Source organism: Anarhichas minor, unplaced genomic scaffold, assembly GCF_050575085.1.
Source record: "Anarhichas minor isolate MPS153535 unplaced genomic scaffold, ASM5057508v1 ptg000018l, whole genome shotgun sequence".
Lineage (NCBI taxonomy): Eukaryota > Metazoa > Chordata > Actinopteri > Perciformes > Anarhichadidae > Anarhichas > Anarhichas minor.
In genome coordinates this window covers 4,001,881-4,071,183 of record NW_027466464.1, presented here as the reverse complement: position 1 = coordinate 4,071,183, position 69,303 = coordinate 4,001,881, and the positions used below count along the sequence as shown (strand labels likewise).

At 42.6% G+C, this 69,303-nt stretch overlaps 3 protein-coding genes across 4 annotated transcripts; 1 reads left to right on the top strand and 2 right to left on the bottom strand.

Annotated features, from left to right (window-relative positions):
• Positions 1-24,141: 24,141 nt before the first annotated feature.
• On the top strand, positions 24,142-35,235 carry mxra5a (matrix-remodelling associated 5a). Its single transcript, XM_076095043.1, has 8 exons — positions 24,142-24,326; positions 24,514-24,643; positions 24,927-25,317; positions 25,542-27,389; positions 27,531-29,546; positions 30,546-31,464; positions 31,572-31,898; positions 33,056-35,235. The coding sequence occupies exons 1-8, from the start codon at positions 24,142-24,144 to the stop codon at positions 34,644-34,646; spliced, it is 7,407 nt and encodes a 2,468-aa protein (XP_075951158.1). The 3' UTR covers positions 34,647-35,235.
• Positions 35,236-43,866: 8,631 nt separating this feature from the next.
• Positions 43,867-54,313, bottom strand: gyg2 (glycogenin 2). The gene is made up of 9 exons (XM_076094341.1): positions 53,993-54,313; positions 51,020-51,158; positions 50,743-50,917; positions 49,549-49,711; positions 49,149-49,275; positions 48,478-48,646; positions 47,501-47,629; positions 46,496-46,630; positions 43,867-45,686 (listed from the first exon to the last, which is right to left on the bottom strand). The coding sequence occupies exons 1-9, from the start codon at positions 53,997-53,999 to the stop codon at positions 45,519-45,521; spliced, it is 1,212 nt and encodes a 403-aa protein (XP_075950456.1). The 5' UTR covers positions 54,000-54,313; the 3' UTR covers positions 43,867-45,518.
• A 141-nt stretch (positions 54,314-54,454) lies between these two features.
• On the bottom strand, positions 54,455-68,488 carry cd99 (CD99 molecule). Of its 2 annotated transcripts, XM_076094342.1 has the most exons (13): positions 68,257-68,488; positions 65,170-65,202; positions 64,382-64,441; positions 63,711-63,743; positions 63,446-63,493; positions 63,034-63,081; positions 62,643-62,693; positions 62,405-62,485; positions 61,178-61,207; positions 61,027-61,047; positions 58,140-58,256; positions 57,982-58,035; positions 54,455-57,457 (listed from the first exon to the last, which is right to left on the bottom strand). In XM_076094342.1, exons 1-13 carry the CDS (start codon positions 68,318-68,320, stop codon positions 57,429-57,431), a joined length of 669 nt encoding a protein of 222 aa, XP_075950457.1. In that variant the 5' UTR covers positions 68,321-68,488; the 3' UTR covers positions 54,455-57,428. The 2 variants fall into 2 exon arrangements, with proteins under 2 accessions (XP_075950457.1, XP_075950458.1); XM_076094343.1 differs by lacking the exons at positions 54,455-57,457; positions 57,982-58,035; positions 58,140-58,256 and adding an exon at positions 59,354-60,582.
• Positions 68,489-69,303: the final 815 nt, after the last annotated feature.

Here is a 69,303-nt window from a genome sequence, read left to right as displayed (position 1 = left end):
GAATTATTGATGCATTAATATGTTCATTGCTTTAATGCTGCAGCTGGTAAAGGTGGAGCTCATTTCAATGCCCTATATATATATATATATATATATATATATATATATATATATATATATATATATATATATATATATATATATATATATATATATATATATATATATATATATATATATATATATATATATATATATATATATATATATATATATATATATATATATATATATATATATATATATATATATATATATATATATATATATATATATATATATATATATATATTAATCTCTATAATAATACTCATTTATTACTTGATTGTATTTTGTAATAATAACCTGAATTTATGTCAAATGAATGTTGTCACATAAATCATGTTGTGGAGTAAAAAGTACAGTAGTACCCTCTCAGATGTATTGTAGTAGAAGTATAAAGTATCCCAAAATGGAAATTCTCAAGTAAAGTACACGCACCTCAAAGAGTAAATTATTAACATTCAAACATCAAGAAAATTACACCTTTTATTCATTTGATTTTGTTATTTTAGAACATTGATTGGTGCAGCTTTACCTCTGTTACATTCTGATAAAGCTGATTCTCTAAAACCACTATGTGTAGTATACTTATTTTATTACAATATATTCAAGAAAGAGGAGCTGAAGCACATAAAAACTCACAGCGATGCAACAACGCCGTTTTCATTTCAATTCTTAATAACTATGAGTTGTTCATATACTGCTGACTCAGAGATGTTAACTGTCCTCCAGAGGGCTGCAGTTCCTCTCTTCACCATGTGGAGCCGCCAAAGTGTGACATCGCCTTTAGCAGATTTTTGCTGAGATGGTTGAAATTTAGAAAGCTTAGTAGTAATTAAGCACTTTGACAGCAGCAAGGTGTTGGTGTTTTTTCTTCGGTTAACCGCCTCACGGAGAAACCGCTGACGTGGCATTTCCCAGCTGTTACCTATGTGTTTTCCAGTAGGCGGGTGACTGTATTCCCAGCAGCTGTTTTCATCTGTATCTCCTTAAATCTAATCACACTTTACATGCATTATGGTGAGCTTTAATTTCCTCTGGAAATCCAAAGGTGGGACCGATGTTAAAGTGCTGAACACGGGGTTTCGTGGAGGGTTATTGTGTTTACAGTGGAAAAGTGAGTCATGCTAGTCTCGCTATATGTGATGACAGTTAGGACTCTAATAGTGGGCTAATGAATGCCTTATGAAGGGCCTTTGAGGGGGATTTGCTGGAGTTGCTGCAGGTTGATACCTCCCAGAAGGCCTCAGAGACAGGAAATGCTCACAATCAGGAGGTCAGAATAAGTCCCTGTACCTAGTGTCGGACACAGAAAAACGACATCTTCCAAATCTGCAACATTCATAATAAGATTTTACTACTCTATTACGGTATTTTTCATGACTTTACTGCATGATGAATTAAATATTTTCTGTCCTAAACTGGACTCGTCTGCTACATTTTCCCAGAGGTTAATCCCAGCGGGTCACGGAAGAAGAAAACACATCTCATAGCATCTGACATATGCTATGACAGCCCGGCCTGTCATCCAGGCAGGGTTGTTAATCCTGAGAAAGAGTAGGCTCGGTTTTTAAAATGATCCAACCTAACAAAAACAGCCCAGTGCTGCCAACTAGCAGCACTAGCTCCAAAAATCACTCAATCTAGTGAAAAGGTCACCAAGTCTGCAACGCTGACCTCGCCCTCCAAAGCTACTCCCCCACAATAATCATACTGACTGTTAACAACCAACATGGCTACTGTTGGTATAAAGCTAGCAGCTTGTGATAGAATACGAGCAGGTACAGGCAGGTAGCTCGTCCAGTCATTACAATCAGACTGAAGTAAATGAATGGATGGTCTTATTACAGTCCGGCGACAGCCACAGATGTCATTGATTGCTGTCAGCATGTAAAGAAAACTTTAAGTTAAAAGTTTCAAAGTCACATGAAAAAAATGTCTTTGAAGATCAATTCCCACTCTAGCATTAAGTCCATTTGGGTTTTATGAGGTCCCGTCAGACCAAACGAACTCCTGAACCCTGCATGGAGAGGGCACACTTAATTAGTGCTTTTGCAATGAGGCCGGAGAGAAGAGGAGGCCCGCAGGCAACCGGTCCTTTGGCTCAGCGAGGACACGCTTCACCGAGGCAATAAACTCAACGGCAGCACTTCCCTTTTAAATAAGACACCTCTGAAAATGATAATTGTTCGATTCTCCTGGATTACTTCACAAGTCTGGACTTGAAAGGTTAATGCAGACTTGTGGGAGGCTACGAGCAGACATGACAATCACATCACAAAAATGATTATGATGCAACAGCCCCTGACAAATGAATTCATTGAATTTTGTGCAGCAGGGAAATAGAAATAAAGTGGAAATAAGCTTTAAATGAATGAATAATGAACACTTTGAGCCCCCCCATAGAAACCAAAAAGCTTTCCAATTACTCTTGGCACCGGCACTGATCCCATAAGAGCCCGTCTGAGAGTTGAGATGGTGACAGAGAGATTTCTACCACTGATATATTTATAGTGGAGCCCTCATATACGGTAGTACAAACGTGTGCTATACACTTTAATTAAAGATCTGTGGGCTTGAACAACACCAGCAGAGTCCAGGACCTGCTGAATGAATGGTTTATGTATTGCATTAGTGGTTACCGTTGAGGCATTCCTGTTTGGTAGCTTAATAAATAGCTGAAGTTAATCTCACTTTATATTCATTTGGAACAGTTGGAAAGACTCATCAGGTGTTTGGGGAATAACCTGCAACATGATTTTTACTTTTAAGAAATGGGAAAGCTTCATCTCAAAGACAAAGCTCAGCAGTTTCTGTGTGATTGGTGGAATTGGCTGCAATGGAAGGCACCAGCTGAAAGCTTGCCTCGGGCTCTGCCCACCAGGGCCCTGCTAGAGATCAGAACAGGGTCATGGACCAGCAGAGGTTGAGAAAAGCTGCTTTGTGGGTTTCACCGACCCTTCAAATCTGTGATAAATGGTGATAAATAGCTCTGATGAAGGACGAGTTAGTGCCCTTGTCTCAAAATCAGTGGGTTTTTGGTAATTTGTCTGAAATAATACCTGTGGTTAACAAAGATTTTAACGTTCTGTTCTAAAATACATCCTCCCTGCAGCTCTCTATTGATCTGTTGGTTCCTCATTAGAGAACCCGATGGGACATTTAAGGCAATATATATACCCTGTAAATCATCTTGTAAGGTCTCCTTAGTGTCACTGGCCCTATGAAGCCCCACCCGGCCAAACAACAGGGTGCGCTTGTTTACGTGCCTTGTGATATCGCCCTAATGACAAGTGAGCCCTCAGAGGTCATGGAAACAGCGTTCACCTGGGATTCCTGTCATCAGCACAGGTGGAGGATGCACCGCCGCACCCCCGCTGGGCGCCGCCCACCCGCCTGCACTCGTGCTCGCCTTTATATCAGTCCTGCTGAGGTACACAAAGGCTCTGCTGACACACTCCCCTCTATGAGATTATTAAGGCCAAGAGAAATATTTCAGAGATGAATCGGAACCCAGAATACATCATTTTGTGTATTAAGTCAAATTTAAGAATATAAATAATTAGTTTGGCAAAATATTTGGTCCGCCTACTAGCTCTTTCCAGAGCTTTCAACTGCATCCTACACATTCATCAGCATAAGTGAAGTAATTTAAGTCTTAGATAAATGATTTTTACCCAAAATTTGGATTTTTCTCATAATTCTGAAATACATCTCATAATTTGATTTGTACAATTTCCCCCTATCACTGAAGTTTGATGTGACCTGTGTTGGTGTTTTTAAACCATTAATCAGGAAGTGTGAATTTAAAATAATTCATAAAGAACACAGAGATGCCTCAGAAGGCTCGTGTTACTGAGAGGAGGTTGTCAGTGTGGGAGAAATATTATGGGATGGATCCCAAGCTGCTCTGCTTTACAGTATGAAGGGGTCAGGTGTTGGAACTAATTGTGGTTCACTTTGATTTAAGAGGGAGGTAATTGTTCCTGCCTGGACATGGTCACTTCATCACTCTCGTCCATTCAGGGGAAATCTCTTTGGCAGAAAACAATATTACACATTGTCTGAAGTAAATGAAACATTGTTTTTGGAAATGTATTTTTTCTTTCAGCATCAGAAAGCATGACCAGTCAATCACTAAAGCTGCTTTATTGTCTGTTTGACTCTAAATGGACCATAATGTACTAAATGAACATCATGCTGTATTGAAGAAGACTTGAAACTAGAGATTGAGACCATAAACTCATGTTTACAATGTTTACTGAGGTAATAAATCAAGAGAGAAGTAGAGTCATTTTCTCATAGACTTCTATACAACCAGAGGAGTCGCCCCCTGATGGACACTAGAGAGAATGCAGCTTTAAGGCATTTCCACTTTGGCTTCACTTTTAAGAAGAAGGTTGCTGCCTGTTCAAGCCCCAATAACTTTGTTATCTTTGGAAGTAGTTAACACTAAAACAAAGGTTTTATTTGCACTGAAGCTGACAAATGGCATGCATTTCATTTTAATGATAATGGAAAACTTTTGAACAGTGGTGTGCGTATCTCAACAGAGACATGGATCAGGCCGGAGACATCTGCCACTGTGTCGGGGGGCTCGTCACGGCTCCGTGCATGAGTTTTGAGACTAATTAACCAGCATAACTGTTACTGAAAGGACCCACGCTACTCTTATAAGTCAACTCGTATATGTTTCCATCCAAACATTTGTATGTGAATGATGTAATTAGAACAGAGCCTGGAAGCGGCAACCACAGCGTAACTTTCCCCAGAGCCGTCAAACACAGAGGGGATACTCAGCTATGAAATCAAGACAGACCTTATCTGGGTTTTTTCTGCTATTGAAACTTTGTGCTCAGACACTTTAATTACCCAGCGGGTGAATACGCAGGTTCTATTTGTTGCCACATTTGTAACACAGGCTTTAAATTCCCTTTGTTGTGGAATCTAAAGATGACCTGGTTCACCTTCTGCCCTGTTTAAGCCTCCAGTCCAGTGTCCAGCCTCTGACTGTGAGGGGACAAATGAGTCTCTGCAGGGCTGCTTTGAATCAACACACTGCCATTCACATACAGAGGCCATTGGCGATCTCATAATGGTGTTCCAACAGAGACTGTATGCGCTGTCTCCCCAACAACAAAGACCCCAGGTCATCAGAGACATCAGCGTCCTTTGGGATGAGAAGAAGAGGACCTTCAAAGACAGGGACAGGGGAGGACGAGGACGGCCACAGCAGGAAGCTGGAACAAAAACTCCAGCAGAACAATGTGAAGGACTCATGGAGGTTCCTGCAGGTTCTTTTTTAAATGTCATTTCTCTTTGTGAACACCACAAACTAAATGCCATTCACCGTCGGTATGATGGAAAGCAATGAGAAGTTGCAAAAGATGTTTTTTTTGTTATTTGGGTGAACCAACTCTTTTCGGTCAAAACATATTGCTTGCTTTTACGAGAACCACTAGTTTATCGAATCATGGTAAGCATGACTCAACACCACTACACTTACATGGTTAAGTTTTCTGATGATACAGCCATCCTGGGTCTCATGTCTGACACATCGGATACAGCTGTGTACAGACATGAGATTCAGAACTTCAGAGGAGATGGTATTCGACCCCAAATACATTGGAGGCCACTCACCGGTGGTTATTCATGACCAGAACATAGCACAGGTTGACTCCTACAGATACGTGGGCATACACATAGACAATAAACTGACATGGAGTGTTCAGGTAGAAAATGTCTGCACTAGGGTCCAACAGCGGCTACACTTCCTCCGTAGGCTGAGGGTCTTTGGTGTCAACCAGAAAGTCTTGCTCCTCTTCTACCACGCCATAGTTGAGAGCGTCCTGCGGTTTGGCATCTCGGCCTGGTTTGGCAACCTCAGTGTACAGCTGAAAGCACAGATCACCCACTAACACAATGAGCCATGAAAATCATGGGAGTCAGACAGCATCCCACACTCCAGGCCATCTTTGATGAAACTATCATCAGACAGGCCCAGAAGATAATTTCAGACCCCACTCACTCCACCCTGAATACCAGCTTCTCCCCTCAGGCAGACTCTTCAGAGTCCCCCAGTGCAGCTCAACCGCTTTAAGAACTCCTTTGTCCCCCTGTCCATCAAAGCTCTAAATGGCAAGCTAGTCAGAGCTTAACCCCTGTAACACCGATTTTTATTTATTTTTAATATCTTAACTATACACTACTGGTGCGTTATACAATGTTTTTTTTTGTATAAGTAAGCCCAGAAAAGTTTTTTCAAAGACTTGTATTTTGGATTTTTCCATTTCCACGCAGTATTTCTAATGACAGGTTGGATTTTGCCAAACTAAAAAAAAAAAAAAAACTGGGAGAGCCAGCTAGTGTGCTCATCACACGGGAACTCCTCTCTCGGTAAACGGACACACATGCCTGGTGCTTCCCATCCATCAGCACAGCAGCTCAACAGCTGGATGTGATTGAGCCTTTCTCTGCTCCGTCCTTAACTCCTCTGGAGACGGGGACGCACACACACACTCCGTTTCACACACAGTCTAGTCTTGCAGTCTCTGTCTTCCCAACTTTCCTCTCGCATCAAACCTCTGGAGAAAGCCCACTTTCAAGGCACCAGTAGGAGCTCAATCATCCAGGCTTCCCTCAAATACCTCCCATGTGTTTTGAATGTACGCCTCGCATTTCTTTCCCAGCTCTGTTATCCCTAGAAATCATTTCATTGATGGATTTTTATATTAGCTTTCCCCACTTCCCCCCCCAGATGCTACTTAGCTGACCGGCCATGCTTGTTTGCACATTAAGCCCACTTAGCCTCATGACCCCTTGACACAGAGTAAGTGTTGCGGCGTTGCCCTGGTGCTCGGCGGACGCTTTGCTGTCGAGCACAATGTGGGATTCGGCGCTATTGGAGACATCGTCTTGGCACCGGAGGAAGGAAACATTAAACACAGGCTGATGGCTGTAAGACAAGCGAGAGAGAGAGATTCAGAGATTCATCATCCTGCTGGCCAGGAACACATCCAGACACTGCCGCTGAGCTCAGTTGGCCCACCACAGCTCAATGAATCATCCTAATTCCTGACGGATAATGTGTCTTCTTTACAAAGCGGCATATCTGTGGCCATGTCGGATAGTTTGCAGAGCATCAGAAGGCCTAATGCAGCTCGCCAGTCACAAAGAATACTACCTTACTGTCGTTTTGATAGTTACTCAGAGAAAAGTCCAATTCCTCATCCACCCCTTTATGAATCATGAACAACTCACTGAAAGAGTCCAGACACACTGCTAACGTGCTATCATGGAAACGTGGTTACCTCAGGCTCTGCTGTTGAAATGCACAGTGATCCTGTCTCTCATCACCCATGTATTACTGCTCTGTGTGTGTGTGTGTGTGTGTGTGTGTGTGTGTGTGTGTGTGTATGTCTTATCATATCTTATCCTAGAATTGAATGTGAACTGTGAGGTGTACAGTTGTCCAGTATGGATGTAATTCCTAGAGATCCTTTGCTGGTTAGTCGGTCTGCAATGAGGTAAAACAACAATATGTGCGTATGTATCGGTCAAAAATCCAATATGGTGCCTCCCTAATGAAGACTGAGATGTTGATTGTGACATATCATGTATGGAACTTCCCTCCTGAAGCAGGTGTTGCAGAGCTTTTGGAGCATATTTGTCCTCTTCCTGCTCCTCTCTGTCTCCATGTGTCTGCCTGGCGTTGGTCCCTGTGATCCCCTCTCCATATGTTCATCCAGCCTTCTCTGCTGCACCGCTCACAAGGCGTCCATGTGTTTCTGTTTCAGAGATGCATCCGCTTAACTCCCAACACTCGGAGGCCTGCTGTCCCATCTGCCTCCTCCTGAGCATCCCATATTTTTTTTTATGACAAACTATCTGTATCGGTTTTTGTTTGCAATTATGAAGCGCGTGTCCTCTGTAATCTTTTATGCTTCACCTGGGAAGAGGAAAGCCGGGGATCATTTTTACTTTTGCTCCAGATCTGCCTCATGTTTGGCTCTGTCTGTCTCAGTGAGCAGAGCGGGAAATGATCATGGGGTGAAGTGTTGATTCCTCTTGACTGTGAGCACGTCCCGTAGGGTTCTTTTGGCTGGAGTATACCAGTGAGTACTGTTGCAGTATAGGAGGCCAAGCTCAGTATCTATCAGGTTAAACAACAAGTACAAATTCCTGTTAAAGCTGTTCTGGCAGCCCGTTAAATGGACGTGAGCACAATGACCACAACACAAGAGGAGACGACTAAAATCCATCGATACGTACTGTATTACATGTTCAATTTATTAAACTTTTCATACGACGAGCAGTCCTGGAAAGACACAAGCTTTTGTTGCGTTGTGACCTCTGGTGTACACGGAGCTTCTGAGTGTTGTCAATCAGGAGCAAGAGGCTGAGGTGGAGTGAGGGTACTGATTGCATGTCAGCTAAATACTGTAAATGCAATGTAAAGACACGGACTGGTCTGGAATGATGTATACGGATGGTGGACTGACAAAGCTTTACTTGTTTCCGTTATCTGTATGACAGTCAGTGTCACCTCACATCATGCTAATCTGGCCTTTTTGAAGGTAACAACAGCCTATTTGGTTTTTCATTAGTGTTATGTAGTTCGGAGGAGTTGTTGGAAAGTCTCTCGTGGATTTTTGTGGGTCGGGACGTGGCGTCCCCCTTCTAGTTCCCCCTCGGGTAAACTGTCAGCGCTGCTGCTGATTGCACTGTTAATGTTGTTAGCACCGTTAGCTTCTAGCTGTTGGCTCCGCCGTCGCCATGTTGAGAGCTGTGTGGAGGCAATCCCTCAATCATAGATATGCTCTGGATTTTAAATTTAGCACCCTCAATTTAGCAGAAAGTTTGATAAAATATAAATTCAGCAAATCTGAGTCTTAAATCAGCAGTTGTTGATTTTTTTTTTTTTGCTGCCAACACAATTATGCCATACCACCTTATAAATGTGGTATGGCAAACATGTGTGCAAATAGTGTCCAGCAGACACTGCAACATCATCGTTCCTTTGGAGTCGTGTTTGTGTCCAATATCTCCTTTTAGCTTTGGTCTCCACCAACTCCTGAGAACAATATGTGGCTGGGGTTTATCAGAGCTTTTCCACTGAAAGGAGACGGCTGTTTTTAGGCATTGAGACCAACTGAACCAAAACAATGTACTAAAAGAGGCTTAAAATCTCTGTAGCTGAGTGGAACTGCAGAGATACGATCCATTGTTGATCTCAAAATGTTGAGAAGTGCGGCTTGAAAGAATGAATGAGTAATAGTGTTATTACAGTCATTGAATCGAATCATATAATAGACCTAAACAATGCTTCACCTTGAGCAACGTTTCCCAATCGTTGGCTGACTGCAGTGCCTCCGCTGGGCTAGAAAAAACCAGCCCAGCGTGAATAGAACAGTCATTTAATTACCCAGGGGGAGAATGATAACACAAACAGGCTGCTATCATCACATGAATTGTCAGCGACAGTTTCACACTTGGCCTGAGCTGAGCATGTTTGCCTGGCCGGTGCGGGGAGCGGTCTGGTTTCAGTTCACTGGAGTTTTACTGGACTGGATTCCCATATCTGTCTCTCTGCATTAACCTATAGGAGAAGAGGTTTGTTCCTTCTCAGGTCAGGCAAGGCCATGGGACATTATAGTAGACTCCAATTTCTGATCCGAGTCCAGGAAAAATGTCTATACATCCTGCCTTTGATCATCAGATTCTTTCTCCTGTAATAAATGGATGGCAGTATCTTTCCAGCAGCTGTAACCAGTTAAGTATGATTTCATCCTCTCTTCTCTCTCTCTGCAAACTCTCTGCAAAGAGTTCACATTCATTTGAGCTTCACAGCTTTTCACTCCTAACAGCACCTCTTTTATTTCTTTTTCGCCCACTTTGGGATCTCATTGGCAGTCCTACTGCTTCCTCTATTAAGTCGCCTTTTTTCTTTTTTTGCCCCACAAAAGGCCTCCGTCCTTTGCTAATGAGGTCCTGCTGCTCACGCCGTTTTCGGATGAGGAACCTGGGAATGAGAGTTATGCATCAAAAGGCTACGTGGACAGATGGTTTCCATCAGCTCTTGGTAGTTTCTCTGCGTAGGTGTGACTCGCTCACCTCGGTCCTGTTGATCCATTAGCAGAGAGATGCTAATCTAAAGCGATGCACACAGATATTACAAATCATGCCAGGAACGCATTGAGCAACCTCTGACTCTAAGCGACCTCTCCTCTATTCTCGCAGATGTTGTAACGACACGTAAACTTGATACATTCTGCGATACTTCCTGTCTGAGCTGGGTGAGCAAAGGCCTCAAATCATCGCCTGAAGCTGTCGTCGCTGATATTTGGACATTTTGGACAACAATGGAGCTCTATGGCACAGAGGAAGAAGTCGTGTCAGGCTTTTAATACACACACAAAGCTGATGCATGAATCTGCATATTTCCATGCTTCATATATTTGTATGTAACTGTATGTAAATTCAGTGCATCTTCCAGGACTTTTATGTCGTCATGGTTGAAAAGTATCTGCAGCAGCATTCAGATGGTTCAGACTCATGACATTCATGAGTCAGCGGCTGCTAGAGCAAGAGTAAAGTCCTCCTGCACATTGCTGGACTGGAATAATGAGTTTTCTCAACACATTCGGTGTAAAACAACAGCCCAGGCTTCACGATCGTTCATTGAAATAACAGGTACTTCAAACTGGATCAATAGTTGCACTTTATTAACTGCTACTATCAGTTTATTCCCTTACATTGACACCAACAGTTCATCGGGAGAGTCCCATCATCACCTCCATTATAAAACCTTTCTGGCTATATATAAAAGCCAATATTGTCAAACCGACACATCCATGTAACAACGCTGCTTCCTGCCCACAACAAGTGCTGCCTTTCAGCAAACCCTCAATCCTTCACGCCAGCGATAATTATACTAAACACATGGTGTCAGGGCGATGTTCAGCAGCTTTCAAAACAGACAGCAGCTCTGTGACGCCTGTTATTTTGCAAACTCTGAGCCGTATGAGCTCTCCTGGATCACTGAGCATTATTCTCTGGAGACGGATCTCACCGCTGATGGAGACAAATGGGCCTGGCTGAATTCCCCGTCCCCCAGCTGAGGAAACAGAGCGGCTGGCTGGTGCCCAGGGGAGCGGCCGCTGCCGAGAGGGAGACGCTCAACGGAGAGGAGATTTTCCGAATGAGCAGACGTGCCTTAGATTTGAAACTCATGCTCCCTGATACTGAGAGCTCCGTGGAGAACGCCGGGTGCAGGTATATCATTCTAGAGTCTGCTCCATCTCTGTGATGTGGCTCTATGTGAACCTCCAGGACCGATGCGTTCAGGTCACAAGGACAGCTGCTCTATGACATGATGAGAAAATCCAACTATGAATCCTTGTTGTCAAGTTGTCAAGAGCAACTGGGATGTGATCTTTCAGCGATGAGACAACTGAACATGACAGAATGCATGCAGCATCCGGTTCAATAACAGGTGGTCACCAAACGGCCCTGCTCTGCCATGAAACTCTAGCTTGCACATCGTTATTCCCCCGCATAGCTTTCTCATGATCCAGCCGCCTTCCTCATCTCTCTGTGCTGGAAATGCCAGACAAGGGAGTCATTCACAGCTGATCTGTTACTCCCTGGAGTGTGGAAAGACCTCACGATACGACTTCCACTGAAACCAATATATCTGGATGAACCTTTGATGCATTTCTGAAGTTTTGTAGTTATTCATGTCACAAAATCTTCCAGATTTACAGAACTTTGGAACCTTTGTTTTCTATTAACCAAGGCTGAGTATGACTGAGACTGCAAGTATGTAGAGCGCTAATAAAACAGCTAGTAGAGGTAGTCAGGCACTGGTCATGCTGCACAGCAGACCATAAACAGCAAGAAAGTCAAATAAAACATTCATGTTATAATATCTACTAAACAAGGCAGCATTGTGTTACATTAACAATAATTTATTTTAGAATAACACACAACATACTAAGCAGCATATTTCTCTCACTGGTCCACATGTGTGTGTTCGTGTGTCAGCATCCTTCTATGTCTGTTGGCATATAAATGTGTGTGTTTAATGTGTATGAAGCCTTTCACATTCCAGTCATTATGTATGTTTAATGGCAGCGAGCTGGGCTCCCCAACACCTGGCAGCCAGTCGCAGGGCTCCGCTCTGACCTGCTGCTCTGTGTGTTAGCGACCGCTTCCACCTTTTTTTTTTTCTGCCGACCAGCCAGTCGACATGAAACATCTGTAGGGTCCGAGCACAGCTGCAGCACAGCGGGCAGCGGGAAGGCTGTTGATTCTCTGGAGTGAGGCTGCGGGCCAGCGGAATACTAAATGGTGAGAAAAGGGCTCGCCGTGAATGGAGGAGGTGACCTAGAAACCTGTGACTGAGCACACACAGACACAGGGACATGAGGGGCCATTAGCTGAGCGTATGTGGCCATATTGAATAATCATTCTGCTTTATTACAACTGTGACATGGATGCATGAGCAGCAATCAGTCAGTGTCTGCTAAATGTGTTATTGTAGTATCACTTTCTCATAAAGCACCTTTCATATAGAGTTTGAGAGTGACTTTATTGATTGTTAATATGTCATTCACTTCAATTAATTATAACCCTTTAACAGTTATTGGCTGTCAGGTTGTGAAGAAACTATTTTAGCTCATCTGGATGGACCCCGTGTTGGACCATTTCGGGAGAAATCCCCTGAGGAGAGTCTGGCCCAAAGGGAGAAATATTTGAAGATGAATAATACATGGCATATCATTGAGAAGGGAGATTATTCCATGACTTTACACATTTCAGCAGTTATCCAATTGCCCAATAATCAATATTTCATTTTTATTTTTCTGTCATCATAATGTGTTTCCTGAAGCTGAGGTTTCCGTCGTGTAATGACTTTAACGGTGGACGGACGGACTCCCTTGTGGGTTCCAAACCTAATAAATAATGGTTAAACTGCTTCATTGTATGCATCTTCCTTTTTTGTCATGGCCGTTCGGCCCGGTTTGTGACAGTTTTCCTGGGCAGCCCTCAAACATACGCTGGCTCCCCAAATTCATGCTAAATTACTCTTTAAAAACAATCAAACAAGACATTCTGCTAGTGAAGCAAAATCACATTTCTTTTTTCATTTAAAGTGATCTGTATTGTAAAAACACAACGCTATAATATTACACAGAATACATGCTTACATTTATTTTAAAAATCATTTTTAGTGAGAAAAACCATCAAAAATAATTATGAAGATGCTGCAATTACATACAAATCTCATCTTGACAGCAAAAAGATTACACATTTCTGCATGAACACACATGACCAATAAGGAAAATAAACATGTATTATGGTTATGACATTGATGTTGCTTTTTGGTTATATTGGGATTTGAGTGCTTGTGTTTGGTCCTGTGTGGTTCTGAGGGAGCGTGCTGTTTGTTTTTGTGCAGCTCTCTGCCTGCGAGGTGTGTCTGAAGAACAGATGTTATTCCTGGTCCCTCGGTGTGTGTGTGTGTGTGTGTGTGTGTGTGTATGTGCGCATGTGTTTCTGGTAGGGAGGGTCTGGCTGTCTACATCACAGAGCATGGAAACTTCAGTGATTTCTAGCTAGGGTGAGATCAAGAGCATTATTGAGTGTGAGAGGTAGTACAGGGAACGAGATTACAGTCGGCAGATACCTTCAGACAATAATTCAGCCAAAGCACAGTGTCTGTCAGTAAGGTATGCTTCACCATCTTCTCCATCTGAAGTGGCAGATAATGGAACATAGTATAGTGCATTTGAAATGACCGTGCTAGCTATAGACTCGGATTTCTGTTGCTCTCTTGGAGACAGAAGTGACCTCACTCAAATCTGAAGCAAAATGAAACAAAGCAAGCAGAAACGTATGCCTCGTGTCCTCAGCATGGTACGGCTCAGCTCAGCTCAACTTCCACTCTCACTTTTGATACCAGGTGCTGCTCTCTGTTTCGTTCTCCACTGCAGATACTAGGTACCTCCTCAGTGGAGGCGGGACTCTCAGCTGATCGCTGTAGTGACGTCATCCTCAATACCATATTCGAGGAACCTTTTCATCAGCAACCAATCAGAGTAACCTCTTCACTTATGCACACTATATTATTGTACATACATTACGTGTATGGTTTATGTATACCACGTGTACCACGCCGACTACAAAAAGAGTGTGACTCTGTTGAAGTGAGTGAGAAAAGCCCCAACATGTCTCTTGAAATAATTAGTATTATTTAAAATATTATTTCCTCAAGTCAAAATGAGAGGCTTTCGGTCAAACTCCACCAAAACTCTATCTTGTTACAGCTGTGGTCAACTGAGCTGAACTCCGCTCTTGAGTGACATCAGTCCACTGCTGTCCTCTGCTCTGGGTCAGGCTCTTACATGAGGTCATAACCGTCCCAGCGAGGAGGAAATCAGTCCAGGTTGTGTTGCAAAGGCTGACACGGGTGACAAAGTCATGGAGGATTTTCCATCCGGCAATGCGTTACTTCTTCCCCTCCTGTCCACGGACTGTAAAGCTGCCTTTACTCGATAATGACTGAAAGTTCAGTGAGGCTCTTATATCTGTACCTTTTTCCCAATTTCTGCCTCAGTGCTCGGAGGCTGAAATGGCGTGGGTGTGTGAATAAATCTTCAGGGATCCTGCTTCACCTTGCGCTGCCTCTCTCACTGCAAACAGTCTGGAGGGAAGAAGGATGAAGCGCTAATCCCTTTACCTTCTGCTGCCTCTTCAGCCTCGAACACCGCCGCCCGGGATGCATCTGCAGATGTTGAGGATTTCACCTTCTAACTTTCCAGGCATTAGGCTTCCCTTGGTGTTGACGTAATGTCCAAACTGTATCCAAGAGCTCTCTGGCGCGGCCTCCGTGGGCTCTTTTCCAAGCAAATTGTCATTAGATGGTAGAAAGTCGCAGTGAGAACATACGAAAGCCATATGTCTGACTGAGAGAAATTTATAGAGTGTGTGAAGGCAGGAATACTCTGGCTGATTCGTTTCACTACGCTCTCTTTTATTGCCTTTTTCATTCGGTCTGTCTCAGACTTATTTATACACTCAGCCTTTCCCTTAACCTCCGTTTAGTTTCAGGTGTGTCACGGTGGCTGGGAGCAAACAGAGGGTCTATTCATCCACAGGTCATAGGTCACAGTCACTCCAACACTGGAGTGATGGAGGAGGCCTATCCAGTGAGTGTATGATCAACTATGAGATCTGTACGACCTCATGTCACACATGATGTTCATATGCCACTATTATCAGAAAATACCATCGGGATTACAAATTCTTCAACATGAAGACATAATATAGACATAATAACGCCATGAGGGCCCACAGCTTAGTTTTACCTCAGATTCTCGACCATGGTGGTCACAGGTTTAAGAATGGTACCGTACGATCAAAATGTGATTTGTGAAATTTCGGGGATCTCTAAAATATTGACAATATTTCTGCCACACAATTCTATTTGTATGTCATCATCACCATCTTGGATCATTGGTATCGTTATTATTATAATACTTTGGCAAGAAAAGTTATGGTTTGTGTTCAAATAATAACGTAACAACATAACATAACAACTTGACGTAATAAACATAACGTAACTTACAAACTGTAACGATGTCTTTCTTATTTAATGTAACAAGCGTAAAGTCAGCGCTTACTTTTGGTTTCACGCGGTGAAAGTCGGTGTTTATTACCCCCCCCCCCTACCCTTAGTGGACTTTGTCGCTTGTTATACTCGTTATTATACCACATAACTTTCAATAACTAGATACACTGTCACTTCCTCTGTGCATTGCTCATTGTACTACGTCACCAAATTCTAAAAATTCAACATTCAACATATCAGTGCTTTGCAGAAACGCACAATGCCAACTGAAGCAGTCACAATCAGAGCTGTTGTAGATGTATTGTCACTGATGTACAGACTGAGGTTCCTTTGAACGCTGATGAGGCCGTTTCTCTTCTGAACAAACCACATAGTCAATGTCTACAGTTTCAATACGCAGAGGGATTCATGAGTGATTCATTTCCACCGCTGGTTTGTTGTTGCCTAACTGTTACACATCACTGTTGAAGAATGAATAAATAAATCTTCATGTTTAGGCACACGGAAACATTGTGGTTTGGGTTACAATGACTTATGACAATGAATATGTTAAGGTTAGGGGACCCTCATTGTTACAGATTATTGCCCAGCCACATACTGCATGAACGTATGATTGTGTGAACATGTGTTATGATTGGACTGATACCAAATTCCTCCTTTTACATTTGAGTTTTAAAACATAAGCAGAAAGCGTGGAGGACATTTTGGAATCCAGGCCACTATTGCTATGACAGAAACAGGAAGTGTTATTTTTAACTCATTGAATAGAAGCATTTATTCTAATGTTAGAATAATGGGATTATATGTTGAAAACAGCTTGAATTCATCATTGGTAAACTAAACAGAGTCATTACTACATTATAGTTCTGTCATAAATATGAAACGTTCCACAACATCAGATGAGATGAGAGAAACTCTGTTCTGGTTCATTTTCTTCAATCAAAGCGACCACTCTTCCTCTGATCAAATAAATTCACTGTTGACAGAATTTTCCAACTGCAGCGTTTTTATAGATTGGGTCTGAATGTGCTTTTCGCAATTGGAGCACATTCCTGTGGTCCATGACCCTCTCATCTCCGACCAAACCTCACGGGAGGAATCCCTCGTTGTAAAGATGAACTCAGCAAAACGAATCGTGTTTTGATGAAAAAGCTCAACTCACATCATGTCCTGACTCTCCAACAAAAGCCTTTCAGTTTATTAGTGTGGATATTGTGTTTCTGAGGGAATGACATGCCTGAATTATGCTTTCAATTTTAATTTGTTTCTGGCAAAAAAGCAGGAAAAATATCCCCCCAAAAACATATCTTTGTTATTCACAGACCGTAGTCTATTACGTCTGCCCAGCTGTAATTTACACTGACATATTCAGTCTTAGTCCAGATGTCAGAGCAGACCTTCCACTGCGGGGATGATGCAACGTGACAGAAACACTCAACACGTCAATCAGCTCTGCAGGCTCTGCTGTGTGATTGACAGCAGGATAATCATCATGACATTGTAATATAATTAAATGTCCATTTGCTGCTCTCTGTCACTGATTGTTGTAACACAGTCGTCATTCAACTCTCAGTTCAGAAAAGCTTTTGTTTTGACAGAGTCAGGTCCCTTTAGATACTGCTGTTAATGCCCGTGCTTTGGTATTATAATAATAAACACATCTGAAATACCAACACATTCTGACCAGTCAATGTTAAAGCAGCAACACAACCAGCTGATTCCAGAAAACTGATCCGAGTAGCACCTCTACCAGAGACTGTATAGAGGACATGAAGCCAAAACATCTGGATGGTGGCTGGCTGCAGAAAAGGTCATTAACCTAAAACAACAGCAAGTTAATCCAGCCCTGTATCCGCCTCATTCACTCTATTTCTACTCGTCTTTCTCAATATCATCATCATCTTACTTTCCTGTTAACCCTCGTCTTCCCTTTTGAAATAAAGTTAGCAAAACTGTGATCTACCTCTTGTTTATTTGTTACTTAAAGTTTTCTTTAAGTTATAGAGTGTATTATTAACACGGTTAAACCGTTGCAGGATACACACAGAGTTGATCGAACTATAAAGCAAGGAATCTCTGTCTGTGTGTGTGTGTGTGTGTGTGTGTGTGTGTGTGTGTGTGCGTGTGTGTGTGTGTGCAGGCTTAATCCAAACACTGGATCTCCTAAATGAATAATAATTCAAATTCAACTGTCTTTGTTTGCTATAATGTGATGAGTCAGCAAACAAAGGCATTGTTGCTGATGGATTCAGCTGTGAGTGAGGTCTCTCACACTGGTCAATCCACATCCAACACACTCCTCTCTTTTGCCTTGCGCTTCAGAAAAGCTCAAAATGTGCCACTCTCCTCTAAACTTTGAGGATATCTTATTGCTCATTGGAAGCCACTCATATTGAAATATCTTGGAACCAAACAGCCTAACCAATGATAAGAGTCATCTATTCATTTAGCTTTCATTTTCTGATGAACAGCCTCTTCCTTCTTCTCAGGCAATAACTCTGAGGAGTTCCAGGAACAAAACTCCTGGAAATGTGAGAATAATGTTGTTTGAGTTGGATCGGATGGCTGTGAACGGGTTCACTGTTGTGCTCACAATCCATTTAAGATGTCACACCTTCTGTTAGTGCTCCAACACCCATCAGCCAGTGAGGAGGATCGATCGGCTGAGACTTAACTGCAAAATACTGAGTACACTTATGATCAGCCTTTGCAGCTCTGACAACTGGTTCTATCACGTATGATAACATCGTTCTCAGCAAAGTAGTAACTGAGATCTGAGTGTGTGACCATGTAATCATTCATCACAATTTACAGACCCTCTTCTTGCTTGAACTTTGACCTACTGTGCCTATTCTAGTTATGTTAACTAATGTTTTTTTTCATATTTTCCAGTTTGTACATCCTTTCCTTTCCGAGGAAGAAATGCAAGGAGAGAGGAGTCAAGGGAGCAGGCATTGATGAGACATTTAAATATGACGTGGGGCCCGGCTGCATTGTCCCGCCTCTTTTATACATCATGAGTGCTGAAGGATACACGGTGTTTCCTCGCTCTCCGACAAGAATTAAAACCCAGGTTGTAAAAAAAATAAAAGGAAAAGTTTGCTACTATATGACACATTGGTTGGAATGAAGTCAGATCATCTGGCACACCATTGGAGGAGACCACCTTTTCTCTTTTTTACGTTTTACATACAATAGAGCAACATTGTCATTCATCTGGAGTCAGGTTTGTGTTCACCTGATGAAAGTTAGAGTAATATTCTCTCTCTTTTAGCTCTGTTTTTGGTCTCCACCAGCCCCCAAGGGAGATATCTGTCTCTTTAGCTGCTATGCAGACTATGTTCTCTAGTCTGCTGTTGGCTGCTGGGTAGGTAGAGTACAGTGGCTTCATCAGAGCTTTTTCACTGAAAACAGCTGCCTGCTGCTAAAAAACAATGTTGACGAGAGTGTTGAGACTGAACCAAGCAGTCAATCTTTAGGTCATGAAACCAAAACAATGAGCTAAACATCTCTGAGCTGAGGCGAGTGGGTTAGTCACTGCTAATGACCCCTTTCACATTACGCACAGTCATTTGATCCTTTGTTAATATAAAAATACTAATATGACCACCTTTAAAAAAATATAGCAAGGAATGGCACAGAATTCTGCTTCTGCTATCCTAAGCTGCCATTTAAGCCCTTCTCTTACAAATAAAAAACGATTAGACAATAGCTGCATCCCTTGAGGAGACAACCATAACATCCTGGCCTCCTGGAAGACATTTATCATTTTTTCACTCAGTTAACACAAAAAAATGACAGAATGTTGTACAACGAATGAAAAAAGAGACCTAAAGAGAGAAGTCCAAACTTTCACAGCTGACCAATCACTATAAAGCCCCTGTTTCAGCCATGAGGTGGACCATTCCACATCAAACCTAGCAGTAGTAATGGACTGAACCAGTATTTATACAATCCCTGTAAAGAAAGGAGTCCTGTGTTAGAATGAAACGAAGGTTGAACCACGGTTTATTGTCCAGTTAACAAACGACAAAAGATCTCCTGCTTCTAAAGCATTTTAAAAAAGAACTGGTCGTCTCTCTATTTCATTATTTGACTTCTTAATTTCAGTTATTTGCTTTGATCTTATTGTGGCACCTGTTTCAAAAATTCAGAGATACAGAACCAAGTGTTGCGACACCTTGCAGAGCCTTCGTGTTTTACACCCAAAATGTAATGATGTCTATTTTGGCTGGCACACCTGGGACACAACGGCGAGAAGAAACCCAGCTTAAAGCAGCTGAGGGAGGCTTCTTCAATCACGTTTCATCGGATTGGTTTCAGTCACTTAGACTTGTGCAACACGAACCTTATGATCCTATAATTCTCAGAAAGCATTTGTACCACTGTGTTCTCTTTCACACTTGCCTGAGGAAGAATCTGTAGTTGAAAATGTTGCCTTGAAAAGAGAAATAAACTATTTACAGTGTGCAGAACTCTTAAGTGTCCAGGAGTAAAGTATTTTGTGTTTGGACCAGAGTATCTTTGTCTGGATGTGCTCATACTTGGTCCATAGATAGATAGATAGATAGATAGATAGATAGATAGATAGATAGATAGATAGATAGATAGATAGATAGATAGATAGATAGATAGATAGAGTAACAGGAAGGTACAGAGAACAGAAATTAGTGGCAGCGCAGCAATCACAGGCAGTCAGTTCTGCAGGTTTTTAATCAAACAAACCTCAACCAACACAAAACAACACAAAACGTAGCTCAGTCCAGAGCTCGATCGGTTAACTATACAACTAAACTAAATCAGCCGGGCCACTAGCCGACTTACCGGGCTTAATCTTCTTCCACCCGAGGAGAAGACACTCTTCTCCCCTCGTCGTCTCCTCTCTGCTCCGTTTCCTTCCTTGCCTTTTGTTCCCCTCCCTGATGAGGAGATCAGGATCAGGTGTGTCTCTTCCCACACCTGATCTCAATGCTCTCCTGAAGGAGTGGGTGGAGCCTTCTGGCTGGAATGTAGAAACCAGCCACTACCCTGCCCCTCAGGCCCTTACAATATATATATATATATATTCAGTATATATTGTTTTTTATGTAGAGGTATGTTGTTAACCCTGTTTGTATCTAAATAATTGTTGTTTAATATAAGTCCAAATGCTTGAATTTTGTAAACTGCAACATGACTGGTTGATGGAGGCAAACAAGCACGAGGTCATAATTCTAGATTTAATTGTCCCATACAAAGTATTCATACCCGCATTAGCAGCAGTAGGCTGCTGTAAAGCGCCCGGGGAGCAACTTGGGTTCAGTGTCTCACTCAAGGCCATTTGGACGTGTGGGCTAGAGGAGCCGGGGATCAAACCGCCGGTCATCAGATTAGTGGACGGCCCGCATTAGCCCCTGAGTCAGAGCCGCCTGTAAGCTTAACATCTATGTGCAGATTGTTTCAGCGGCTCCATGAAAAATTCATTGGTCAAATAAAGTGACGTGTGGTGCTCAGATGATGCATGGAGGCCACATAGCTGCAGTGACCTGACTTCCATGTGGTTTTGGTGCAGGTGTGCTACGGGACGGTGGTGACATCGTGATGGATGGAGGCTCTCGCTCCAGCAGCGGGAGCGGGAGGCCCATCCGCTAAACGTCACTCTGTCACCTTTGACCAACGCTCTCCCCCGACTTAAAACACCGTCACACAGTCAGGACTCAGCCGCCTCTGGACTGCAGCACTTAGGTGAGGGAGGTTTCTAGAGAGGAGGAGGAGAAGCTCAGGGGCCAAAGCTAACATCACAGGTAGAGTTTCAAGAAGGACGAGCAGAAATTCAACCTTACTGAACCCAGACATCAGCACATTGTATCACAGCAGCATCTAAAGTCCTGTTAGCTCCGCTTTGGGATCAGATATGAGCTGATATGAGAGAGATATTCACGTTCCTGATGACACACACTTTCCCTCAGGCCGTCCTGTCAACTTCAGTTTTTGATGTGTGGCCCATTGTTCTTGTGTCCTGTGTTGTATGTGCATGGGTTATTTTCCACTGGATGTGTGTCTAGACTGCCTGCTGTGAATATGTGAGTCAGTGTTAAAGAAAGGGCTTTGAAGTTCCCCCCCTCCCCCCTCATCACAGTCAGAGACGGAGAGAAGGCCAAACAGCAGTTTAACACATAGGCTGACATGACAGTTTATGGGTGATTCATGGCCCAGTTCTACAGCGAAGATAAATGTAACATCTTTAACTCTAGGTAACTAGTTGGAAAAAATAAAAGCATGTGCATCAATCCCTGATGAAGCATAATGATTTCATTATTTCAACATTCTCTGATTGGCTTATAGTCATTGCCTACTTTGCAGAATTTGTCAACTTCATTGCTGATGAACACGATTGGTGAAAGGTTGATAGGTTAAAGATTTCAACCCAGATGTGGATGTTTTCATGAGGATGGCAGCCTTCTAACATCGTGTCCTCAATGTCCTGATTATGTGAGAAAAATGTTTTTCTTGTTTCAAATGTTACTCTTAGTGCGTTCACACCCGTCATTAGAATGTGTCTCCACATGAGTCTCAAGCTAACCAGATTTGTTTTTAACCGGTTTGTGTTTTGAATGATTTCATTTACTTACTTGTGCCGAGCAAATGGAGCAGTTAGCTATAAAAGACTGAGAGAAAATAAGTCATAGTGTGATGCTCAGAGGCTACCGGCAGCTACCGGCAACTTTCAAAGACTTTATGCCAACTGTAAACATTCTATTTCCTCATTTGGGGGATAACAAAAGTGGCGGAGCATCGATACCTTTGCTCACAAACACACATACACAACACACACGTCAGATGGAGTAGGCGGTCCTTCAATGTGGCCCAGGAAACATTGGAGGAGACATTTCTAAAAGAATGTGGCCATGCGGCCCAGACCACCTCTGAATGTGGTCCGAGCGAACAAATCTCAAAACATCTGCACACTTGTTCACAGCTGTCCACTTGAATCATGTTGATGCCAGGTCTGAACTGGGCTGTAAGCAAAGTAGCACCTGTTTAATGCCTTGTAGCTAGCACTGGGACCCATATGTCTTTGTTTCTATTATTCAGAACTAAAAAACTACATATACAGTTTACTGATAGACAACTGAAGCCCAAATAACCGCCTCTCGTATTTTTTATGTATCGGGTTTCATTCCACACTCAACACAGCAAATTCCATCTGCTGATGAAGGCTGTGAGATAGTCGGAAGCTGCATAAAAAGCTACCAAGTGGACAGTGGGATGAGGTTATTTAGTCACTTCATAATATCTGTTGGCAGTTAAAGCAAACATCTAATGAGTTGCAGGTCACAGCTTATTTTAGGCTGATTAAGCATCATCTCACATACACTAGTGTAATGTTATAAAACCAAAGGTCCTTTATTATTAATACATTTTTCTATTTTCTTTAAGGCCTATAGGCCTCATGTTACAGCTACGGCCTATAGTTCAGGACGTGGACCTCATCACTGGTCTGTCAGCTGCAGCTCTGATGCCACTATCTGTCCAGTTTGTTTTAGATCTCTGGTTAAAAAACTGTCAGCTTTTGAGATCAATCTAATTTATTATTGTTTCGGTATGACTCATGCAATATGCCAAAGCACCGCTAACCAATCATTCTCACTCTCAGCATCATAAGTGTGTGTTCGGCTGTATAGCAGTATCATATAACTCTTTCCAACCTCTTCTGTCCTCCCGAAAAACTTCTGGCTCCTCCCGTTGCGTCTCCGCCGTGCGCGCCGGAGAAGCTCCTTCACTCATTCCTTACTGGAGTTCCACAGAGCAGGAGAAAGACAAAAAAACTTCCCCCCCAAGGATTTTATATTACAGTCTGTGCTCAGCTTCTGTTCTGTGCAGATTTTCACAGTTTACAACACAAACTTTGGTTATTGCCTCTTAGAAGTTTTCGGGTTTTTTTCCAGTTTTAATCCGACTCTGCGGTTTCTGGACTTCAACCACGTTGAAATGGAATATGAGGAGTTCCTTAGAGAGAGGCTATCACGATTTTGAGGTAAAAGCATTTATATTTCCTTACAATGATTTGAGCTGAAGTTATTAAATATTTAGGGAGCACTTTGGCTGAAACCACCGCTGCAGCAGAGTGCGTCTCCCGCTGCAGTTCATCCATCCATGCGGTGATGGAGGCAGAGAGTCTCCCACGAAACTTGAGCCAAACTCGGATCAGCGCGCCAGCAAATTAAGTTTGAACTCCGACGGATTCTGACTGTTATCTGTATTATTGTTTTATTCCAGTCCAGTTTTATTTTCACAAGAATCGTGAATGTGAATCAGTTTTTACATTTTCTGTCGCATTTCTTTCCTTGAAAAGTATTTTTAAAACGCTAAAATAATAATAATAATAATGAAGAAGAATATAATAAAAACATGTGTCATGTGTTGATAACACAATATTGTTACTGTAGTTATTACACGGGCAGCTGCTCCTCTGTTGAATGAAGATGGACCCCCCTGCCGTGTGCGTCCTCCACACTCTGCTGGTGCTGATGATCTTGCCCCCTGTTGCCTCGGCCCCCTGCCCCCGACCCTGCTCCTGCCCCCAGCCCACTGAGCTCCACTGCACCTTCCGCTCCCTCATCACCATCCCAGCTGCTGTATCCAGAGACGTGGAACGCATGAATCTGGGGTCAGTCCTTTTTGCATCCTCAGCATTGACTTGGCATGCCTGTTATTTTGCTCCACTGTCAGTGATTGGATTACACTCTTAATGCAGTATAATAAAGAGATTTAACAGTATGCCATATCAGTGCCCAGGTTCATGTAGTGTTTCTCATGAATGGGTTTTACCGCCCGCCTTGGTGTTGTTGTTTCAGGTTCAACAGTATTAATAAGATTACAGACAAATCGCTGGCTGGTCTGAGGAAGCTGGAGCTTCTGATGGTCCACGGGAACGACATCCACAGTCTACCCCATGGAGTGTTCAAGGATCTTACTTCACTGCAGGTACACCGGCTTAACACACAATGAAAATATTACCTGGGAAAGAAAGAATGCATGAATGAATAGTGGCTGCCCTTGAGCAAGACACTGAACCACAATGATGGATCACTGTTGCTATATTAAGTTCATAAAAAATATGTCTGCATCAGCACATTAAATGTCCAAATGTGTGGTTGAAGATCTGTCATCCGTTCAGCATAACGTGTCTCATCTGAGGAAAATGTGGGATCATAATGTCATCATTACTCATGATGATTTTCTTTCTCCTTGTTGCTCGTTGGTTTAGATGTTGAAGATGAGCTATAACAAGCTGAAGGAGATCAACAGACACACCCTTCAGGGTCTCAGGGCCTTGGCCAGGTTACACCTGGACCACAACCGACTGGAGTTCATCCACCCAGACGCCTTCCAGGGCCTCACCTCCCTGCGGCTGCTACAGCTGGAAGGCAACCGGCTTCAGCAGCTGCACCCAGCCACCTTCACCACCTTCACCCTGATGGGCCACTTCCACGTCTCCACTCTGAGGCACCTCTATCTGTCAGACAACATGCTGACATCACTGCCCTCCAGGCTGGTGGCGACCATGCCACAGCTGGAGAACCTGTACCTCCATGGGAACTCGTGGATATGCGACTGCAACATGAGGTGGCTCCATGAATGGGACAAAACATCTCCAGGTCAGACTTTTAATTTCCACACTGCAATTTGATTTAGACCTTTATTTACAGAGTAAATTTTTTCTTTTCCACACTCTTTCAGCAGGAAGTCCTTATTGTTGAGCCTTTACAGACTAGTGACCTGATACATTATCTACAATTTTTTATAGATTGGAACATTCAAAGATGTTAATCCAAGAATAATTCAAGATCTTATTTGACAGCTTTGTGTTTTTTGTCTCCAGGTGTCTTGAAATGTAAAAAGGACAGGGCCCTTCCCGGTGGCCAGCTGTGTCCCATGTGCTCCTCTCCCAGGCACCTCCAGAGGAAAGAGCTTCAGGCTCTGGAGAACCTGGTGTGCAGCAGCCCCGTCATCAGTTCTCCTCACAGGACTTCCCCACCTGTTGACGTCGAGAGTGAGGTCATGACCATAGAGGACTTCAGGGAATCATTTGGGAACATTTCCCTGGGCCTGTCCGACGAACATGGGAATGAGGTGGATCTGGAGTGTGGTATTGGCGAACCAAGAGTGCTTACCAAGATCAACTGGGAGCAGGTCAACCAGCTCCAGCTGGCCTCCAACATCACTGTGTCTGTGGATCTTGAATGCCCTGTCGACAGAGAAAAGTATGAGCATCTGTGGAGGCTCATCGCATACTACAGTAATGTGCCAGCCCACTTGCAAAGGGGGATTATGCTCAGAAGTCAGCCAAATCCAATCTATGTGTACAGACAGGACTCTGAGAAGGATGCCCAGTACTACACAGGTGTTAAAGTTAATATGATGGCCCAGCCGGCATGGCTGATGCAGACATCTGCAAACCTTCAGCTGAACAGACTTCAATCATCAGCCAAGATGGTCAAATTGATCCTGAGCACGGACTTCTCGGAGACAGTTGAGACAGAGCTTGTGCGCAGAGAGAGGAGGACATGGGTCATGATTGAATCAATAAACACGACCAGCACAGTGTTGGGTGCTATCCTGGGAAATCCGAGTCAAATGTACTGCAACGTGCACAGTTCTGGCCAACCAGTCATACACTGGATCTTGCCAGACGGCTCTACGGTGGAGGCACCATACAACAGTCCAGACAACAGGGTGTCTCTGTCCAGCAATGGACGGCTGGTCATTAAAGCTGTCAGCCACGCTGACACTGGAATATACTACTGTATTGCAAAGGTTGATGGAGACCTTGCTGTCATGCCATTCCATCTGACAGTGCAGGAATCCTCTAGCCCTCCCCCAGGGGAGGACACCTCAATTACACCTATCGAGGGATTTGCTGGCAACCCTATTTCCCTGCCTTGCACAGCATCTGGTTCTCCTGATGCTGAAATTAACTGGATTCTACCGAACAGCAACATAGTTAGTTTCCAAGCTAACTCCTCTAGAGCTTTGGTCTATTCCAATGGCACACTACATATCCCACAGACTCAGCTATTGGACAGTGGTTATTATAAATGCATCGCCATTAATCCTCATGGTGTGGATACACTGGCTACAAAAATCACTTTTGTCCGGCGCAAAGGGCTTATAAGGCCTTTGAGGAAGTTGCCAACAAGACCTCAGTCAGTGTCAGGGGTGAACACTCAGATTAAAGTCTCCATAGAGGATGCAGAGGAGGCATCAGGGGACATTGAGGTTACTCAGGTGGGGGCTCCAATGAGCCGCTTGGATCCTGTGAGGAAGAGAATTCCAGGAATTGTGGCCCCTGGCAGGAGGGGCGTCCATCCATCGAGGAATAGGTGGCGGAGGCCGCCGGTGCTTCAAAAACCAACAGGATCACATGTTGAAGACAGGAAGAACACAGTTGACAGCAGGAGGAAGATTAATATGTCAAAGAGTAAAATAGACCCAGAGAAATGGGCTGATATTTTGGCTAAGATTAGGGATCGAAATGCTCACAATACTGTGACACCACTCCCAGTTCAGCATACAACAGAGAGGAAACAGACAGAGAAAGCAACACAGTCACAAGTTACTATTGAGGGATCTTCAGATGGCATGACTGTGCAGGGCCACGATTACTTTACAACACCACTCACTCCAACACAATATAGACAAATGAAAACGAATGAACATAATACAGAAAGTCAACGCACAGACTTGACATCTAACAGCTACACCACACATAATGCACGCGATATGACATCAAACAGTCAGCACACACAAAGCCTACATGTTGCAGCAGATCCACACACAACACAGACTCCATACAATGCACAGCACACAGTCCAAGATACAAATTTGGATATACACACAACTTCAAACAGTGTATTTTTCCTCCCACAGCAGACCACATCTGTTCCCCTACACGATGTCACTTTCTGGCAGGCCAACACAAACACTGCAAGCAGCAGTACATTTTCTCTAAAAGAAAGCCAAAGCACAAATACAGATGTTAATGGAGTCAAAACAGCTGATGCATCCAAGGCCTCGGAGAGAGGAGAGAATATGGACAGACCGAATGTTGGTGCCAACTCTATTAATGAAAGAGAACTGTCTTCAAGGGGAAGTCAAATTATCCCTTCAGTCGACCTCAATGAATCAGAAACAAGCCAAGAGGAAAATGGAAAATATCTTAGTGTGACTACCACAACATCACAGTTGCATACTCATCCAAAGGATACAACACTTGATGATTTGCAATCTCAAGCAATGCTCACACAAGTACCTCCAACAACTACACTAGTACCCACCACTACAAGAAGGAGGGGGTCTGAAGGACGAGTCCCCTCGCGCATTCGACAACCTAACTCCAGGAGAAGGAATGGGGGTCGTCGGAGAAATCCAAACAAAAGGAAACAAAAGCTGATTAAACCCACCCAGTTTATTGCCACCACGCCTGCAAATGCTCCCTTAGCAACACTCAGGACCACTGCCTCCACACAGCTAAAAATAGACCCATTAGAAGTTAAAACAGCCAATTTCAATACCACTGTTCCATTCAGCGGCAGCCAAGCAGCGTCATCAGGCATACTGAGTCATGAAGAAAGCACAGTCTTAAGGCATGACGATGAGGCAGCCAGAAAACTCTCCTCACTTCCAGCTTCTCCCTCCGAAACAAACAACAGCCATCAACCCACAGCCAAACCACTATTGAAAACCACATCACCATCATTTCCAACAGCCTCTCCAGAAGTAGGTCACGGAAAGACAAGTTCTCAAACAACCCTGAAAATCTCAGAAAGTGCATCTCCTCCTGAGCTCTTGGATAAAATCACATTAATCACTCAGCAGAGGTCTACGGGCAGCTCTCTTCCACCTGTTAAACCCTTAGAGGAGACACAACAGGTTAGCGCTACAGGAGACCTTGGACCTCTGCCACACTCTGGGGATTTTCACACTCTAACGCAATTGCTAACAGATGTCGGGCAGAATGAATCAGACTATCAATACACACCCACGGAAAAAGGTGACAGAATGCTTTTGAAAGAGACTGACATTCATTTTTCACTGCTGCCATCCCCATCTGCCTCAGCTGCTTCCTTGATCGAGCATGAAATCAAGACAACCTCTGGTTACACTTCAAGTGGCTTGATTACGACACTGAGCGTGCCTCTTGGGGGTGATTTGGACACAGAAGAGGTTACCACAAAGAAACCTACACTACCTGAAAGACCTGCAAATGCAGGAAATAACTTTGATGCTCCTTTGACAAGTATCGTCAGAACAACAACTGTCTCTGCTTCTTCATCAAGGCCTGATGCTGTGATCCCATCTAGAGCGGCGTCGCATGTCACGTTCCCCAAAACATCTTCCACAGAAGCCAAAATGGGCCCTTCATTTAGGGCCATCACTCAGGAGGCTCCCACGATCAACATAATTCCAGACAACTACGGTCAAGACCAACGAACACAACCCATCACATCAGCGTCTAGGAGAACATCAGACTTTCGTCCTGCAACCCAGTCAACTGACAACAAGCTGGCTCTATTTATTAGTACAAATCCAACTTCCCCAGCCCTAAAATTTACCAGCAGGCAGTCAATCAAACCGACTGCCACCCCAGCCCCAACAATTGCTGCAATTCAAACCGATCCATTCAGAGAGGGACTTCCAACAAGCACTCAGGATGTGTCCAAAAGGCACCAGCTCCCTGGAAAAGGATCTATTCCAAGAGGGAAGCCAAGAATAACTAACAGCAATATCCAGACTTTCACTGTGGACGCTGAAACAGATGCTCAGCTTCCCTGTGGGGCTGAGGGTGAGCCAATGCCCTTCCTGTCATGGACTAAAGTTGCTAGTGGTATGTATTACTTAACTACCTAACGACTCAGTATTTTATGTACACCAGGTCAAGCTTCTTTACAAACACTATGGGAAATGGAAAAAAATAAAGATGAAATCAGTGTAATCACATAGTTTGGCCCAGAATATGCATAAGTAATGTAAATTATTAATCATCATTATTGTTAGTAGTAATAGTAATAATTATAATAATAAAACAAGGTCAAATTAGATAAAAGTGCAGACACCTTGTTGTTTTTCAATATGGTTAGACATTCATCATCAGTGAAGATGTGTTTTTAATATGTACAGTACAACACAATGTTCACACATGAACAACTTCTCATTTTTTTGTTCCAAGCCCCTTTGTTAAAAATTGGAGGAAGCCGGGCTACTTTATGCAGATGTGTATGGGGATTAACTTGTTTTTCGAGCCAGCTTTATGTGGCCATTTGAGGAACTGCAGTTTTTGGCATTGCCGCGTAGGCTTCATTTCTCAGCATCAGAGGCTGCCTCTTTGTGCCATGTTTGTTACAGATCTGGAAAAAGATAACAAGTTCCAATATTATTTTTTAAAAAGGTAAAAAAAAAAGGTGGTGATCAAACCTATTACCAGAATATTGATATTGCTTTAATGCTGACAAATCCCAAATTAAGTTCAGTGCATTTCAGGAGATTTTTAGGATTTGTTTTCTACAATATCTGTGCAACGTTTTCGGTGAGGGACCAATTATGGTTTTGGCGAATGAAGTATTCCCTTGAACATGGTTAATTTTTATCTAATTTCCCCCTGGGGATGAATAAAGTTTATATCTATCTATCTCTCTATTTGTTTGTGAGATATGGCACCCACACAAATGTATTGTCTTTTTGCACAGCCTGCAAATAATACACCCATTTCATCTACACTATATTGTTTTTTGTCTTTTTCAACATTAAATAATTCTTCACCTTATATTTATAATATGTCTGAGAGAACACTGTCTTTTTTACAATTGCTGTCTTTCCATTCATGCAGGGGCGAGTATTGCTCAGAACACCAGGGTCCAGAGGTTTGAGGTCCATCCAAATGGTACATTAATCATCAGGAACACACATCCCTTGGACGAGGGCCAGTACCTTTGCACAGTCCAGAACCAGTACGGCACAGACAAGTTGGTGGTCGACCTTGTGGTCCTGTCTCAGCATCCGCGGATCCTCCAGCATCGGCACAGAGACATCCCTGTGCACCTCGGTGACAAAGTCAAGTTGGAGTGTAAAGTGGAGGGTCACCCTATGCCTCGAGTCACATGGGTGCTCCCTAACCATGTCCACGTAGCTGCTTCCCCACTTGGTGTTGCCCCTCAGCAGCATGTGGCCGTCTTTAGTAACGGAACACTCCAGATCAGCCAGGCCACATACACAGACAGAGGGATTTATAAGTGCATTGGCAGCAGTGCAGCTGGGGCCGACTCAGTCTCAGTCCGCCTTTATGTCTCCATGTTGCCACCTGTGATTCAGCAGGCACAACATGAGAACATCACCCTCCCAGAGGGCAGCCCCGCCTACATCCACTGCACTGCAACAGGGGCCCCTCAGTCAGTCATCACTTGGATCACACCTGATGGAGTGCAGCTCACTGCTTCACAGTTTGTTACTGGACGCAACCTCATTGTCTTTCCCAATGGGACCCTGTACATACGGGGATTGGGCCAGGGAAATGCTGGGAGATATGAGTGTTCAGCCAGTAACACGGTGGCATCGAGCAAGAGATCAGTGATCTTGAGCACAAGGAGGAATCCGAACTCTGCCAAGGCCAGTATCACCTTGTCGTCCCCCCAGAGAACAGATGTGATCTATGGGGGGAGGCTGATGCTCAACTGTGTGGCAACAGGAGGGCCGGAGCCCCGGATCATCTGGAGGACACCCTCTAAGAAGCTGGTGGATGCTCAGTACAGGTAACAAATGTACATGCAAATTAATCCTTTTTCTAAAGCAATAAATGTTTAAATATATGCATACATTTAATGTCCTCTGAATGCTATTGTTTCTATTATTTTTGCAGTTTTGACCCCAGGATAAAGGTGTTCCCCAATGGCACTATCACCATTCATTCTGTGACAGACAAGGACAGTGGTGACTACCTGTGTGTGGCACGTAACAAGATGGGTGATGACTACGTTCTGCTGCGGGTCGACATGTTGACCAGACCGGCCAAGATCGAGCAGAAGCAGCAGAGATCCAATCAGGAGGTGGTGTACGGTGGGGACCTGAAGGTGGACTGTGTGGCATCTGGTGTCCCCAACCCAGAGATCAGCTGGGCACTGCCGGACGGCAGCATGGTCAACCCGGTCAAACAAAGAGATGGTGTCAGCGGGGGACGCAGTCGCAGGTATGAGCTGCTTCATAGTGACTCTCAGAATTAACTTTCACGTTTAAAATATACCTCCATTGGTCCATTCAGAGGTGCTGAATCAACTGAAAGAACTGTTAAGAGGTTGTGGTTTTTGTTTTTTGACATGAATGATTAAAAAAGACTTTATAAGAAGAAAAAGGATGTTTGAGAAGTTCTGAATTAGTTGTAAGTTGGTTATTACATCCATCTCTTCATTCAGCACTTTATAGTCTAAATGTAAGCATGAACAGATTTGACGCTATAAAGATTTCTGTTAGAAAACCAGTGCTCTCTTAAATTACATCATTTCAAGTCAATTAATTTAGCCCAATGTCTCAAATCTCAAATTAGCTTCAAGGGCATTTACAATCTGTACAGCATATCAAACCTCATGCCCTTTGACCCTCGCTTTGGTTTAGGAAAAACTTTCCAAAAAAGCTTTAATGGGGAAAAAATGTAAGAAACATCAGGAAGCGTTACAGAGCAGGGTTCCTTGCATGCATGCAATAGAAATGTACATAATGTCCATACAACTAATTGGAAAATGTTCCCTGACTCTGCTACTGTGGCAGCTCACCACCTAAGATTGATGACTATTTACACTTCCACAGAAAATTACTTCAACAACCAATTTTGGCATGTGCTGTTACGATAAAAACACTCCTTTGTATTTCAACTGGATTTATTGTTTCCTGCCATGATACATGCAACATACTGTAAATACATATTTTCACTCTATCAAGGCTGGGCAACCAAACACATTGTTTTCTGACACATAATCGCTGACTGATCACAGAAAAAGGCTCACAGAGTATCAAATAGTACCTTTGTTGTCAGCTGTTAAAAAATACAGAACTTGCGTTCCTGGTACAGTATGCAAAGAACTTCACTACCAGCTTTCATTACGTGGATATACAGTTCTTGACAAGGGATTTATTTCTATTAATTGTGCTGAGTTTCTTCAGTAAGAAAAGTGCTGTATATGAAAAAAGTAAGTTACAATGTGTGATGTCCAAATCTTCATAATTGCATTAATTCATAAATGTTCTACTAAATATACATGAATGTATTTAACTCTCAACTGATAGCTACAGTCATCAAAGTGTAAACATCAGTATCTCCCTTCCCCCCTTCCCTCTCTCAACTGTATATAGGTATGTGGTGTTTGACAATGGAACGCTGTACTTCAACCATGTCGGCATGCCAGAGGAAGGTGATTACACCTGCTACGCTGAGAACCAACTTGGCAAGGATGAGATGAAGGTTAGAGTCAAAGTCAAGGCTGCAACTTCCCCGCCACAAATCCAGGATAAAGACCAAAAGTTCGTCAGGGTTTTCTACGGTGAGACAGTCACACTGAGATGCAATGCCAAAGGGGAACCAATGCCAACCATCACATGGATATCCCCTACAAATAGAGTGATCTCCCCTGCATTAGACAAATACCAGGTCCTGGATGATGGAACATTGGTGGTTCAAAAGGTCCAGCGTTTTGATGGAGGTAACTACACCTGCATGTCCAGGAACAATGCAGGACAAGACCATAAAGTCATTAGGCTGGAGGTCCAAGTAACATCTCCAATGATCAACGGCATAAGAGGAACTGCCAACGCCATCAAGGTGGCCGCAGTCCAGGATCAGCGGAAGCTGGTGGACTGTGTGGCAAAGGGAACTCCCACCCCTCGCATCATGTGGGTACTACCAGGAAATGTGATCCTACCTGCACCATACCACAGCAACAGAATGACAGTTCACCAAAATGGTACCTTGGAAATCCGGTCAGCCAAGAGGACAGACTCGGGGCAACTGGCTTGTATTGCTCGTAATGAAGGAGGAGAGGTCAAGCTTGTGGTCAACTTGGATGTGAAAGAGGTTGTTGAGAGTCCACAAATTAGAGGTTCCAAAACAGATAGCCTTTCACTGACTGTGGGCAATACAATGACTTTGAATTGCTCTTTTCAGGGCTCAACACTTCCTCACCTTACTTGGATCTTACCCAACGGCACACCATTGCATAGCGGTGCTCGGTTTTCTAAGTTTTTCCACAAGCCCGACGGCTCTTTGATCATCAGCAACCCCTCTGTTGCTGAAACTGGTATGTACCGCTGTCTGGGGCGTAATTCGCGAGGGCTTGTGGAGCGTACGATCACATTGTCCCCGGGGAGAAAGCCTGAGATCAACAACAGCTATAACTCTCCTGTCAGTGTTGTGAATGGGGAAAGACTTTTGCTTCATTGTCTAACCAGTGGCGAACCTCTCAGACTAACATGGACGATACCCAGTGGGGTGGTCCTCAACAGGCCACAGAGAGCTGGACGATACGCTGTTCTACCTAATGGAACACTTGCCATCCAACAAGTATCAGTCTATGATCGGGGTTCCTACGTGTGCAGAGCGGCAAATGAGTACGGCAGCGCTCAGCTTTCTGCATCAGTAATTGTGATTGCATACCCACCTCGCATTACAAACGGCCCTCCCCCTGTGGTTTATGCTAAACATGGAGTTGCTGTTCAGTTAAACTGTGTAGCAACTGGGATCCCAAGAGTGGAGGTAGCATGGGAAACCCCTGATAAAACCCGCTTGGCTGTCAGTGCGCAGCCACGCCTTTTTGGGAACAAGTACCTCCATCCACAAGGTTCCCTCATCATCCAGAACCCGACACAAAGAGATGCTGGCGTCTATCGATGCACAGCTAGGAATGCCATAGGCATCGACTCTAAAGCTACCATTCTCCAAGTGTTTTGAAGAATTTCACTTCATAATGGTCCATTGCCATACTGTATGCCCAAGCAACTGCCTAGATAAACGTTTTTTATGATCATAATGTTGTAAAAAACTGCAGCCACAATGATGAAATATTGAGTTGATTAAAACCTGTAGTTGTGTTTTTTAGAGGCAAAATGTTGATGGTATTTTGCAGCACCACAGTTTACCCTTCACATAATTTTTTGTATAATCCCCATCACTGGGAATTATCAAGGGCCTCCCATTTTGAGCAATGTTTGCTGAAGAAATGTTAATCATGTGGGGAAGCAGACGACAATAATGCCAGTTTGGCTGTGTTTTTTGCATTGCATCATTTTTACAGTTACTGCTCATGGACAGTTGTTGTTCTAATTTCTTTTGGATACCAGTTGTTGTGCTTTGCAGTTTAGCTTCAGGCTAATGACTTGTACAGTCCCTTTGTGCAGTCTATTACCCTTTACTGAATTATTTACCTTTTATGAGTAATAACTAATATTCATTCTATAAGGGGATGGCACAGACGAATAGTTGTAGTTACCTGATTGGTTCTACACAGGCCAAACACCATAATAAAACCAAAATTAATTAAAATATGTTGACACATTCCTTAACTTCTGTATATTTCAAATCACTCAGGGAAATGGGACGAAGAGTAAAAAACAAGTGTCTCTATATTCCTACCATACTAGAACAAAAAATTGATCCATTGATCCTGTCTGACCAGTGAACAAAGACTCTCAGAAGCATCCTCAGCTATACCTTTGCTTTGATGGCATAGTACAGTTGCTTCTGAGATTGACAGAAGAATTGCATAATTTATATAACAAATTTTCTAACTAAGAAATATTGTTTAACTTAATTACAGAATTGTATGTTGCTAATAAGATTTCTTAAGGCAGATGATTTGTATTTTTTTACTCCAAAGACATCAGTTGGTATCCAATGCTTTTCATAAATGTCTATCTTAGTTTCTGTGTTGTCATAACTGCACATATTGCAATAACTGATTGTTTCTGCTCTCAGCAGTCCTCAGCATGTCCTCATTTGTAAATTATTCGTCTTTCACAGACTGTGGTGCATAGTCAATTTCATTTCACCGTTGGGTTTTGCTGTGTGTGTGTGGTGTGTGTTTGTGTGTGAGTGTGGTGTGTGTTTGTGTGTGTGTGTGTGTGTGTTTGTCTCTCCTGATCATGCTCATTCTCTCCACCTGTGCCAAATCACCTGCACCTGGCTTTTCCCTCTGCAAACCCCACTCATCACCTCTCACCTACTTATACTCCCCTGCTTGCCCTGCTCTAGTTGCCAGATTATCATTTGTCCTTTTCCCTCCCCGTGGACTCTTTGCTCTCCTGTGGTTATATTTCGTGTTGACCCTCTGCGGTCCACGGTTTGTGACTGTGCTTTTTGTGACTTTGCTTTTTATTGCAGTTTTGTTTTCCCGCGCTCCCGGTTGGAGTTGTTTCTGTTTTGACTGCTAAATGCCCAGTAAAGCCTTGTTTTTTACCTCTCGTGTCCTGTGTCTGAGTCTGCGCCTGAGTCTCTGCTCCACTCCTAAACCCACACGGTAAACCGTCACATTTCCCATATTTTATTAAAACATCTCCTGTTTCTACGAAGTTCAGAGTCGAAAATATAAACTTTGTATTAGTGAGGCAGGGAAAGCAAAAGATTAGAAAATGATGACTCAAGAATGTTTGCCACTGTACTATAAATTACATCCATAACTGAGAATATCTTTTTATTTAACTTTGAAATAGCAGCATTGACCACAAACGTTTCAGGAAACATACAGACGTGTGTGACTTTATATACTTTTTCGTAACAAAATTATTCAAAAGTTGAATGTAGTTTTTGTTCAGCTGTCCTTAGAAAGCAGAGCACAGATCTGAGAGAATACTCCATTTAGCATGTTGGATGAAGGAAGTAGGTCACCATTATTCTCGAAGACTAGAAACTTGCAATAATGGCTCAGGGAATACAGCTGCAGTCTCATCTTCCAGAAAGAAGAAACATCTGGAGCCATGAGGAAATCCCCCATTAGTTCAGCAGATTCGGCCTAAAAGATTCGGCCTAACTTTGAGAAATTTACAGGGTGAAAGAACCAAATTACACTTTTTACTGTAACAAAGTAGTTTTACGCCAAAATGTCCTGATAAAATGTGAGAATGGAACAAAAGAAAGAAGATAAATCAGCAGCTGCAGCAGCAGTAAAAAAGCTTCTGGTGTGTCTGTGGCTGCAGGAGGGCAGAGATCCAGAGAGAAGGCTCTCAGGAAAAGACGGTGTGTGCAGCCTAATTAATCACTCGTTTATTGCACCATCCAGCGAGCATGCTAGATCCAACTCAAACAAACCCAACTAGTGCATACTGGGTCTGGCTTACATGTTAAAATCATAGACTGTAAGAAAGAAGGGGACAATTGGTACTACCGTTTTAAAGCCTTGAATTTGGCATTTTGGCCATCACCATCTTGTTGTTTTTGGAACCAAGGGTGAAGTTGGGGAAAAGCAGGGCCTGGCAGGGCCAGGTATTGTCAGCCTAACAAACATTAAGTTACCAACTAACAGTTGGTCCCTTAGCTTGGTTAGCACGGCGCATCCATAATTCACATTAACTGTTATATTAATTGAGATTCTAATTTTGGCTGGACAAAATTATACTAAAACTAAATGTAACATATATTAACATCCGACCTCTTGGAGTTTATTTTAGTACAACTCAAATAAGTAGGAATAAGTCAGACGTATACCTGCGTATACCCTGCACTACACCACTGCTTGGATGACAAGCTAAACGTTACCTAAAACTAGATAGCCATATCCAAAGTTTACCATTGATTATGTTGCAGGCATCTTGAAACACCACAGCACAAAGTAGGCCTAACCTAAATCTATAGCGAATGTAGGCCTATAGCTGCATGTTGCAAAATGACTTCATCACTCTACAGCGAAAGATTCACTAGACATGACTGAGTGTCATGTCTAGTGAATCCACATGCTGCAGTAACTGCAGAACAAGGGGTGAGCTAACAGACCACATTTGTACTCTCTTGATGTCTCTGTTTACTTCATGAGTCACCGTGAATCCTGTCAAACCCTGAATACACAACATAGTTGTACTGTAAGTAAAGATGTACACTCCTGCATACATCTTTGACAGAACTGGCAACCACTTGTGAAGTGAATGCAAGGGAACAGGGGAGGGAGGGTCCAACATCTATTAGCTGAATGTTATCAATGTTGTCAATATTGACATGTTTTAGTTCAAAGACGAAAACTTCATCAGGACTGGAAAAACAAACTCCCGTCTTCATCATGGTTGACAGCTCGCCGTGGTAGTGACCTGTCAATCACAAGGTAGCCACACCCTTAAGCATATTCCGCTTTATTTGAATTATAATTTACTAAATGAACATCATGCTGTATTGAGGAAGACTTGAAACTAGAGATTGAGACCATAAACCCATGTTTACAATGTTTACTGAGGTAATAAATCAAGTAGTTGGCCATTAGCAAGAATACAAGTTTAAATGACTTTCACATAGTGGGACAGAGAGGCTGAGTAGACTGGTTATATTAGGACAGACAGACTAAGTGGACTGGTTATATTAGGCTTTGAGAATAGTCCAGCAGAGAAGTATGAACGTTACTTTTACTTTAGTAAATTATTCTAGTGCTCCTTCCATCTCTGGAGATGTATCCGTATCCATTAATCATCACAGTCAGGGGGTTAACCAGTGCTGCATTGTGCTGCTCACTCCCACCCAAACCCTCTTTAGTTTTCTTCTTGCTGATGAAATCAACATTTTCCACACTGAGAACTGATTAGGCTGCAGTGATGCATGTTGTCCTCCAGCTAAACCAGATAGCTCACAGCGCTCCACTGGGATGTCTCTGTGTTATGAAGCTGTCTGTTTGTGACCCAGAACCTGCTTGGATGCAGTTTGGAAAAGCTCACATCTTGTGCCCACCTGTTTTCCTTTACGTGTGTCTGTAGTTTGCTCTCATTACTGAAGGAGACGGTCATCACAATTGAGTAATGCCACGCTTACGGATGTTTACGCTGCTCATGCACAGTTAGCTTCCTGTGCTTATCTGCTCTGACTTTAGATGGTCTATTAAGGAAATTGACATCATAGGAAATGGAAAAAGAAGTCCCTACTTAAGGGATTACTACTAATCATGTTGCTGAGATGCAACAAAATGAAGAGAAGCTTCAGTGAGGGAACCTACTATGATCCGTGAATGATTGGTTTTTCACATGGTGACGAATCAAAGACAGTACGAGGGAGCTCTGGCTGTGGAGAATGTGTGTCCTACAGCAACACCATCAATACATCTGCACATCAAGGCACTTCATGTCTGAGCAACAGAGACACTGAATTTGAAGAAAAGTTGAAAGGACTGCTCCATCAGAGGGCATTGGCTCCTTTCTTCAGTGTCTGAGAACACGGTGTGGGTTCCTTGGTAAAGAAACAGCACTGAGCTAACACCTTTCTTCCTCGGTGGCTGCTGTGATGTTGACGACATTTTCATCAGTCTCAGATTTAGCGCTTTAAGTATGCATGTGTGATTTATTGCTTGTTTTTGACACGCGCGCTGAGCTGTCTTCATGAATGCTCGTGTTCATGGTAAATCATAGGATCATCAATGTCAGTAAAATAAAAGCTAAATTCAAAAGAGGCGACACAGAATTTTGTGGCCTTGATGGAAATTTGTGGTCGGCTGCATAAATCTGCCAGACTGCTAAAAGTTCAATCAACTAACATTCTAGAAGTGTTTTTCTGAATACAGTGCGGGAATGACGGACTCTGCCACTAACAAGCAAACTAAAGGTAATTGCATATGAGTAAATATGAATGTAATTACTGAATGCAAACATAGCCAACACCCAAACCATGCGGCTGTGGCTCAGGAGATGGAGCAGGTCGTCCTCCGTAGATCAGGGTTCGATTCTCCGTCTCCTCCAGTCCGTATGTCGAAGTGTCCCTGAACCCCAAATTGCCTCTGAAGACATCAGTGTGCGAGTGTGTGTGAATGAGCATTGGCTTTAGATCCTGATATGGTATGGCACATAGTATTGCAGCATCTGCCATCAGTGTTTGAATGGATGTGAATGGGTGAATGTTGACATGAGGTCTACAGCGCTTTGAAGAAGACTAGGAGGCACGTGTCTTCATATCTTACGAAGAGTTACTCTCATTTTTCGTGTGATTTCCTACAAAAGCCAGCAACACAGTCTTCACAGGAAGCAACTTTGTTAGGTTTAGGAAAATATCTACTTAGTTGGGTTAGGCAACACAACTACTTTTGGAAAAGATCGTTGTTTGAGTAGTGCCGTCCCTGTATTACACAACTTACATGACAAATATATCAACGTCCCTTTCTCGTTTCACGTGGGGAATGAACAGCGGTCTCCTGGGTGGGAGATCCATCTTTGTTGGACCCATCCACTGCAAATCCCATCAAGATAATGTTTATTAGTCCCTTAGAATTCCAACCCCACATAGTTTGTTTCCTGAATGTTAATGTCAACAAACTCTACTGTTTTGTTTCAACAGTTTAACAAATACTTTCCCAAATATTCTCGGAGGTTCCAGCAGCTGCGCATTAACTTTTGGACCTTTGGATCATCTCCCACTCAGGGAATTAGTGTGTAAGTCTACGGCAGATGTGAGCATGTCTGTAGGCTGTTTCATTTATTCCGCTTGGGTAATTTACAAGTTCTGGACCACAGCAGCAGAAACAACTGTGAAATCCTCTTTTACGAGCTCTCTGAAAAATGTATCTTAGCAAGTCATGAAGTAAGAAATGGACCTTCAATGTTCCAGATGATGCATCTGTCCATTAAATAGAGTGCTTACTGGTCTAATTGTGGGGAACTGGTTTGGTTTGTGGCCCAGTTTCAACCAGCAGCCTGCGACTGCAAGGACCAACTCCACCCAGCTGCTCCTCCCCAGCAGGGGCCTTGAAATGAGCACAGACCAGAAACCCCTCCACAGCTGACTGTCATTACTCTTGCAATCTCCAATTAGCCTGATCGCAGAAATTGTGGTTCATTCGAATTCGAAGCCGCTGATCAAATTAGCTGAGCGACTTTGAGTATGAATCAAAACAGTCATGCGACGGCTCCCACACAAGAAGAGCGGAGGAGGCGGTTCAATGCTGTTAACCCCAAAACATATGGAGGTGTTTAGGATTCTCCGACAGCTCACATTTCGCTCTCGTCCGCACTGTATGTGGAGGCAGACACAGCATGGCTTTAATAACAGCTGGTGCTGAGTCGCATGGACGTCTAGCCTACACCTGCACACACACACACACACACACACACACACACACACACACACACACACACACACACACACACACACACACACACACACATTCTCTCCTTTCGTTTCCTCTATCCTCTCTCACACACACAGACTCATTCACAAGCACTCCATCAAGCAGAAAGCTGTGTACTCATCAAGCAACTGAGGAGTTCCAGATGGGGACATTATCAGGACTATTTGTTCATCTAAACCCAATAAAAGAGGTGGGAGAGGCGGAAACACTTGGGTTGAAAATGAAGAATAAACAGGGGAAGGGGGAGAGATGGGGAACAGAACCCAGGTGCTTCAGCAATCTAGACCAAACAGTGCTCGGAGCTCCTGCTCATATCACCAAGCATGGCTTTCACTTTCATCCTCCTTGAGATTTGTGTTGATGTGCCCCACAAAGGTGGCATTTATTAGAAGCACATATGGGTGTCAGTCCCACACTGTCAAAGCAAATAGACTGGGTCAGTGTGGTGAAATTCTTTGTGGGGTCAGTGTGGTGTCAGTGCTGGTTACGTAAGTGAGGCTGGAGGCTCTCACTGAGTTATGTATCAAACAAACAGCAGATTCTTTTCTTTGCTGTGAAGTTGAAATATCTCAACAACTATTGTACATTTTGAAGAGACATTCCTGGTCCCCAGAGGAAGAAGCCTACTGACTGTGTGTCAGACATTCATGTTCCCCTCAGGGTGAAATGCAATAACTTTTCATCTAGCGCCATCATCAGGTCAACAACACACAAAAAAAAGGTAGAAAAAAAGATCATGGTTTGTGTATAAACAACGTAACAACTCCGGACATGAACACTCTCCTAGGTGTCCCTCCTGTGTTTGTCACACTCATCCACCACTCCCTCCAATTCCCACTCCCATTCAACTGGGCTGACAAAACTAATGTCACTCCCTTCAGCCTCGGCTGTACTTCGGGTTCAGTGCTAAGTATAAGCATCCTAACTCGCTAAAATGACATGATTGCAGAAATTGTGCCTAATCCTAATCTACCAACATCAGCATGTTAGCAATGTCAGACAAAGAACCACTGAGTCTCAGTCAAATAAAAAGAGTTGCTCTGCAATGGAAGACAGCAGGCCAGCAGGCCTAGCAAACATGCTTCTTTTCACATGGAGGCAAAGGCTCATGGCTTTACAATATCATTTTCCATTGCTCGTTGACTCCTGGTGCATGTTACTGCTCGTCGACCCTTGGTAATTCTTAGAACTGAACATCATACGAGTTGCAGGGCGAACGAGCATGAGAGCAGAGGGTTGCAAATCAAAGGTACCCTCTGGCAGGCTAATGAAGGATGAGCCACTGAAGGGTCGGTGTAGTTGAGTTTTCTAAGTAGTGGAAGATTCTCCCTCAGGGACAAACAGCTGAGGGAGAGTCAAAAGGGCTTTGTTAAAGGGTCACTCCACCAATTGTAGACATTAATTAATTAATTAATATTAGTGTAAGGGTCATGAGGAATATGTACACTGCAGTTCAAAAGCTGTAAATCTCTGTTCACAAAGGTCTGAACGGACTAAATGGTCCTTTAAGTTTTAAGCTGATAGAAAGTCTCTTTACTAATAGATGCTATTGCGTTTTTGTTTTTGTTTGTTCTGTACAATGTTTCAACCAGAAGAACATCAATATAACAGCTGATTAGTAACTATACACAGCACATGTGTGTTTCTGTGAATACAGTCGTACACTATCTTCTGTGACTCTGAAGGGGAAGAAAAAATAACTCGGATGATGTCATCGTGATGTTATGAGGGCCATCTGATCTTGAGCTTGGAGGCTACAGATATATGACAGAAGGTCTGCGTTATAAACCTGCGATGTAAAGGTTGACAGAAGAGGATGTTTACCAGGAACGACAGCCAAACAAAGCTGGTGAGTTGAATCATGGGAAATATTTGGAGCTGAACTTTTATTAAAAGTCAAGATAAGTTTGATAATATAATATAAGTCAAGTTTAACCATTAACAGACTGCAGCAGGCTTTAAACAGTATTACTGTCATTATAATTTTGCCTTTTATTATCTTGGACTGCCACATCGGTTATTAATCTATACCAGTGTTGACACACTTTGTCAATCCCCTCTTGTAATTGCCAGCAGGAGGCTGACATGAATGACTTCTCCCAGCTGACAGGTCATATTTATGCTAAGTCTCAAAGCACAAATTCAGGAGGAGACTCCAGTCTGCCAGCTAATCATTACAGGAGCTGATTTCACAGATTTATACACATTCTCCTGAGAAGAGAGCTACACAGTCGACTCAGCTGTTGTCTGTTTGATAAAGCCTGCAGATTGTTGGAGCTTCACAATGACGACACTGCTGTTCTTCTGCTGTTAGTTTAAGGTGCTAGATATGAGATGGGGAGCATTTCTATTGCCTCTTAAAGGCTCTCAACGTTATTTGAAGAAGCGTCAGCAGGGACGGATGCTCCTTCTGATTCCTTTTGCCTTTTCAGAGCTTAATGAATGAGGCGGTCAAGAGAAACCGGCAACCTATCCCCAGATCGGTGCTCGCACTTTAATCTCGGTGAATCGGAGTCAAGCGGGAGCCACTCATCTGAGAGCAGCGATGTGCCAGGTTGCCTTTCAAAGCAATCATCATAAGGCCTTTTCACCGACAGCGCAGCCCCGGCCCGTCACCTCCTGCCATTTGCTTTGTATTCAGCACACTATCTTCCTTCAGTGTGCCGCGGCATTATGAGAGGGATGTCGATGAAAATGACATGCACCATGTGCCCAGTGGATAAGGATCACACAGCACACTGTCGACTGCAGTCAGACATCTATTAATCTGTGTTCCTGCGTCTCTGATGTGCTGCCATGATGGAGAGTTGTGCTAGAAGAGCCACAGTGCCCCCTGGTGGAAGAGAATGAATGCAGTCTCACGCAGAAAGCTGTGTTCATGTGTGTGTTTATTGGTTTCTCTTCACCGATGTGAACTCAAACGGCTTGAGGAAATATTTAGTTCCACAAAAATCTAAAATATCTCATGCTTTATTGCAAACAAGGATATATTTTTACAGAGTGGAACATTCACAATTTGGAGAAATGTTGAATCATTGTTTTGCTTTTGTAATGAAAAGAATAATGCTTTAATTTATGAGTCCCATAATCTTCTCGTGATTAGCTGGAAACAACTTTAGTATTAATTATATGGAAAATAGGTTTGATGGAAAGATATTCCGATTTTTTTTTGTTAGTTGTGCTGAGTTTATAAGCACATTTTCTGAAGAAGTTCGAAGAAGAACTGTTGAATTTAATGATTGGAAGCAAACCAAATGAGCACTGTCTCCACTTTCCCCATTATTACCAAATGACATACTTTCTAGGGACCTTCCTTCTTTGGGACCTGGGACCTGTGAAATAAAGCGTTACAGAACGTTTCAACATCTTCCTCTTTCATGTGAATGTCAAAATGAAATATGCATCACGCATCGGACCACAGATAGTACACAGCTTGAATATGAAGTAGTAGGAAGAAAAAGAAGCAATGTAACAGAGAGTTTGATATCCAGTGCTTGAGACAGTCCGATTTGGAAGAGTTATAGAGATATCATGTTGGTGTTAATGCATCACACATTGTTATGCAACTTGGTTGTGTTCAGTCGAGTTTCTATGTGCAATTATGTGAAAGCTTCTCTGCAGAAATGATTCTTTGTTTGATTGATCGTTCGTACAGAGGAGTAGGATGGCCATGCATAAGGGGAACAAAATGAAAGGACGATTTGTTTTATTTTGCATTTTAAGAATAAAGTCGAAATGTTGAGAAATTTAGTCTAGTGGTTTGATTCATTCTCATTCTCAACATTTTGTCCTTGTTCTCGAAATGGTATTTCAACTTTATTCTTAACATTTTGACTTCCTTCTCAAGATCTTTACTTTATTTGAAATAATACTCTTCCGTTGCTGTAGGTTTATGCAGATACAGATAATCTAAATCCTGACATTGCATCAGTGACCACCAGTTTGCTTTAATTTATCAGAGTGTAAACAACAAAAGTAGATGGTAAGAAATCCTGACATGGAGCCAAAGACATGACAAGCATTTACCTGGAGTACTTTAAATATGTTAGTTTTCATACTGTGCAGTTAAAATATCCTCTTCCTCTGTACCATAGAGCTCCAATTATTAACAACACATCAATGAGCCACACTGTCATCCCAAAACAATGTTCAGCTGCATGGTTTTGTTTAAAGCTCAATAGTGGTTTCTACTGTTGAGATTTATTCATGTATTTATTAGGACCATTCAGATGGTGCATTATTTTTTGCAATAATGGATTTTTAGAACCTGACGTTGAGGCCCGATCATCTTACGAATTATTTAATTGTATGTATAGTTAGGGTTTGTAGAAGTGAAGATGGCTGGCATAGCTGTCCTATAGGGAGTAGAATTTGTTTGGGTTTGTCCGTAAAACTCATATAAATCAGTCTGTGAAATCAGTCTGGCTATCACCACTGGGTTCACACTGACCTCTACCCCAGAGGAAATGAAAAATGAACTAGAGGACACAGCTGTGTTTGGGTGACGGAGTTGTTCCTGTGTGTTAATCCAGAAAGCGGTCCAGCATCTTCTGGATGTTTTGGAAGGAGTCTCTGCCCAGGTAGTCGGCCTGCCCAGCCTCCCACAACCGCCGATGCTCCAGCCGCTCTGCCTCTGTCTCTTTGTCTGTCTCTGTCTCTTTGTCTGTCTCTGTCTCCGTCTCTGCAGCCCTCTGCCATGATCAAGTAGCAGAATAACAAATCAGTCTTCAAAGGCAGTTCATCACAAGAAACAGCAGACTCTCTATTCAGGCTGACTTTTAGCTTCTAGTTTCATCTTCGTGTACAAACAGAATGCGGTTGAGCATATCACATCAGAATGGGTAGAGTGATGTTGTTCTTTCATGCTCATCTTATGAACACTTTCAACTAACCTGTGTCTTAAATTATATTCCATATTATCTCTCAACAGACACTTTCTAATGAATTCATCTTTTATTCATGTAAATCATTTTTTAATGCTTTGGAATTAACAAGAGCAGCTTTTGGATTATATTATAAATAACTACATTTATAACTGCAGACTTGATTGATTGGAAAAGGACATTTTAAATATCAATAGTGAGCGCTTGTAATTATGGAGACATTACGATATTAAAAGTAAAGGATCTTTGAATCACGCAAGAGCTGTACCAACCTCATTCCCATATTGGTCAAAATTTATATTTTAATTTTTTATACTATATTGATCCCTTTAAGGGGGAAATTTGTCTCTGCATTTGACCCATCCCTGTATATAGGGAGCAGTGGGCTGCCAATGACAGGCGCCCGGGGAGCCGTTAGGGGTTCAGTGTATTGCTCAGGTACACTACGACACGTAACACGTCCCAGTCGAGGATCGAACCATGTCCGGTTCCCAGACAACCCTCTTAACCCAGTGAGCCACGGTCGCCCCAATTGGTCAAAATATAAGATATTATATTTTGACCAATATGGGAATGAGGTTGGTACAGTATAAGTGAGAACACAAAGGTTTACATACAGGGTCTGTATCAGTGTTTGAGGCGCTAGCACTGCTCTCCGACCCATTTGTCCCAAATCCTGGGTCCTGGATCTCCGTCGTCTCACATGTTCTTGACTCTTCCTCCTCCAGCGGTGTGTTATCTGTGTGGGAACACTACAGACACCATAGTCATGTCACCCATCAATGCACTGCAGTGTATGCTGTACACTACTATAAGAGCAGCTCAAAGAGTGAAATTATACAGGAGTGAGGTTCAAACAGTCGCTGCGGAGCGCTCAATAACACTGTTGATGTATGTTCACGGCTGTTGTCCCACTGGAGGCCGTGTGTCTGTTCAGGCTAATCTTACAAGCTTGTTTAAGCACAATGCATCAAGTTGAAAGGAATTAAACAAATGACAGAAATGCAATGAGAAGCTCAGAGGCCTGTGGCAGATAATAAGCTGTGTCCCTGTGTTGTGTTTTTCTGCTGGAGTCAAATGCAGTCAAGCAGAAATGCTCATGCATTAACAGGAACTAACAAGAGGCACTTGAACTGCCAAATAAGCCTCCATAATAATCCACATGACATATTATAAACACAAGCAGCTATGCTAATAAGGTCATCCATTTGACTAATTAAGGGATTGATCAGCATTTTTAATGACTACTCATTTGGCTTCACAGAACATGTGTGACTTTTAATGAACTCTGTGTTTAAAGTAGTTTTAAGGATTTCTTTTTTTCTTTCGATGGAGCTAGCAGTTTCCCCCTGCTTCCAGTCTTTGTGCTGAGCTAGGCTAACATGTCCCAGACCTATCTCTCTTCTGGATTCACAAGCATGAGACTGATATCATTATTGTCAGTCTGATGTCATATGGCATACATTGTGAGTGTGTATGTCCTAACCGTTATAATGTTAAATATTCTCAGATTATATAATTGGCTATACAACCACACACACTCACATTTAAAGATACCATAGCCATAACAACATCATATCGAACAGTGACACTAAATAAGGTATGTTGGTGTCTCAGCTTACTGTCTCTGGTTCAGATGGTGAATGAAGACTCCCAGAAGGGGGTGGGAGATGTACAGGCAGTGAGTTTGAACTGTTCAAGTTTTCTCTAAATGGCATCTTGGCTTCTTGTTCTTGTTCTTGTTCTTGGATCTGCAAAACAAGGGAGGATGTTGAGTGTTGGAACGACAACCAATCCGAGGGCTGGGCAGCCGTGTGTCGCGTTTGGCTGCCGGGCTGCATGTTTATGTTGCAGCCAAGCTCTGCAGCAGCTTCTGTGACTGATTAACAAACCTTCAGCTAAAGAGGGGGAAGTCATCAGTGAAATGTTCTGCTCGAGTGTTTGGAGTGAAAACCTGCAGAGCATCGGCCAGACATGGCACATGGCTGACTTCCTCCACAACAACATCGAGTGACACTGCTGAACGCTATAATCAGAGCCATTACATATGACTCAACAGTTACATATGAATGTTATTGGTGACACTTTATTTTACGGGCCCCATACCATATTTGTCATCAATCTACTGTTTATTTCCGAAGGTTCCTGGAAATGACTATGTGGTATTATACCTACAGGGAGGATGGAGATTTGATACACTTCAAATGCATTAATGCTGTTTTATTTTTAGTGAACCCTGGGAACAATTTAGTCAGAATAAACATATAAAATAAATCTACATGCAAAGGTTTTCAATAATAAATTAATTATGAATGAATATTGACTAACACGTTGCTGAGCTCATACAACTAGGGTTACAATATTGTGAATTGCATTAGATCACAGTGTGGAATATCCAGATCAAGTTCATAAGCTAGTCATTATTAATGATGTTGTAGCGCTATGTAACTTGTGCATCAGCAAGTAAGCAAAGTGCAGAAACTGAGGCCTTTCATTTTCTTCATAAACTTTCATTCTGACAGTGTGGAACCGACTCCATTCATTGACGTGGCCTACTTTAAGATAAAATAAAGATGTCACATCACAAAGACGTCCGTACCTCTTGTTGTTTCCCTGCTTCGGATGATGGTGTGGAACTGAGGTATTCCTTCCACCACAGAGACACAAACTGCTCCATGGTGTGTGAGCAGCTCTCATCCCTCTGGTTGCTGGAGCTCCAGGGTTTCACTGCTCCTAAGAAATGGACGATCTTTGCGTTGTGGCCAAACCTGCAGGAACAAAGCTGTAACTCCAGCATGTGCTACAGTTTATCAATCTGAACAGTTGAGTGGGTAGAGGATGGCACTAACACAAGTCAGGCACAAAGTGCTGTGTCTGCACACCTTTCTATAGGACAAGGTCTGTGCATATTATGGAGCCAAAATCAAAGTTTAGATTATTTCTGTGGTTGTCACAAATTTGGGAAATCATCCTTTGTGTAAGAATATTAAAGCTGTTTGCACAAATGTTACAGAAAGATGTGCATTTTGTGTATAGATAGGCCATGGATGTTTTGAAATTAGCAGTTGCTTTGCACAGTGTAAATATAACTGTTGCAAGTATTCCCAAAATTAGACATATGTTGTAATAAGCCAAAATATACGTATATTTGAATGCAAACATACAAATTTGTGTCAGCCTGAAAAAAATGAGGTTTTCACAAATAGAAAAGTGCGTAAACAGAGTCGAGATGTATTGTGAGGACGGAAGGACACAGCGACACACACTCACTGTTGGAAAGCAGGGAGGTAGCTGTAGAAAGAGCTGCCACTGAGGTTGTAGACAAACGGCAGGTGTTTGCTGATGTCTTCAGCTGCCCAGCTGCTGAAGAAAGAGTTCAACAGGCCCTGGTCCCCTCCTGACAACAACGGAAATGTATTAATAACTGCAATGTGTACAAGTAAATAGTGATATGAATTGAATGTGGGTAGAGTAGATGTCTCCTCTAAACAAGTCCTGAATGCACAGCTTTTTCTCCCCCTTCTGAAACTCCTGAAAACTGAATCTTAGTTCGAACAAATCCATTCTCTTGCATCACCTTTCAATGTTGTATGAATGCATTCAGTTGAGTTGTCAGTATTCAGAGCACACTGCGTTCTCTGCCTGTTAGTGTGAACCCAGACATCATTACCATCAAAGCTGCCGTGCTGCAGCGCGTGGTCCAGGAGCCTGCTGTGGGTGTGGAGGGACGGTCTGAAGACAAACACGCCAGAGTTGAAGCAGTCGGGCCAGCCGGGATCAGGAGCCGCCGACAGCTCGTCTCTCTCGAACAGCTCGTCCACGTTACACAGAACCTGAGAGGGAACGGGTCGATCAGAGAGCAGGAGCGGTGGATGTGTGGGTGTGACCATATACTGTACATGTGTGTGACATAGCTATTGTAGGTACGTCTGCCAACAGACAATGTTCCAGCATTGTTATAAGACTTTTGTTGTTTTAATGGTGAGTATGGTGTTTGGACTGGTAGCTATAGAGGTGAGAGGTCACCATTTGATCAAGGCACCATGCCTCTTACTGCAAGGAGTGCCTACTATGTGGCAGCCCTAGTAACTAGTTGACTGCTTGTAGTTCAATGCCATTATAATATTCATAGAATATTAGTAAAATATTTGAAGGAAAGGAGAATTGTGTAGGTGGGGGAATTTTACGAGTAAAATAATCTGAAGTTCATTACTCAGAATTATTTCCTAATTTGTTAAACAATAACATGAAAACATAGTTATTTAACATACAGGCTATAGTAGTGACATTTGGTTGATCCAGACGAGCCATAATGCAATATGTGTGCACAAGGAGATGCAGTGCAGGTATAACCTTGAGACTGCTCATGCTATCATGACAATATGTTTACACTGAGCAGACATAGACAGGGACACGCTCCAATATGTCCGCCGATATGCATGCTGGTATTGATCTCAAGAACAACATGGGGACATTGGACAACAGTTTACAACATGACCCGTAAAAGAGACTAACACAGTATGTGGACTGATAGATAGTGATGTAAAGGAAGGTCAATAAGACAGCATGTTCACATGCTGCAGTGATTTGTGCAATATGTGCTTTGAAATAATATGCATTTATTTACACAGAGCCCTATGTGTTTGTTTCTATGAATTATTCCTCTGAAGAGTGATCAAAGCTGAGGTTTCAAATGTGTAAAACAGGATGAAAAAGAAAAGAAAGTTGCACATAGACTGGACTCCTTCGCACCGATCACAAAAACCTATACCGTCAGAATAATCTGGAACACACTCGTAGAAATGTTCCACATATAGCGGGATAGCGCAGTCAACATATGTAACTGTATGTTCGGTGGACTCACAAGTGTGTCAGCATCCAGGAAGACACATTTGCTGTACTGGGTCAGAGTCCAGCAGTGGATCTTGGTGAAGGTGATGCCAAGATCAGGACGTCCCAGCCAGGACAGGTGGAGATGGTCATCACTGTCCATCACATCCACCGTGATGACCTCATCAAATACGTCCTTAAGGGCAAGTCTGAAATACAAAGATTTAGATGGTTAGGGGCTAATGGTTAGCACTTCACTTCACTTTAAACTGCGTCAGAATTATAGGCTTTGACAAACTTTTATCGCCCACCTTGACTGTTCTGAAATGTTTGGTGTGACCATGACGACGGTGCTGCGAGTTGTCCCGTGGCGTTGTAAACTTCTGGCCACCACTATAGCTCCCTTGCAGTATGAGTCTGTGGTGGCCAGGGTGACGAAGGCCTCTCCTGCTACAGAATGGTCAGATGACAGGATTAGATGTACTGCACTGATATCATTGTTGACCTCACCTGGGATTAAGTGGAATGTGTTTTTGTCTTTGTAATGTAACCTCTGATCTGGATTACGGAGTCTGAATATTAAGTTCTGTACTGGCTAGTTTCAAACTGGTGCACCATTAAACCGTAAGAAATGTCTTCAGCTTTAGGGGTGTCTAAATCACTCGCTAAGAAACGTCTATGACACACAATCAACTTTGTAAACAGGAAGTAATTGTGGCATCAAAAGTAAGAATAAGTTCCCAAAATGACGGTTTTACAAAAGATACATCTTTCAAATGGAGTCAAATGTTATCGGCATAATTAACTAGTTAGAAAACAGTACAAATGCACAACAATGCTATCAAATCAAGGAACCTGTCCTTGTGGGTTATGGTTATGATTAGCGCTGTTGTACCTAAGCCTTTAATCACTGATTTAACACACCACCCTGCATGTTAATGAAACACACCCAACTGTTTGACTGTGGTGTCTCACACAACATCCACAAATACAGGGAGCATGTGACTCGTAAAATGTCGCATCATTTGTATCTCGTAAAACACAATGCGGAGTGATTTATATCTGTGAATCTGTTTCTGTAGCTGTGCCTCTAATTTACGTCATATTTTTAGTGAAACATCTGCATGGCCTACTGTTGAACCGTCACCTGAAGGCAGCATGTATCTGATCCATCTGCAGTCTCTGACCGGAGTGATGACTGGTGACATTTTGACCAACCAGCATCAGACTGTGAACAACAGAACCCTCAACACATTGATTCAGTATTCTGCATATAGTTCCAACAGTTCAACAACATTTCACACTGCTCCACGAAGAACTGTGCATCATTTCAAACATCTCTCTCCACTTATAACTCCTTCAGGACCGATCTGTCTGATCCCACCCTGTGCACCGAGAGATCTTAGTTACAAAAGCATCAAAAGTGAATTTGGCCCGCTCTCGACTGATCTGTCAGCATCACTGGATTCACAGGTTCAGAGCCTCTGGTGTCCTCTTGACCGCACAGAGCAGCAACTAACCGTCCACTTGTGGAGGTAAAGAGATAAAATACAAACTGAGTACTGACAGCTCAGCTGAGGACAGACAGGATGGACGTCTGAAACATGATGCATCCTTAATAACATGAATCAAACACCACAAAGGCAGTGGTAAAGTACTTGTCTGTGTTTCATAATTTACTGTAATATTAATTCCACAGTTTCTGATTTGTCAGCTGTTATAAAATAATGTCGATTTTCAGTTATGGAAGTCGTCAGTTTTACATTAGTTCTTCTTTGAGGCATCCATAAATGTTACATCATCACCACCTACTGGAGAGCGCTCAAAGACACAACAACGGTGATAAAAGAGACAAATATGTTTCCATTTTAAAATGCTAAGTCGACGATTCACAAATGAATATAAGGATTGTGAATGTTATAAAGTGATGGAAATGGGGATGTTTTTAATAAAAATCTAAATACTGTATTTGTGCAACTTCTGTGTTTCTTTACAAATGTTGAAATGCGAGATGTAAATAAAAAGGCATAGATACAGAAACAGATTCAGAGATCTTTATGTCAGTTTAACCTGGAGCAGACTGAGGAGCACTTTGTCATGAACAAGAACTATTGTACCGTGTTCTCTTTCTTCAGACAGGTGACTCTCCAGATTAGAACACACACAACCACTACATTTATTTAAAGTAACAGTACTTTTACTGACTGTTGTTGCGAGCTCTTTTAAATGAGGGTTGCTTAGTAGTTACTACAGTGATTGATTAATGTTGTTGTTGGAATGTTGGAACACAGATACAGCATTGATCTGACTTAATTCTGATGCATTCAAACCATTTTTATTAGATGGTGATTCAGTTTGAACTGCTTATCTGGCATGTTTACTCCCATCCCAGAAGAAAACATTCAAAATATGAAGGTGTCAACATGACACCAAGTGTCTTGTTCTACATGTTCTACAATTCTGCTTCTAAAAATGACTTAAGCTCCCAGTGCAGCTCTATATATAACTTTGAATGTGTTGTAACTCTGTTATGTTGTTCATTCTGTACACATGACCTGTATCACGCTTCTGTCCATCCTGATAGAGGGATCCCTCCCTAAGGTCTCTTCCTCTTTTCTCCCCGTCAAAGCTTTTTTTGTTCTGATGTGAGGGACAGAGGATGTCGCATGTGTACAGATTGTAAAGCCCTCTGAGGCAAATTTGTGAATTTGTGCGATACAAAAATAAATTTAATTTAATTGAACTTCCACACAAAAGGCCACTGATGGTCATTGTCATTGAAGCTTTTACTTCTATAATAGGTTTTACCATCAGTGTAAAACCAGTTTCAGGTCGAATAATGAAGTGTTTAGTTGTGAAAGGAGTGTCAGAGTTTCATTTTCCTGGCCGGTAGTCAGATGCAGAGTCTTGTAACCTTTTGTCTGCAGCCATCTCTGGGTGGTGTGTAGTTTCAAATTCCAATTGGCACACTGAGCATGATCACAAGGTCTATTCTGATTTCAAGTCAAACTGGGTCACTACAGTGTGCTTGATATAATTTAATAACTCGGAGAAAAGGACCGGAGAGAATTACAGTCTGTTCTTGAGGATCAAAGCTGAAAATTGTCTCGTAATTTTGGGAGGTTTGTCTTTTATTTCTTTAAATTGAATTAACCTGTGTACAGATGGTCAACTAGCAGACTGAATCACCTTTATTACCAAATTAAACTCAACAAATGAGAAGAACAATTCGATCTTTTTTGTTTTTTTAGTCTACATCATTAATATTAAATGATGTCACCTACCTGACATTTTTGAAATGTTCTGCAAATCCAACAACTTTATCCACAAAGGAGATCAGGAATTGTCTTCACATGTATGCAGAAGGCCTCTCATACAGGCTGCTAGGATGCCAGTCACATCTTTGCACCGGCTGCTGCTGGAACCTTAAATACTGAGAAGAGGAATTAATATCTGATGCGCCGTACAGGGATATCACATTCAATTCTGTCATCAGAGTAAAGAGTGGAGCAGAGGCCCAGCTATGTGTGTGTTTGTGTGTGTGTGTGTGTGTGTCCATCTGTTTGTTCAACTGGTCATTCAACTAGATAGTGAGCTTTGCCAAGTGTTGAGCAATGGTCTCGACCTCTACAGTCCTGTCCATCAGCTGATAGCTCGCTCATATAGTGTGTCAACTTTCCCTTTCCACATCTTAATGTGACGTAACTTAACAAAGCAGGCAACGACAAAATGACAAAACGCAGACAAACTGTACACCACTTTATTGGAAACATGTACACACACTTTGAATCCACACACAAAAGTAACATTCATCTAATCGTCAGTTGTAATATACCTGGAATAAGTCTATGCTTGTAAAACTAAGACGTGACAAAATAAAATCTCCAAAAAATGCACTTCAGATTGAGAACATGAGGTTGATACTGAAAAACGAAAAGCACACTGCAACATCAAGCCGAAAGCAAAAGTCAGCAGGCATTTATACGCATTATTATCAAGTATTTACAGCTCACAAGGGTGCAACTCTTTTTAATATTCGAGCATCATAACAACAATCCCCGGATGCAATACCTCTGATTTTATGATATGTGCTCCTCCGATAAACTGATGACTCATGAGGGAAATCAACATGATTAATGTCAGTGCACAGCTGAGCGATAAAACGGATACAATACACAGACAGCAAAAACTCTCCATCTCATCAGGTCATTTCTGCCTATGGTTGATTCCTACAAAACGTATTTTCTTAAAACAAGTGAGAAAAGTGTGAAATCATCTTGTATCAAGGAGTTGGCTTGTTTTAAAGCTGCATTAAGGGGCAGTGGAAACCTGTTATGGTTGTGATGGCAAAGATGTAAGCTTCGTTGCTTATTTACACATGCAGCAGCTGCAGAGCAACACCAGCATTCATCTGGGATCGTGTTGAAGTGCTGATGAAATAAAGAAGTGCAATAGTTATTCTTCCTCGAGTTCAGATTAGGTCTCCACCAATGAGCTAAAAGAGGCTAATTATCTGTGGTGACACACTTCACATTACACATAGTGAGGTCAGTTCATCGATCGGTGCAGCTTTTAAGAAAATAAAACTTTAAGGAATCAAATTACAGACAAAATGAATCTTGCAAACACAACATGACGGCAAACAAAAAGCTGATGCTCACTCTGTGTTACATTTATGATACAAAAGATTGTACATCTATTGGATGTATACATGTAGTAGGCCTCTCCTTTGTGTTTCATGACCTCACGATCAGCATTTTATATTTAAAAAGCTGCTGGATTTAGATCCAACTACATGATGACTGTGTCTATACGACTTGAAGCATCGTTGTGTGATGCTGCAGATATCATAACTGTACAATCTCTCTTTACTGCAGAGAGAGAGAGCCTGGCCTTTTTTGTCGTTTGTCTTTTATGAGCATACTCGATCAAACGTAGTAATTAATCTGCTGTTGATGCAACACTTTGTCCTTGTTTACAGGTTGTCTCGATACATTCGGTATAATGTACATGAGTTCTATCTAACAGTCATGTCACACTCACTTCTCTGTCGCTCTGAGTTTCTCGTTCTATTTTTCATTCTGGTATTCTGGCTCTGTGCCTGCTGGCTTACTGAGACCTTTTAAGGGTAACTTACATTTTTCCACCCTGGTCCCTGGTTGCTCGTGTTTTTGTGTCCAAGTGACACGACAGTCAGTTGCTAAACGAACTGTAATGTAATCAGGCAACTCCTCACCGTCAATGAATATCCACTAAAAGTGCTTGTTTCTACCGACAGGCTCAGACTGAACATCTTTTCAAATAAAGCTAACTATAAAGCTAAAAGCTAGCTAAGCTTTCTGTACTCCAACACGACAAACTGACAACACCGGCACTTCTCTCTCCAACTCTCGCAAAAAGGTTTTATTTCTCTTTGGACTCCTTTACATAATGTTGTCAGACACTTATAATAACAATCGGAGCCTGTCAGTAGCAACACACCACATGAATAATGACGAGTTGCCAGATATGATTACATTAAAGCCTGTTTAGTGGCTCCCATCTGCAGCGTTCTCCCTTTAACACTGGAAAGAGTTTTAGTCACTTGGACACACAAACATGGGAAAAAATAACCCAAGTTGAAAAAAACAGAAGTTAGCCTTTAATGGAACTGAGCGATAGTTCATGTTGTTAAATATGTGAAGTCAAAGTGTCTGCTGGTAAAAGGTCTGCAGGTGTTAATGAGTGAATGAGGATGGTATGTGATAAAAAGAGAAAGTGAGAGCAGCAGAGTGGTGAGCATGGCGGGACTGAATTAGTGCGCTGGTGTTCTTTGAGTGGTCGGAAAGACTAGAGAAGCGCTATACAAGTACAGTCCATTTACCATTAGCATTTGTCATCAGTGAGCCGCTCTGGTTCACTGTTTTATGGCCTCAATTAGCAGCCAGCTTCTATTTGTTCACGCTGGCCACGCTCCTTGTTTTATTTCAACAGCTACTTCTATTAGAAGGTTTAAGGTAATCAGTTTAGGCAGACTCTGAGGTGAACAATAAAAGGGTCGGTTCACAAAATCGAAAGAAAGAAAGAAACGTCGGGAGGCAGAAATCGCAGATTTGTTAACACATGGGCAAACGAAACAATGAAACATACCACACATATTATTTTTTCTCTCGTGCTTCGAATGAACAAACCTTGTAGGAGTCAAGGTGCTAAAAGAAATACTGAGCCAAACAGAGAGAGAAGATACCTAAGGTTTGTTTGACACTTCTTGCCAGCTGGGGGGGGGGGGGGGGGGGTGGTGATGAAGCAGTGATGTAGAGCAACTATGTCAAACCTCTGTGCATCACTGATCAACTAATTGTATTTTCAGCTAATAGTTTTGAAGTTACGCCGGGTTCACACTGGATAAAGAAGCACCGTGGAGCCATTCGGTCCGGCTCGCAATCTTAAGCTACAGTTTTGGCGTCTGTATGTGATGTCAATGATCTCATGGTGAAAGATGCAGGCAGAGAGGTATTAGCTCAGTAGAAAACAGCAGAGGAGCAGTCACTTGTTGACTGAGGAGATGTGTTTGTGGTGTGTGCATTTCAGCTTCCAGTGTGAGGCTGAAAGTTGTGTTAGAAAGTCGACAGAGAGTCTCATGTTTCAGACCAAACGTGACCGATGGCAGTCGATTGAGGGCTGGATGAAGTCGCGTCGCGTAGAGACGGTCCACTGACTTGTCTCGTGAGTGTTTCACGTCTAGGACGTCCTGAGCAGGTTGCTGAAAACTGAAAGAACAGAGCGACAAACGGATTAAAGAGAGTTCACTTCCTGCTGTGATATATATACTTTTGGATATATGTTTATACTTATATTGTTAAATGTTTATACCTACATCTGTTTGTTTTTTTGCTGCCCTTTTTTATATATATATTTTTTGTTTCTTGTTTATTGTAAATTTGTGTATGTACATCGAGAGCAAAGTGGAAACCGGAGTCAAATTCCATGTATGCATACACATACATGGCCAATAAAGCTGATTCTGATTCTGAGTAATATTCTGAGAAAAAAACCTCACAAATGTACAAAACAAATAATAGAATACGACAATAGAATTACCACTGCACGCTACTGAATCATTAATAATAATAATAATAATTCTCTGACAGGCCACTCTGCATAACGAGTGCTTTTACTTATGATACCCTGAGTACACGTAGCTGCTAACAATGATGTAGAGTTGATTCCTCCTGTATCATATAAGCTGTAACAGTTTTTCTCTTTCCATGAATCTGAATACACAAGAACCCACCTTGGGGATCAGACTGAGTACCGTGGTGGCCTTTCCCGCTCTCTGGATCTGCACCTGCAGAAAGAACATGTCATCAGTGTGATAACGGAGTCACGCTTCCTTCTATTTGTGAATCTGTCGATTTCTATCTATATACGACGTTGTAAAAACATAGCGACCTCCTTGCAGCTTGAAGCACAGCTTTTTCTTCTGGTAAGCTACGTAGCTGGTCACCGCTCCCATCAGAGCGACGCCGATGGCGCTGGCGATGCCTGCAATCTTTCCAGGTCCAGCTTCTGCAGGACAGAACACACACACACACACACGTGTCAATTTCACGGGTTAATTGCTACTGAGGTATAAAATAATTCACATGTATAAACTATACTTTCGAGAAAAAAAATCATATATGCTTTCTTTGAGAACATTTTCATCTTCAAGAAGAATAATACAGATGTTGGTATATCCTTGTGTCTGATTGGCTATTCCTGCTCAGAGCGGACATGTGATGAGTCATGCGATCACTTTTTTATTTTTCTCTCCTCATGGTGAACACATAGCATCCTGAAGTTGCATTCTTTTAGTCGGACCGTCGTTCCTAAACCGTGAAGTCATAACCTCAGTTTGCCACAAGGTGGCGGCCAATGACTGTAGATGACGGATGTGCTTGTAACCAGCAGAGAGCTCCCAGAACACACTGTACAGAGCGGCTGAGGTTCTAATGTTGTGACGCGAAACAACAAGAGCAACCCGTCGGCAGTAAAACCAACACAGAGAATAAAAAGAGGGATTCAAAGTGAACACACCCAAGCTCCAGGGAAGGGTGTGGCGCGCGCGCACACGCACACACACACACACACACACACTCACACACTGGCAGCATACATATTGAGTCATGAGGGAGAGGAGTGCCTTGTGATGGTGCAGTGTGTTAAAATGGGGCGTCACCTGGACAGAAAAAAGAAACACAGCCTCCAGCGTGACTAGCTGCTAGGAAATGCTGAGCATGTGTACACACACACACACACACACACACACACACACACACACACACACACACACTCACTCGCAGCACACTTTAGGGGGATCTTGATCCCCACATGGATCTCATACCGCCCATTTCAGTACTTTATGTGTTTGTTTTTTATGAGAAAGAAAGTTTACAACACAGCACACATATCTGCATATGAATGATAGAGGACGATTATACGCATCCTGTTATGTGGACAATGATACCTGTGGCTTAATGTTGCACATTGTAAGAAGAAGTCTTCCTCAGGGGCCCCTGAGGGCCTCAGGTCTGGGGACTGGAGTCAGCCCAGTGTGTGTGTGTGTGCGTTACTCTGTTGGTTCTGCAGATGATCACAAATCCAACACATTGTGAAGTGAGCGCTGACCGTTCCACATGGGTTTTTATTCATTATGCTTTATACATCTCATGACTTTACATTAAAAGCTTCAACTACAAAGAACCCGCCAAAATAAATACGCTGACCGTTACCAAAGACAAGACAGAGAACTACTCATGAGCTAAAGACAGAAACATCATCTGATCCAACATCTAAAAGTGAAGTTAATCGGAGACAATGAGAGGACACACAACCTCGACATGCTGGATCTGTCAATGCTGAAGAATGTGAAGAATGTGAGCAGACTGCTGCTGACTGTGGACGAGAGCAGCCGTGTCCTCACAGCCCACAACACGCATTCACAAAGACCTGATGCAAACATAACGTCAAGTTTATCTTGACTGAAAATAAATATTCTACAGCTTCAAGTGAACTCCATAACAGCTTCTACACATGAAGGTAAAACCGAGCATCAGAGTCACTGACTCATCAACTCGGACGCTTCAATCAATCAAATATATTCTATCGTCAGAAAAGTACCAGATCCACTCACACGTTAAAAGAAACCATGCACCATATGAATATATATGAGTCATGGCACTGCTGGGTGGGGAGTGACAGAATAATGAGTGTGTGAACACGCCTAAATGCAGGGTGTCTGGTAAGTCTGGAATAACAGGGATGAAGTCGACTATATCTTATTTCTTGCAGCGCTGACAACAGTTTATAGTCTTAGAGCGGTTCTTCATTTTCCAGTTCAAGCACAGACCTGCAGCTGTGAGTGTCCATGAGACGGAGGAAGCCAGAGCTCAAAGGGCACAGGAAGTGTGTACAGGGTTTCAAAATAAGATGAGAAATGAGAAGGAAAAAAAAGTATCCCGGTAGTATTCCTGACTTTTCAAACACCCTGCTATGTATTTTTCATCCAGGACCGAGAACATCAGTAACGTCTGAGAGCCAATCACAACTTAAAGGGAACATTCACCACCTTTAATGTCTAATCAGTGTTGATGGTATGGAAGCAGTTCATTCCTCAGTGCTTCATAGCTTCAAAGGACTACATTTACCATCAACCTTGACTGGACGAGCACTTAAAAGGTGTCAAATGCTCCCTTTAAATGGACAGTGGCTCATTGCACAGCCTGCAGCAGATCCATGGCCCTCTCTAACAGAGGGGTCAACATTTGCTTTAAGTTGGACATCCACATATAGAATTCCTCGGGCATGTTAGCATTTAGCATCTTCAGGATTTGGCCCCACAGAAGGTCTGGATCTGCAACGACACACAATCGAAGCAGGGTTTTAGCCAGAGGAACCAGACCGGGGCTGCTAATGTGAAGAACACTGAGCCAGCTATCAGTTCATCCTCAAAGACGCCACTTATGTGAGGGGAAATGAAACCGAATGCAGCTGATCGAATAAAGTGAAGTGATCCAGCTGACAATGCCCACAATTCAAATAAGAGGCTGACAAATGTACAGCGAGGTAAAGAGCTGCCGCTGCCTCCAGAGCCACAAGCAAATATGTGACGGCGGCATGTAAAACTAATAAAACACCAACACAACAACTGTTGGTTCAGAGAACACAACTTCCTCTGAGGCGGGGGAAGGGGAAATGCCCAACAAGAACCCCAGGAGAGACATAATGATGCCCACACTGACACAAAGACAGGAAGTAGATCCACAAGAGCACAGAACGAGAGCAGACAGGGATTTACCTTGAGGCTGATCGGCTCCACCTGTGAGAAAGACACAACGCAAGTCAGTCTATGAGGATTAGGACGGCCAGATATTGTTGTCAGTGAGGCCTTTCTGCTCTTCTGTATTAACTATAATAGGTAGAATAAAAAACATGAGGATGAAACGTACCCTGATCGTAGCCGGAGTCCGACGCTCCACCTGGATTCAAAAGACAGAAGGAGAAAAGTCAGTCAGACCTCAGGCTGAAGTGAAACTCTACATATCTCTGTGTTGCACTGACTAGAAATAGAAATAGACACAACAGATCAGTATTGCTGGCTCTGTGTGCAGTAAGCTGCAGTTAAAAACAGGTTAGCATAGCTGCTCCTTCACTAACACCATGGAGCAGAATCTCATCTGAAAAGAAGCCATGTGGCTCCAATTAGGCTGGAGAGCCTGTGGGTTTCTATTTCCTTTTTCTTTCCCTGGTAGAGGAACTAATTACTTCCATGCTCTGACTAAACTAGAGCACAGAGACACAAAACAAAGAACAACAGCGTCGGTACAGGACAGAAACAGAGAGCTTTCAATCGTCGTCTGAGCGATGCGGAATCTTAGAAAAAAGGATCAACAATAGGCCTGCAGTTTGTATCTATAATACCCATGACTCATCATTTACTTACTATTCTTCTGAGTCTCATATGGTGCAAAAATATATTGACATGGAAATCTGTGTGCAGAGATTGAAGCCCGAGCACCTTTTACTCTCTGTGGCCTTGATTTTGACTGCAGTATACAAGTCCTGCACCTCTATGACAAAACAATGGAATCTATATACTCAACATTTCTCCAAGTGTCCACAAGGAGACACTTGTCCAACCAATGTTGGACAGAAATGGAGGCTCAACCTGCTATTTACTGTTGAACAACCTGCTTTTCAACCGTGAGGTTCTGGATGTGTAGGGATATACAGTTAATCCTCCGACCGACAAATGACACAATAGCACAGCTCTGACCGTATAACATGTGTGTGCATGTGTGCTTTGTAGGACTGAGGCACATACCGTGGAACCAGTTTCCTCCTCCTCCCTCCACATCTCTCTGTAACTGTTCACCACACTAACCATGCTCACTCTCCTTCAAGCAACCAGAGTCGATGGTTCAAAAAGTGGCACGAGACCCGTCTCAGTTTTGTCAGCATTACAGTGACATTTAATAAATGTTGTGCCGTTCTCTGGAGAAGGGTTTTCATATCAACATATGTATCTAGCAAAGATATATATATATTCTACACCAGCATGTTAAAAGTACACCGGCGTGCCATGTTGGAGTAAACTCTGCAGTGTGACAGCTGATCAGGCTGCTGGCTCCACAGTCATGAGTGGATAAAAAGCGCTGGTGGTGCTGATGTCTTACCTCCACCTGGGCGGCCTCCATCAGGCTTGTAGTCTCCACCACTGACATCATCTAAGTCGGAGAGATCAAAATTTCCTCCACCTTCAAGAAATGAACAACACAATGTAAAACAAATCACAAACTGTAGATTAATGACTTCTAATAGTTACACTACGAACCACTTTCACAAGGACATTCATTAGGATAAGGATAAACCTGCTGCTATATTTTCTCAGGGTTGAAATGACAGCGGACTCACCTCCACTGCTTGGTGGCTTCACGGCAGGTTTATCAGGTTTGGAGTAGGGATCTGTGGGTACAAAGACGTTATCGACGTCAATAATTTAGTAAATACAGAAGGAGAGCAGATGCATTAAAACGGAACACCACCTAAATTAAGAATTCCAATGAATCGAAATTTCATATACGTATATTTAAAGGGTCTTTGATATGCAGCTGATGGCTACATAAGTGATATATTGGGCTAAGAGCTAAAAGAGGCTAACGCTACATGTCGCAGACACAAAGGCTCAGCGGTTAATGTGTGCAGACGGATTGAATTAGAACATTTGGCTGCTTAGCTTTCATTCTTGGACAATAATAATACAAACAGGAAAGCATCAGCCATTAAAACTCCACACTGGGGAGACCTTCATTGCCGGGACCGAGAGCGTCCTCCAGATCCAGTCCAAAGCCACCTAGAATACACAAACACACAGCTTTCACTGATCAAATCATAACTTATCATCCTGTTGCATCTGTAGGTAAAGCTTGTTTACGTAACCATATCAATGTGATTTTCATCAAGTTTATTTTGTGGCTTTTTTTGATCGTCAGCGCAGAGAGAGACAGGAAATGTGACACAGTATCGGTATCAGCTGACCCACATATTACATTACATTACATTACAGTCATTTAGCAGACGCTTTTATCCAAAGCGACTTACAATTCAGAGTCTATGACATTTCTACACCGTAGGCACAACTACGTTGGGTAACATATACCCAAAACTATCTTCACGGCCCAAACTAAGAGAGGTACGAGGGACGCCGTTAAACCTACCAGAATCTCCAGAACTTGGTTTCTTGGGTTTTAGAGTCGGATGCTCATCTGTGGAAAAAAGTATATTAATTTAGACAAGAACAACTAAACATCTGTATGACAACTGTTCAGTCGGAAACACCCATATCGCATTACCCATAAAACTGCCATGACTGCTTCACAGCTCACACTGGCATTATGTTTCAAACAGCAGCTGGCACATTTTAAAGTTCAAGAGAGCACACAACAGAAACACGGCAGCTTTAACCTGCTCAGAGTCATTTACCTGGTCCAAAAGCGTCCGAAAGGTCCAGCCCACCTGGAGGGAAAAGCAAGTAGAACACGTGAATTAGTCCAGACCAACCGTCTCATGCAAACTGAGCTAAAAAGATACTTTTACTTCTTTGTAATTACAACCACATGAAGTTACACTATCAACCCGGAAGTAGCTCCACGAGATCAAGTGGTTATTTAATGTCCGTCTCTTTTGTTTTCGCTTCCAAATAATGTGGTTCAGATAATGTGGTTCGGGTGTGGACCCGTCTCAAACCTGTCTGATCACTTGTGTGGTTTCCTAGGGCACTCCATTGTAAAGCTGTGTGAGGAGTGAACTGAAATACAACCCCGGGTATAAATATGTCCGGATGTCCCGTTTGACGGATTATTTTAATAAAATAGGAAGTGCCTGCAAAACATTATATTTGTCCAATAACACCTCTTCCTTAACTATTGGATTTAACGACATTGTGCAAATACCTTTAGAACTAAAGACATTCCCATCAGCCTTGGCTGTGTTCAGTGCAAACTAGGATGGTGAACATGGGACACGTCCCACAGTCATCATGGGTATGTAAAGGTTCAGATGTTAGCATTTAGCACCACTGTGCCAAAGTACAACCTCAGAGAGCTGCTAGCATGTAACAGATGGACCTCTGGGACAGGTAGAAGGATACAAACCATCACTGTTAGGCTTCTCTGGGGCCTTCGGCTGCTCTTTGGGCTTTGCAGGTGTTGGCTCTGAGGAACACAAGGAATTGAGCAGCGTTACTATCTAACAGCCTGGTTAACATTTCTACCCAGCATCCCCACTGTTCCTCTTAACTTTACCCTTTAAGTATATATGGACCAAAAACATTCACTAAAGGTCCACTTACGAGCTTTTTCGAGTGCATTCACAGCCTTCCTCGGCAGAAAGGGTTTGCTCAGTTGTGATGGAGATTGTTCGGACATGTGAAGCTTCATACTTAGGTCATGTCACGACAACTGAGCAACATCCACCCCCCGAAGAAGACCATGAGATGTGAATGAAAGCTCTGGTAAAAAGTGGATTCTGAGGGTTTTCTTTACTTTTCTATTTGTTCATTGAAGTTTACAGTGTGCTGTGTATTTGTTCAACACTCTATAAAGACTCGACAGTGTACCATGTGACCCACAGCAACCTCTACCTGATAAGATTCACCTGGTCTGACCCAGGTCCAGGGTCAGGTTACCAACCACATGGACCAGTGAAGGCTATACATAGATCATATAGTCACAGTGGGAATAGGGACATTAAAAAAGATGGCCGTAAAAACATTATATGTACTGTTTGTATATGTGGTTGTGAGACTACTCGGAGTATTGGATACAATAATACATCATTAATGAGGAAAATACAAATTACAGACTCTGGATATAAAACCCCATTGACACATCTGGAGTATCCACTGATTGTAAAAAGTCCTACTACAGAGAAAGTCACTCACCTGGATCGTCCAGAGCATCGAACAGGTCAAACCCTGTGTGAGGAAGACACGAGGAACATTGTTACAAACCAACAGTGGAACTCTGAACTGATCCACAGTCGGCGCTCGATCAGCTGACCAGAAGGTCTTCCTCTGCAGCCACTCAGCACTCTGGGGTTTTCCCCTTCATAGTGGAAGCACATGTGTTCTGTGTTTGGGTGTTGTAAGGACGTCCTGCAGTGTATTGCTCGGTTCCTATGGCAACGCTGACTGATACACATGAGTCACTGAGACTAGTGAGTTGTTTCCCCCACAGAGAAGCAGATAACACTTTTTGCCCAGGAGACAGAAAAACAGCTGACGTACTCACCCATAAAAGTCTTACTTCAATGACAGGCTTATCTCTTACGCACACTCAGACTCCATGTGTCCTGATACAAGCTTCACACTTCACACTTCAAACGCAGTTACACCAACATCAAATATGCACACGTGATCAGCGCTTCTTGAAGCAGCTTCCAGCAGCTAAAATGAACTGTTTTTACGGTGAAGCAGCTGTGCAATAAAAAGTGAAATTTAATGGAATGAATTCACTAATTGCGGTCTCTACGTACTTTAGGCTAAAAAGACAACAAAGGAAGTAATTGCTTCCAACAAAACAGCAAAATACAACCAAAGAACACAACATAGAATGTTCCCCACAGAACAGAACGCTGTAGGTGTGTCACATTTAACACTATGATGTTGGCATTCCTAGTCCATTCAACTCAGAGGTTTAATTCATATTTAATATATGTATTTATTATTTTTTTCAGATTCCAATTTCCAATTCCTCTGGCTCAATATAGCATCTGAATATTACGAGATCGCTGCGAAAGTCTGAGTCCCTTACATTCAATATGGCTAATTCATCTTCCTGCTATGGTTAGACTAACACCAGTTTGCCTGCAGACTATTTCAGGCCAGTTGAAGTAATTTACATGTAATATTATCACTTCCTTTTTTTTTCTACCATTAATGTTTATCATGTTCCACATGCTATTCCAGAACAAATAACCAAAAATAAATCGTACACAAATTTTAAAGATGTGGAATCTCTGCAACAGATCAGCATCCGCCTTGATTGAGCTTCAAAATCTGGGTCGAACCTCCTTCAACCACACCAACTGCTTGCCAACTTGCCAACGCACATGCCAACTGCTTGTCATGTGAGTGCCTGTGGTTTTCTCTAGCAGCCCTCGTCCTCACCTCAACAGGAAGCAGAGGCTCTGAGCATTTGTTCTTCATCTGGAAGAAGCTTTGCTGTGGTTTCAGTCTTTCAGTCTGTAAGATGAGTTACAGTGGACCCATTGCTACTTTGTCAGTTTTACTTTTCTACATGTATTCTTACTTTACGGTAATGACTTAATCAACACTATTCAGCTCTTTAGACACAAGAGCATTAGTGCACACTGATGTCGGGTAACAAGGCCTAAACATAGACTGTATACAAGAAGTGGACAATTTTGGCCGTCGACATCTTGTTTTTTGCAACCAGAAGTGCTACAAGAGGGTGGAGCTAAGTACAGCCGAACCAAAATGTTACAATTAACTTCTATGAATGGAAAACACACAGTGAAAGGGTTAAAGTTGTAAGACAAAAGCATGGACAACACCCAGACAATGCTGTGTAAGCGGGCTGTCAATCACAAGGTGGCCCCGCCCTAAAGCATCCCCTGCTTTATGGTCTGTTTGACTCTAATTGGACCATAATTTACTAAATGAACATCATACTGTATTGAAGAAGACTTGAAACTAGAGATTGAGACCATAAACTCATGTTTACAATGTTTACTGAGGTAATAAATCAAGAGAGAAGTAGTCATTTTCTCATAGACTTCTATACAACCAGAGGAGTCGCCCCCTGATGGACATTAGAGAGAATGCAGCTTTAAGACACTTCTGCATTGGCTTCACTCGGCAGAACCGGTGGTTGCTGCCTGCTATAACTGGACATAAATAAGTGGTTTTAAACGTTGTGTGTGTGTGTGTATCCCAGATGAAAGTCTGGTAGGGAGTTCCCTCCCTGAATCTGCGGCGCTGACTCAGTTCAACAAGTCCTGGGCGGAGCTCACTGATTGGCTGACCATGCTGGATAACATGGTGCAGAACAAGCGTGTGGTGGTGGCTGACCTGGAGGACATCGACGACAACATCAGTGGGCTTAAGGACACGGAACTGAACACGAAACGGAACACGGAACAGAATACGGATCGGAACACGGAACACGGAACAGCACATGGAACAGAATACGGAATTCGGAACACGGAACATGGAACAGAATACGGAATTCGGAACACGGAACACGGAACGGAACACGTGTTGAGGAATCGCCCCCTGATGGCCATTAGAGAGAATGCAGCTTTAAGACACTTCCGCACTGGCTTCACTTTTGAGAACCGGAGGTTGCCACCTGGGCCTGGCCCACAGTCAGCGTTCCAGATCATCCGAAAGGTTGAACGGGGTCGAGGTCAGGGGAACTATTCCTTTACGGCCCGGTGTTGTCATGTTAAAACAGGAAAAGGCCTGCCCAAACCCGCTGCCACAAATTTGGAAAAAAACACAATTGTATTCTGTAACATTAAGATTTCCCTGAAAAAGGATGAGGAGCCTTGTCCAACCATAAATAACCATGTTCTAGTGTACTGTTCAGCTGTAAAATGAGAAAGCAGTCAAGTCGAAAACCAAACGCCGCCCACCACCTGGAACGACCTCATCTCATCATCTCATCCAAATAAAATCATTTGTAAACATGCAGATTTACAAAGATTTACAGTTAATACATTCGCACAGTTAACTGAATAAATAAAGTATGAAAAATACTTTTTTTAATCTTGGTGTGGCACTAATAACCACATGGCTACTGTTTTAGTGGCAATTTATATAAATAAATAATAATGTCCGGCTAATATGTCAAATGTCCTGCTAGAAACACCCTTTAACAGCAGGAATACTACTTAAGAGAGTTTCCTTGCGTCACTTTAGAAGACAAACCCCTAAAATACATAACGCCATAACCATAATTACACGCCCTGCCGTTGCTGGTAATAATCCCAATAGTGCTCTTACCGTCTTCCGTTAACGTTCCGGTAACGAGTAAAAGGAGTAACGCAATCCTCAAACACAACTCCATGGTGGCTGTAACGTTACTTTCCAGTAATCAGCTAAATTAGCTTATTGCTGTAAACTTGGTCTCCGTGCGTCGCTTCAGCTAGCGGGTATTTGTGGACTCTCTCCCGGACTGAACAGCAGACCTCCCCGGTGTCCTGTTACAGTCTGTCGGTGTGAGTCAACTTCTCCAGACCGGGTGTGGCCACCTCATGAGAGGGGCGGCTCATATATATTTTTTTTAAACACATGTGATTTACAAACATAGATACAGATTTAAAAAAAACAATTTAAGGCTTCCAACTTTTTACTGAAATAGTTCGGTTCCGCCCCCCCCCCCCCCCAAATGCGTTCATTTCAAGCCGAAGTGTATTCGCAAATAGTGCAGTTTATTGTTCTTCTTGCTTTTAATAGAAAATAAAGACCTCGGAAAAGTTGGACGTTTGCATACGAATGACTATAATCTGCTACTGGATTCTGCGCACATTCAGGGACAAAATCACAAATTTAAACTCCAATATTAGAATAAATGTAGTTCCACGTGTAGTTCCCCATGTTGGGGCAGTTTCAACTGACCCAACATGAAACAATCATCACTTATGTGCCACCTAGTGTGTGTGCACGGCTTTCAATTTGACTCGTTGCTTCTGTCCATGTCTGTCTTTTAAAGCCATTGTGAATATATTCACTGATGATGTGACGAGCAGGAGTCCAGGGTCATAAGCATGTGGCTGTCTTAACTATTTATTCTAATAGTTATTCTAATATATTTCACCTTTTTATTCCTCTAAGGAGAGGAGAGGTTATTACTTGTTCCTTGTTTTTCAATGAGCACAAAAAAAGAAATGCTTGATGAATAAACCAGTCCCAATACTCACACTTAGGTGTGTGTTCATGTGACGGTCAGAAAATAGGAGGGAAGTTATTCCAAACCATTTAACTCACACTTGTGCATGCTTTATGTCCCACAGTCTCCTGCATCATATCAGTCCAGTTGTTGGCTGAATA

Coding starts and splice junctions, on each gene's coding strand:
- cd99 (XM_076094342.1), bottom strand. CDS start 68,320: ATGGAGTTGTGTTTGAGGATTGCGTTACTCCTTTTACTCGTTACCGGA. Junction 65,203..68,256: donor CGGAACGTTAACGGAAGACG/GTAAGAGCACTA, acceptor TTCCTCACACAG/GGTTTGACCTGTTCGATGCT. Junction 58,257..61,026: donor TGGAGCCGATCAGCCTCAAG/GTAAATCCCTGT, acceptor TCTGTCCTGCAG/AAGCTGGACCTGGAAAGATT.
- gyg2 (XM_076094341.1), bottom strand. Junction 50,918..51,019: donor AACATTTCAGAACAGTCAAG/GTGGGCGATAAA, acceptor TTTGTATTTCAG/ACTTGCCCTTAAGGACGTAT. Junction 48,647..49,148: donor TACCTCCCTGCTTTCCAACA/GTGAGTGTGTGT, acceptor TTGTTCCTGCAG/GTTTGGCCACAACGCAAAGA.
- mxra5a (XM_076095043.1), top strand. CDS start 24,142: ATGGACCCCCCTGCCGTGTGCGTCCTCCACACTCTGCTGGTGCTGATG. Junction 24,327..24,513: donor GTGGAACGCATGAATCTGGG/GTCAGTCCTTTT, acceptor TTGTTGTTTCAG/GTTCAACAGTATTAATAAGA. Junction 25,318..25,541: donor ATGGGACAAAACATCTCCAG/GTCAGACTTTTA, acceptor TTTTGTCTCCAG/GTGTCTTGAAATGTAAAAAG.